Source organism: Crocuta crocuta, unplaced genomic scaffold (assembly GCF_008692635.1).
Source record: "Crocuta crocuta isolate KB4526 unplaced genomic scaffold, BGI_CrCroc_1.0 scaffold346, whole genome shotgun sequence".
Lineage (NCBI taxonomy): Eukaryota > Metazoa > Chordata > Mammalia > Carnivora > Hyaenidae > Crocuta > Crocuta crocuta.
In genome coordinates, this window is record NW_027527957.1 from 4521858 (window position 1) to 4593946 (window position 72089).

A 72089-nucleotide genomic window follows, 5' to 3' on the forward strand; every position below is an offset into this window, starting at 1 on the left:
TCTCATTGGCCCATTCTCTATCATAAGCTCATTCCTTGCTAAATATTAACACTAAAAGTAGGGTTTTCTTATTTCCTGTGTTTATATAAATCAAGTCATTCGCTAATATTTTCTTGCATTATTTAATTATACATAAGTATACCCTTTAAGTCTAACTACTCTGACTCTCCATTATAATTGCAACCCATCCATGTTTATGCAAATAACTAGACTGTGTTCATTTTCATTGCTGTATATAATATTCAGCGGTATAAAACATTATATTTGTTTGATAATTCTTGTTTTCCTTGGACTTATTGGTTTCTAATTTTGCTCATTAATACTGATAATACTTTGAACATTCTTGTTTATTCTTGGAATATATTTCATTTATTTTAAATATAATTCTGGAATGGAAATTGTTGAATCAAGGTATCCATGGCTTCATAGCTAGTAGAAATTGCCAGCCTGAATTCCAGAGAAAGGATACCATTTTGTAATCCCCATAGCAGTGTAGGAAAGTTTAGTTACTCCACATCTGCTCTATAATTTACTATTTTCAGAATGTCTAATCTTCACCACTCTGATGGGCATGCAATCATATTTCATTATAATTTTTAAATTAAAATTTTCTGGTTACAAATGAGGTTGTTCAACTTTTTATATTTTTGTTGAAGTTAGATATCATCGTTAATAAAGCTCCTATTCAAGGGCACCTGGGCTCAGTTAGTTAGACATCCAGCTTCAGCTCAGGTTATGATCACATAGTCTGTGAGTTCGAGTCCTGCATCAGGCTCTGTACTGACAACCAAGAACCTGGAGTTTGCCTTGGATTCTGTGTGTGTGTCTCTCTCTCTGCCCTTCCACCACTCAGGCACTCTGTCTCTCTCTCAAAAATAAATAAACATTACAATTTTTTAAAATAAAATAAATAAATAAAGCTCCTATTCATGAGTTTTGCCCAATTTTCTAATGGCATGACTATTTTTCTTGATTATTTTTAGAGGTTCTATCAATAATCTGGATGTTGATTTAGTTTCTTTGTCTTTGTTATATCAGTTGCAAATATCTACTCCATTTTGCAACTTGTAATTCAATGTTTCACTCTCTTAACTATATCTCTTAATACACCAAAGTTTCGTTTCAACTTAGTCCTATTTTTTCAATCTTTTCTCTATTAATATGTATTTTTTAATTTTTTTGGTCAGTAAAAGGACATTCTTTACCTCACATACACAAATATATTCTCCTATGTTGTCTTCTAGGAGCCTTATGATTTTGCCCTTCTTTTTTTTATTTAAGTTTATTTATTTATTTTGAGAGAGAAAGCAAGTTCAGGAGGGGCAGAAAGAAGAAGGAGAGAATCCCAAACAGGCTCTGCACTGTCAACATAGAGCCCACCGCAGGGATCGAACCCACAAATTGTAACATTATGACTTGTGCTGAAAACAAGAGCCCGATGCTTAACTGACTGAGACACCCAGGCACCTCTGATTTTGCCTTTCATACTTAGCTCTACAGTAATCAGGAATTTGTTTATATGTACAATATGAGGTAGGGGTAGAGTTTTGTTTTTAAATTATTAATAGAAACATTTATTTAAAAAGACTATTTCCCTGGTGCTATCCAATACCACCTTTATCACAATCAGTATTTCATATGTGGATAGGACAGCTTCTAGGTTCTACATTCTCTTTGTCCTACCTTAAAATGAGAAAGCACGTTTAATAAATCTAGTTTTTATAGTCTTGATACACAGTAGTGTATGTATATCCTCCCACATTATTTTTCTCTGCAAAAATGTCTTAGCTGTACAGGGTTCCCTGTCTTTTAATTTATATTGTAAAATCACCTTGCTGAACACAATCAAGAGTAAATAAACAGAAACCATGAGAAGTTTGGTTGTGAATACGTTGTATTTGTGGGTAAGTTATAGAAATATTGATATCTTTAGAACATCGAATTTCTAATGTATAACTCTGGCATTTCTCCCTATTTATTTAGATATTTAAAAATTCCTTGAAACGTTTTACAGATTTCAACATACAGAAAAATCTTAAACATCTTTTGTTAAATTCATTTCTAAGTATCTTTTTTAATGTTATCTTTAAAAATATCACTTAATAAGTGACTGTATACAAAATGTGATGCAGAAATCTGAAAAACTAAATTCCTGATCTTTCTAATTTATTGACAGATATTCTGAATTTATATTTACTTCATTACAGTGTTTGCTTATGTAGTTCTTTTCTTTTCTTTCTTTAAGAGAATGTCTAATACACAAAATGTTTGATAGAATTACTAGTGAGCCTTTTTGCCTTATTCATGATCCCTGAGAGAAAACTTAAAAAATTAACCATCAAGTATGATGTATAATAAGACCTCTTTATTAAGATAAAAGAATATTAAGAAAGTTCCCATTTATTTTTTGAATGACTTTCTGTACATATTTGAAAAGTTTGTGGCTTTTGTTTTGTTAGTGTGATAAACTACATAAATACCTTTTCAGATACCTTAACAACTTAGTAGTCCATAAATGAACTCAGCTATTTTACTATATGATAAATATATTTCTTCTATTTGAAAGGAACAGTTTTCCTCATGCTCTTTTTAGGGTTATTGCTCTATGTTCATGGAGAATTTGTCTCGAATTCACCTCTGCTGTAATATGCTTGTAGCAAGACTGAGGACTGATAAAACACATAGGGAAAAATCAATCTTTTTCTATTCTTTGGGATAGTTATAAGTTTGGCCTTACTTTTTCCTAAATGTTTGGTAGGAATGGTAAGTAAACAGACATGAACTTGGAATCTTTTTTGTGAAAGGTTTTTAGATTAAGATTTATTTCATTTAAAAATTATAGGATGAGTCATTTTTGTACATCTATTTTTATTACTTCTGATTATTAAAAATAATGAATTTTATTCACATTTGCTAATTTATTACATAATGTCTTTCATTTATGTTTGATGCTTTTAGGGTATATTGTGATGCCTCTTTAGTCTTTTTCATTCCTGATCAGCTTCTCCATTCTTTACTGAGTTCTATTTACAGCAGTTATTTTAATTGCTTCTTTTATTTTTTATATTTGTATAAATTACTTCACAATTTTTAAAATATATATTTTTTTCTTTTCTCTATTCATTAATTTGATGTTCTTTTTCAATCTTATTGGAATGATACTTAAGTCAATGACTTTTAGCCTTTTTCCTTTTTTAATATATGTAATTAAAGAAAGACTCTTAACTTTCTTTCAGTCATTACCTTATCTGTATTCCACAACTATAGTTAAATTATATTGAGATATAACATTCATAAAGTACTTAAAGTTCAATAACTTTAATATACAGGCTGATGATTTTTTTCTATAAATTTTATATCCATGTAAACCTAAATCAGTTAAAAACATACACTGGTTTAGAAGCACCAAGGTTATTTTGTATCACTTTCTAAGCAATAGAGCCCTGTTATAATCATAATCAATAATCTGAATTCTCTCTTTATCCTTAGATTTTCTTATGCTATAACTTTAAACGAAGGGAATGCACTCTTTTGACTTTACTGCAAAATAATAGCTCTAATATTTATTCATGTTGTTGTGTGTATTAGTGTTTGTTTTGTTATTTTGGAGTATTCTATTATATAAACATAGCATAAGTCAAAGGTCAGTTTTCCTTCTGACAGACATTAATTATGAGTAAAGTTATGAATGTTCCCATGTGCACCTTTTTGGAGCACAGAGGCATTTATTTCTCTTGTTATTTGTTATGTACGAGTAATATTTTATTTGTCATAGTTTGAATATATGTTTACTTTTAATGGATATCACTGAACAGTTTTCTATAGCTGTTGTACCAATATGCATTCCAATTTATGATAATGATTGTCGTAAGTTAACAAATTTTCAATTTTAGCCATTCTGATGACTATGTAATATGTTGCCTTGTGATTTTAATTTGTATTTTCCTGATAAGTAATGATGTTGAGCATCTTTTCATATACTGATCAGCTATATGGATATTCTTCTCCTAGTGAAATGCCAGTTCAAGCCTTTACCATAGTATTTAAATTAAATTGTCTTTCACTCATAGATATGTAGGAGTTCTTTAAAAATATGTGTATATGATTAGTTTCTTTGATATATGTTGCATGAAAATCTTCCATCTTTTTTTCTTTTTCATTCATTCAGTTGCCTCTTCTGAAGTAAAGATATTTTTAATATGAATGAAGTGTAATTTATGAATTTTTTCCTTGAATGGTTAGTGTTTTCTGTGTCTTAACAAAAAATTATTACCCCAACGTCATGAATTTTTAAAAATTTTCCTATAAAGCTTTATGTCTTTATTACACATATTTTTTAAAGTTCATAACAAATTAATTTTGTACTAATATGAGGTGAAGGTCACTATATATTTATTTTCTCTGTAGGCTAACTTAATACATCACAAAGCAAACTATTCCTTTTTATAAATATTTTAATTTTTTTATTATTTCCTTTCTGAAATGTATTTTATTTCTGCATTCTGTGTCCTATTAAACTTTTCTATATGTTTAATCTTCCACTAATAACATGCTGTTGTGATTATTGCAACTTCACAGTTGTATAACGGTCCAACTTTGTTGGGATTCAAGATTGTCTAGAGTACCTCAGGTTTTTTGTGTTTTTATTTTTAAAACAGACATCATTGTTTGCAAAAAGATCTCAAATATTTAATGGTATTGCATTGAATTTTATACCAATTTGGGAAGTTGACATCTTTAAAATATTGAGTTATCCAAGGTACTAAAGTATAGCTTTCTGTTTATTAGGTCTTCTTTATCCTATCAATTTGACATTGCACATACTTGATTACATTTATGCCTAGGAGTTCTGGGTTGTTGGTTGTTTTTTTGATACTATGGTATTTATTTTTTATGCTTTTTATTTGTTTAGATATTTAGAATAGTTAGGCATATGTTCATCAAATGATAAACCTTTCATCTACACATACTTTTGTACCCTCAGCTAAGTCTTTTCCCTATCAGATATTGGATCATATTTTAGATAAAATAGACTTTTGATATTTATTTAAAGAAAATTTTAAATCATTCTATATTCTATAAGTTTTCTATTTGGGCTATAAAATCTGGTAGATACGGTGGCCATGTATCAAACCAAGTTAATATCCTTTAGCCACCCCTAAATCTTGAACTTCTAGATCTCTATAATATTGCTCAAAATGTATTTAGAATTTCCCATGAATATATTTCAACAAAAATATTTTTTTAAAACTTAAGAGGAGTACTCCTGGGTGACCCATTTGGTTAAGTACCTGGCTTCTGATTTTGGCTCACATCATTCTCAGTGTTTCCTGGGATTGAGCCCTGCATTTCTCTGTGCCAATAGCACATATCCTGCTTGAGAACCTCTCTCCCTCTCTCACTGCCCTTCCCCAACTGGTGTGCTCTCTTTGTGTCTCTCTCAAAATAAAATAAATCATAAATAACTTAAAAAATTAAGGGGATGAATTTATATAAAATTTCTGTAAGATTTTCTTTAATGTTTTGTTTATTTCTGAGAGAGAGAGAAAGAGAGAGAGAGAGAGAGAGAGACAGCGGGAGCAAGGGAGGGTCAGAGAGAGAGGGAGACACAGAATCTGAAGCAGACTCCAGGCTCTGATCTAGCTGTCAGCACAGAGCCCGATGCGGGACTCGGACCTACAAGCCACGAGATCATGACCTGAGTGGAAGTTGGACACTCAACCGACTAAGCCACCCAGGCGCCCCTAATTCCTGTAAGATTTGTAAGTCTCCTTTAAGTTTCTTTTCTTCCATCCCTCCCTCCCTTCCTCCCTTCCTTCCTCCCTTCCTTCTCCCTCTCTCTTTCTCTCCCTCTCTTTTCCTTCTTTCAAAATGTATTTATGCATTTATTTAGACAAGAGATTGAAGACTGGCAGTTACAAGAAGCACTTACTTAGAACACTTTAATAAAACATACCTTCATATCAAATGCATGAAACTATGGAATAATTTTTGTTTAATTATAAGCCAGTTTCCTTTTCTTAACCTAACATCAGGTAGACTGTTATTCTTATATATTTTTATATTTGCTAGGTTATTTAGGTGTGAACTAAAATCTTAGGTGGGAGCTATCTATGCAACAGTATAGTAGACATTTTAGTAGTTGCAACATTATCCCCTAGATAAGCTGTTTAGTCTTCAAAGGCAAAAGTAAGTAGCTTTCCTCTTATAACAGAGCTATTATTTGATGATGCTATTGTCAGTATCAAAATAAATCTGTCAAAATTGAAGAAATCGTATTTGCCACAAACCAAATTGAGGGCCTTATTTGAAATAAGTTGTAAAATAGGTAGTGGGAGGGGTTTGATTTCCCCATCAATAAGGTGATACACTTTAAATCACATTTCATTCTTAGACAAAAGTCAGAATGCCATTCTAAGAAACACTAAAGCCTTTTTCTATTATTTTGATGGAGAGGCCTCTGCAGCTTATAAATCAGATATAAACTTAGTGTGCTAAGGCAGGCCATATACCCTTTCCATGTACCCAATGTGCTATACAAGAAGAACAAAATGCTATCAATCTTCAAAATCTACAGTACAGTAAGGTAAATTGCTACTGCCTCATTCCCTTGCTCCGATTTTTCATCTCAGATGCCAGGGCAGGAAAGTCTATAAAGAAAGGCTTATTCAGAGTCTCTTGTTCCTATTTTTTGTCAGTTCTTTATACCATTTACTCAAAACTCGCTACCATTTGCCTTGCTGCCTCCGTAGCTATATTCATTATCTCAGCTCCCCAACTACTAGGTGAGCGACCCAACATCCGTGTTTCAGGCAGAGAAAAGTTCTCAGTCAAATATCCGAGATAAGACAGTAGACAGGTAACTAGAGTGACCTAATTACAGTTCAGTGGAGACGGTTCAGGTTTACAGACCTGGTTTCGGTGTCCCGTCTCTTGGCCCCACTGCCTTTCAGGCTGAGATGTGCTGTGGTTTGGATGCAGGATCATATTGTCTGCCCTGCCATCATCAGCCAACTCTACTCTTCCCTAGGGAGTAAGACTCGTGGTCTATGACCACTTGAGTGTAATTGAAAATTTACTAGTTAATTAAGTTATAATATAAGGCAACGATTTGTATTTAAAAATGTGAATAACGAATTGCAGCTGAATCTCTTGTGTTTTCAACAATTTCCATTTCTGTTGAAAGGAAAATCAGACAGGAAGGAAGTTTTTCCTTGCATTATACTCTTATGTGCCTCACTATTGGTAGAAGAATCTCATGAATTTCAGAGAGATGTATTCTTGACAAGTATTTGGTTATTTGAATTTTTACCTTATCAAGCATGCCAAAAAAGAGATTAAAACCATGAAAAATTTTGGATAACAAGTAAATTTAAATTTTAGTTTTGAAATATTGATATTGATAGCTATAGAAAAAGGTCTTATTTTCTTAAATTAATTTTTAATTTTTATTAGATTTTTATTTCATATTCAAAAGTTGGTTATTATTTTTTATTTAAATGTATATCATATTTCACATAACTAATTATAGTACAGTGCCAAATAAATATTAAAATATAGCCAGCTCTCTTTATTAAAAATATTTTTTAAAAATCCACAAAATTATTACACTCTAATTTTAAAAATTAGACAGTTTCATAAAGTCATTTCATAAAATGGGTTATTGTGAACTTTAGAAAAGCTCTGATTATACAAGATCGAAACATTAAAAAAATGAAAAACTGATCCAACATTTAACGATAGTGAATTTAATGTGTCATTTATGCATTTTAAAAAATCTTGTAAATTTAATTTAGTCTTTTGATGAAGAATATATTTTATTTTCAATTACAAAAAAATTTCTTCTTTTTTTATTTTTTTTTTGATTATTTGTATCTATTGTCCAAATCTGAGAAACCAGGGAGGCCTGGAGAAATGAAAGGAAAGAACCGTTCACTCTGCGACTGTCAGAGAATTGATAGACTTGTCAAGCTGGGAAACAAACTTGACCAAATCTTGCCTTTAATTTAAATCATACCAATGGAAATTGCTTGTACCTTAGATCTAAATTAAGTGTTATGTTTATTGATGCTTCTTCTTCATTATAACCGTTCAACTTTAATCCTTGAAAAGACAAGGAGTATTTTTCACATGCTTCGTATACACACTAAGTTACAGTAACCAAAGCTGTTCTGATTGAAGAGTCAGTGTCATAAAAAATGTTATTCTCTGAGTATATATGATATTCCCATTCCCAAAACATGTTTTCCCCAGATTAAAAAAAAAAAAGTATTGTGCTAATTTTTCTATTTGTATCTGTAATTACAGATCTCCTCTGTGTGTGCGTGCGTGTATGTATACATATTCAGCTTTTACTTATCTTATTGCATATGCTATTACTCTCCATGAGTCTTGGAACTCATTTTTTTACAACCATTCTCTACTTCCTGCTCCATTTCTTCAATTATTCTTGACTGTGACAACCTTAGCTTTCAGTTTTCAGTTTTCATGGTGCCTAAGAAAAAGCCTTTTTCAACATTCGTGTCCTCTTCCTGATCTTGTCCCAGCATATTTTCTTCTTACTTGTTATTCAAAGTTTTTTATATAAGGTATTAGAAGAGGAATTCTCTGCTTTTTTGAGTCAAGCATAGTCTTAAAGACACTTCTGCTCATTCATTCAAGACAGGATTTTAAAAAGAGCAATGACAAAATTTCCTTGGGATGTACAGTATATAAGCTAACAAACAAAAAGAGACAAACACACATAAAAGACTCTTGGGGAATGTGGGTGGCTCAGTCAGTTAAGTGTCCAATTTCGGCTCAGGTCATGATCTCATAGTTCATGAGTTCGAGCCCCGCGTCAGGCTCTATGCTGATGAGGCTGCTTCTCATTCTGTGTCTCCCTCTCTCTGCCTGTCTCCCACTCACCTTGTCTCTGTCTCTCTCAAAAATAGATAAAACACTAAAGAGTTTTAAAAAAGAGACTTTTAAGTATAGAGAACAAATTAGTGGATGCTAGAAGAGAGATGGTTGAAATGTGGAAATTGAAAACATACTTGTCCCCATGAGCATTGAGTAATGTATACAATTGTGGAATCGCTGTATTGTACACCTGAAACTACTGTAACACTGTATGTTAATTATATATGAATAAAAAATAAAATAAGAATCATTTATTCAGAATGTACTGAAAAAATATTTAGAAAGATCTGTAAATGATATACTTTCAGTGAAAAACAATAATAAAAGGCAAACATGTCTACTGTCATGCTGTTTATTATATTCTAGTAGGAAGAGAGAGAACAACCATCTAAATGTAGACTATGATCTCAGATATTGATAAGTACTATGAAGAAATGTAAGACAGAGTAAGAAGACAGAGAGTGCTGAGTGAGGAGGGGTTCTATTTTAGCCCAAGGATGATTCCAGGATGCTCTAAGGAGTTGGCATTTGAAGACATAGATGAAATGATAGAAGAGACCAGAAGATCTGTTGAAAGAATGTTCCAATGTCAGAGGATCGAAATACCTTAAGCTGAGAAGTGAGTGCAGCATGAATCAAGGAAGGACTTTTGGACAGTAAAATATTTTTAAAAATAAAATATTTATTCAATATTTATAACCCTGAAACATCAAACTATTGGTATTCCCAGATGAGAAAAATGGGCAAATTTGTAACTCACTCACATCTTGTAAATGTATGAATTTGGATTAAAATCCTGGCAGTCTGATTCCATAATCTTTGATATTATCCACACAACTATGGACTGCTTAAAGCCTTTGCATCCTTTCCCTTTACCACTCATTAACTGCTTCTGTCAGACCTTTGTATTCTTAGAGCCTCCCGTACTAAGCTCATTACTTTCATACCCTGGAATATACTCCATACTCATTGTATTCTGTTCAATATCTTCATACTCTACCAGACACACAGATATATGAGTCTCTTTGGGCCTCTTTCATTAAACTAGCTTATTTTTCTCAATCAAAACAATATTTCTGACCAACTACAACATACTTTTGATCACTTCATGCCTATTATTATGAACTTATATTTACTTGACTACTTTCCTCGCTTCTATTTATTTTAATGAAGTTTTCAGATATGTGTCAGTAATCAGTAATCTTGTTTTAACCAATAAAAGAAATATTGGGGCGGGAAAATTTAAAAGTTAGATACATATTTGACTTTGAATTCTTCAGCATTCTAGGAAAAAAGGAAGCATAAACATTTGTGTAGTTCATTACACCTCAAGTTTTTTAAAAAAGTAAAAGGTGAAAAATTTATTTGAATGATATACTTCATCCAAAGTGTATGTCCCATGAGCAGTAATGGGGAGTGGCAGACAGGGGAAGCAATTCTGGAATGCTCTGGGGTCATGAATGTTGATAAGATGCTAGAAAGCAACTTTTGAAGGATCATAAATGAAAAATGAAACTTTTCAATTTGGTTGAGGCTGAACATCCTTCCAGAGTGAAACTTGGCTTAAAAAGAAAGAGGTTTGTTTGGTTTAGAAAAATCATTAATGCATGCTTTTGCCATGCTTCATGCTAGTGGTAATAAGTCTCTGACAAGCGGTGGTCAAAGGGATACAGAAGAAGGAGTGTTTGAATCTCAGGAGGTGCTACAAGCTACAGGTTCTAGTTGGATTTTAATCTAGATTGTGAGGAAAAGTGAGAAGGAAAAGGTGATGCTCTTTCCATCTCAACTGACAGGAAGGTGAAATAAATTAGTTCTCTCAACCTGACTAATTTTCCAAACTTTCACACACTTAGTTTTAATCTGGAGGTTTGGTTCCCTGACTGTTCATTCCTGCTAACTACTAGCTATAAATAACACTTGAGTCCATCATACAAGTGATATGAAAAATTGATGTGAAAATCTAGTGAAAGGGAATCTATTTTATGTTTGCCAACTCCTGAGAGCATCCTGGTATCACTGTGTCTAAAATAGCACCCCTTCTCACTTAGCGCACTTCCGTCTTATTTTGCCTTATATTTCTTCATAAAACTTATAGACATACATAAATATGTATATAGGTATATCTACATATATATGTATATAGACATAAATACATATAGGTATACATACAATACATTCATTCATACCTATATATTTGCAGAGAGAAAGAGAGAGAGAGAGAGAGAGAGAATCCCAAGCATGTTCCACAATGTCAGGTCAGGACCTGATGTGGGGCTCTAACTCACAAACTAAGAGATCATGACCTGAGCAGAAATCAAAAGTCAGATGCTCAACTGACTGAGCCACCCAGGCACCCCCAAAACTTGATATTTTAAAACAATAAACAGTTATTTAGCTCATGAGTCACTGAGTCACTGTGGGCCTGGCAGGTCTAGGATGGCCTTGGTTGTATACCTGCTGCAGTCAGCTGGGGGGTTAGCTGGAAAAACTGAGGGGATTTGGCTTTGCCGAGTTCATTTGGACTCTTCTGTGTATCTTGGGTCTTGGCTGAGATGAATCAACTGACTGACTCTGCTCTAGTCTTATTCATATAGAGGCTGCAGGAGTCCAAGAAACATGCAAGGCTTCTCCAGTCTGAAGTTAGGGAGAAATATATAACCTCACTGTGTCTCTCTCTTGGCTAAAACAAGTCCCTGTACCAGCTCAAATTCAAAGAGTGATGAAAGATACTCCACCTCTGAAAGAAACATCTGCAAAATTACTCCTCAAAGAACATGGACATAAGGAAGTACAAATAACTGCGCTTTTCCAATCTATCATAAATAGTCTTACATATTTGTAAAGAAACTATTAACAGCCTTCTTTAGCCAACTTGCTGCTCCTAAGTTTTCCTTAAAGAACCAAGGGATTTCTGTCTGTATCATTGTAACATTAAAAATAATTTATTAATGAAGTTCCCAGTTGCTTGCATATAATTTTCTTCTTCTCCTGCTATCTCTGTGGCATACTTAACAACTTGTACCCTTGGGCTCTGTCTCCTCTGGATGTTACTAACTTGCAAAACAGTGTGTTCATTACTACCCCACTGCAGCAGTTAATTGAATTTCAGTACTAGTCAACTTCAGCCAAGGTCATCTTAAGTCAGCTTCTATTTTGACAGGAATCTATTAGCATCAGGAACACCAAGCAGTTAATAGCTATATTTTAAGTTTGGTTATTTTCATTTTTTTCTCTCCTTACATCTTAATAAATGGAAACACATATCAAACCTTACAGTTATGAATTAAAATGTCTTTCCTAGTAAATGACTTATTGATGCTGAAGTGATTAACCTTTCATTAAAACTTGATATAAAATTCTTCCTTCCATATATCTATGTTTATTACTCAAGCCCCAAAGGAAAATACATCAAACATAGGACAGCTTGGTTTTGTAAAACACTTTTGCAACTCAGAGACTCATAAAATCTGGGATTTTCTAATGTCTCCTCTACTCTACCTACTTTATAATAAAAGAAAATAAGCTACATAAGCGAACACACACTTTCCTCAAGTGTACCCTTCTTTCTACCTTTGGGACTGATGTGTAAAATTATCTAAGGTAATGCTCTATAATTCCTATGTAACATATAAATAAAGAAGTGTGAGTACTTTGGTAGAATGTTTTCTGCTATGAATCAATGTAGAGCCTAACTTTGTATATCTCTTTAAAACAACTCTGTGACATAGTTGAAACATATTGCATAAGGGCCCCAGGGTTTTTAGGAACTGAATATAAGTGCAGTGTCACAATTTCTTCAACTAAGAGAAGTTATGTGTCTCCATCCAGAGGAGCCTTTCAAAGCCTCTGTCCTATTTATTCCTTTAGATCCACAGAGGTTATGATTCTGTGATCATGACACAGCTGTCAGCTCATACAGAGCCATCACCTTTTGCCTCGTCTTCTGTTTTGACTCTGCTTCTCTTTGATAACATTCACTCTTCCAGCCTCTAAAGGCCACCAAATTCCCCAGTCAATACTTCACTGGGCCGAAGATGTTGAGAACTGCCCGCGGAGCCTGTTACGGCTGGTGCCAGGACAGTGCTGGGGATGATCACACAGTGTCCACTAAAGGGCGTTTAGGCGAACAACCAGGCTGCTGTGAATTTGCTTCACTGTTACAGAGAGAAATCCTTCCCTTGTATCATAATCTGTTACATCAGTAAAATAAAGCTGTCTTATTAGCCAGACTTTAAAGAGCGTTCGTGTGAACTTAGCTTTTTTATAAAACAATCAAAAGCATAAAGAAAGAAAGAAAATCCCAACTCTGATCATCTCTGCCTTTTTTGCCCCCAAATTCCTTATAGGAATAGGCAGGGTCTGGTAACAACCTGCGTTTGGAATACTATGCTGTACTTAGAATCTCATGACTAGTGAACACCGCTCAATGAAGACATTTCTAGGTGCACTTTTTCTTTCCTGGGAGATTTCCTGGACTTTGCCAGTTATAAAACCTAGATGACTCAAGACAGTCCAAATGAGCTTTGGGAGCACATTCACTTTTTACTCAAGTTTCTTGATAAGGAAAATTAAACTTTATAGCAACTATGGGGACAACATTCCACTAGTATATTTTTTGCAGCTTTAGTGAGATGTAAAATATTGTGCAAGGTGAAGATGTAAAATCTAAAATAGGTGGCACTGGCTTCATGACCAAACAAGGAGATGTGAGGAAAATGAGAAGTTCTCATGTTCCTTATTATCCTGTAGCAAAATGTTTGGTAAGTTGTCATCCTGGTAACTTGACAGAATATTTGCATAACTACAGGCTTGTGGTTTTCTGGAAGCAGTTGGAATGATCCGAAATATTGGTAAGTATTAATTATTCCTAGCTGCTTTTAACAAAATATTATATTATTGGTTTTTAAAGTTTATTTATTTATCTGATAGGGAATGCACACAAATGGGAGAGGGGCAGAGCAAGAGAAGAGAGAATTCCAAGTAAGCTCCCTCCTGCCAGCAAGGAGCCCAATGCGGGGCTCGAACTCACAAACCATGAGATCATGGCCTGAGCCAAAGTCCGTTGCTTAACCAACTGAGTCACCCAGTGGTGCCCCTTAACAAGGTTTTATAAGAAAAAACATCTCAACCAAAATTTGGATTATTTGCTAGGAATGAATGGCATGAAGACTAGAGACTGAAGGACAGGATACTTGTTCCCACAACATCAAATATTAAATCATGGACCCAGAACAGGGTAACAAAAACAAACAGCAAAATTGGCAAAAAGGATCATTGAGACCACACAATAGTTTCTGGTGCATAGCAGTGATAAAATCAGCTGACAGAATTGGAAAGCCTCTTTGGCCAGGCAGGGGAGCAAGTCCTTGGTGTATTTGTTTCCTATTACTGCTATAGTAATTTTCCAAACATTTGGTGACTTAACAAAATAAAGCTTATTCTTTTGCAGTTCCAAAATAATATATCAAAGATTAATAATAATATTGGGAACTGTGCACAACACTGTTCCTCATGCCATTCTCAAAGGCCTCATACCACAAGCTCTCATATACAATCAGTCCCAATCCTGCAACAAAGATTGTATTAAATAAAAGTATCACCTTCTAACACGTCTGTTATTTCAGATAGGTTTATTGTAACTACTAATAAAGTAAGAAAAATATAGATTTAAGGCACTTAATAAAACAGGCTTACAAATTCTATCCAAAAAGGAGTATTGTGCACATTTACTAATGCATGCGACCAGAAGTCTACTAATTTTTTTTTAAAGAGAATTTTGTAGTTAATGACCACAAGATTGGTTTGAATAAAAAGATTCAGGCCTTCACATGTGCATCATAAGTCACAGACTATGAAGACCTCAACCTAAAGGAGAGTTCTCTGGCACCTACGACAGCCAAAGAAAAACATGTCAAGGAAAACTTATAAGAAGTCATGGATAATAATAGGTAAAGGGGTACCTCCCAGAGAACAGACACAAGGTCTTTCTAAGTTTGGGTGAAGGGGTAGGTAGAATTCTGGCAAAGATGTTCACCTCCCCAAAATTCCAGATTCTGTGTTAGTTAATTACTGGTTCCTAATGGTAAAAGGGACTTACAGATGGATCTTGAGAAGAGGGAGCCCATCCTAGATTACTGGGGCAGAGTCAATGTTTTTATGAGACACAGAGATAAGGATCAGACTCTGTAGGAGCATGTGTAATGATGGGGGCAGAAAGAAAAGGGCTATGTGGTGCTGTTCTAGCGCCAAGAGTCTAGAAATCTCTAGAAGCTGGAAAAGTCAAGGGAATAATTCTCCCCTAAAGCTTCCAGAAGGAACCAGTGCGCTGACATCTCAATTTTAGCCCAAAGTCACTTCAATATCCCAAACTATAAGATAATAAATTCATATTGTTTTACAGCAACTAAGTTTGTGGAAATTTGTCATAACAGCAATAGGAACCTGATATGCTAAGAAATTCACTCTGCTGCCTGGTCAAGGAGGCTTTCAAATACTGTCCAGTACATAATCGTTGCTGTGGACTAGAAACTTCTATGTGATCTCAGTTCTTTTGCCAAATTTTTGTTGGTTTGTTGCTGTTTTTCTGTTCTGACTCCATGGTTTTATATTTGATGAGGTAGGAGCAAATACCTCATCTTTCAGTCTATAGTCTCAAGACGATAAGTGGTCAAATCTGGACCTGCTGCAAAGAATAATGCATCACACAGGAATCCCAGACTTTTGCTGAATAAAGTAATTTAATGGGCTCTGTGAAAGGAGAAACTTGTGTTTGAGGTATGAAAAGATGATTCGCATGAACTTCTGTGTATGCAGCAGATTGCATATAGCTGTTTCCCCAAATCTACGATTTACCTTTCTAAGACACATAAATTCCCACCTGGGGACTGTATTTTTACTACCCCTCACCACCTTTCAGGAGGCATGGGCATCTGATTATGTTTTTCCTAATGGTGTATGAACGAAAAGCAAATTCTACTTTACTTCATTAAAGGAAATTGCTGCCTGTTATGGCTAATTCCATGTGTCAACTTGGATGGTGTTACTGAATGAGATTAACATTCCAATTGGTGTACTTTGAGTAAACAGATTTCCCTCCATAATGTGTTTGGGCTCCATCCAATCAGTTGAAGGACTGAATAGAGCAAAATATCTGGCCTCCTCCAAGCAAGAGAAAATTCTCCCACAGACTATTTTCAGACCACGTATGCACTCTCAGATCTCCTGGGTCTCCGGCTTGTTGGTCTTTTGACTGGCTCTGCATCATCAGTCTCCTGGGTCTCAAGCCTGCTTGCCTAGACCGCAGATTTGAACTTGCCAGTCTCTGTAATTGCTTGAGCGAAAGCTTTACAATACATTTCTTTCTATAAACCTCCATCCTATTTGTTTGTTTCTCTGGTAAGCTCTGACTAATCCACAGCCACTGAACTTTCTCTCCTCTTTCTTTAAGCTGGGATGAAGACATTTCCTTGATTTAGCATAGACCATAATTGCGGGTAGAGTTTTAGGGTTGGGGGAACTTGCTACAGCAGAATACAACAATAATAATATGCACTGTTTCTTGACGAACTTTTTCATAATAAAGCAATAACTTATTTCTTTTCCTTGCAATTTGTATTCGTAAATAATACCACTACCTTCTTTATTTCATCTCCTTATTTCCTGAATTGTGTCTACATATAAGTATTCAAGAATTATATGTGGGTGGTATTTTTTTCCTGAGTCCCAATATATGAGCGTTTTTCCATTGTACTCATTCAAAAGAAAAAAACGGTGGCAGAAATATTCTTAGGTCACAAATTTTTCCCCCCTGAAAATTGAATTTCACAAAACAGAAGAGCCAGCTTATATGCTAACCACTGTCTTTCCACATATGAACTAGGTAGAAAGTTGGCTGATGTCAGGGAAACCAAGGACTAGGCACTTTTTCAAGTGAATATAGATCTGTTGGTTCAATAATTGCCACTCTTTATTTATATCAACAGTTTGGGAGTTGGTAGGCAAATTTTGAAAATGTCAGTGATGTTTGACTTTCCTCCCTGGTGCCTTTTCAGGTATTTTATGAAAATTTGAGACCTATTTTAATTGGAAATCTAAACCATGAGAGTAGAATCCCCAAAGATCCACAAAGCTAATTTACTCTTTCTGGGCTACAGAGACTACTTTTTGACTAAAATAGAACTTGTTTTAGAAATATTCTATCATGAGCAGAGTACTTCAGGGGTGCTGAAATACTACTCAGAAGGATATCAAGATTTTGAAAGAGACATAGAAAGACCAAAAACATAGCCACTTTCAGTCCCTCTCTTGATCTATTGTACATTGCACTAAATACTGAAGGAAATATATATTATATGTTTTATTAACATTTGTGCATAATTAAATTTATTTTTTCTTGTTTAAGTGTTTTGTAAGGCATCTATGTAGGATGAAAAAGGTGGAAACAAATATATAAATTAAATATCAAAATAATTTTAGGTGCACCTGGGTGCCTCACTCAGTTAAGCATTTTACTCTTGATTTTGGCTTAGGTCATGATCTTGCTATTATAGGATCCAGCCCTACATCTGGCTCTGCACTGAGCATGGAGCCTGCTTGAGATACTCTCTCTCCCTCTCTTTCTGTCCCTACCCTGCATGCGCTATCTCTCTATCCCTCAATTAATAAAAATCAACATAATTTTAGTCAGGACCTAGCTCAGGACCTGCCACATTGCAGACAAAATACAAATTTGGTGCAAATACTTATCTTCCACTATAAACATGAAACAAACATTTGGTGTCTAAGATTAAATATACATTAGATACAGAAAATTTGTTGATGAGGAAAGTTATTTTTCCTTAAGTTACATGAAAGAGTGTCAGTATCAAATATTAAAAAGAACATTGTCCTTCATATCAGCAAATTGAGCTTTGCTTACAGACTGATAACTGTGTAACTATATTACAGACATTTCCAGAGTCTAAGATGTTCAGATATAAACCTATGAGTGATGTAAATAGGTAAAATTTTTCTATAGAGAAACAATCTACCTTTACATTGGAAATACTTATACCGCTACTCCACACCTGTGTTTAAGAATATGTCAGTAAAAAATTCCATATCTTTAAAATTTGATTTATATTTGGATTCTTGATCTTATTAAACATAATATTATTTTTGAAGTAATATATTTGAAATCACATCCACATTTAAAAGTATAACCATTAAATTATAGTACTTATTTTGGGGAAAAAATAAACCGGCTAATAACATATTTGTAACTTCAATGCAACCCCAAATCATCTTGTAAGTATTGTATAACTTGTTATAGAATAGTGCTTTGTAATTTTGTTTTAAGTTTTAATAAAAGTTTTAAAGATACATATTTGGGTGCCTTAAAAATGCTTTTCACAAGTGTCACAAGGATTTATCTGTGCAAATACGTGATTGATATGTCTAGAGAGAGTTAAAAAGGATAGACTTAAATTTGTATTTTATAAGCACTAACTTGAACTCTATATGCTTTGATGTACAAATCATTCATTTTATGATAAAAAGTAAGGAGTTGTAGGGGTGCCTGGGTGGCTCGGTTGGTTAAGCTCATGTCATGAGCTCACTGTTCATGGGTTTGAGGCCTGTGTCAGGCTCTGTGCTAAATGCTTGCTCAGAGCCTAGAGCCTGTTTCAGATTCTGTGTCTCCCTCTCTCTCTGACCCTCCCCTGCTCATGCTATCTCTCTGTCCAAAATGAATAAAACATTATTTTCTTTTTAAAAAAATGAAGAGCTGTAGCTGGTTTGATGATCTGAAGACAAAAGAAAAAATGCTTATTTTTAATTAACTATTTTAAAAGTAATTTAAAAATTTGCCATCTTTTTTTTTCCTTTTATAGTTTATTGTCAAGTTGGTTTCCATATAATACCCAGTGCTCATCCCAACAAGTGCCCTCCTCCATGCCCATCACCCCTTTTCCCCTCTCCCCCATCAACCCTCAGCTTGTTCTCAGTATTTAAGAGTCTCTTATGGTTTGCCTCCCTTCCTCTCTTCAACTATTTTTCCCCCTCCCTCTTCCCCATGGTCTTCTGTGAAGTTTCTCCTGTTCCACATATGAGTGAAAACATATGGTATCTGTCATTCTCTGCATGTCTTTTTGACATAATGTCCCTTTTAGATTTCTGATATCACATTTGAAGATTTCAAACATTTAATGATGGTTGTAAGGATATAATTCTTTTTTTTAATGTTTAATGTTTATTTATTTATTGACATAGAGAGAGAGCAGGGGAAGGGCAAGAAGGAAGGGAGAGAGAAAATCTCAAGCATTCTCAATGCTGTCAGCACAAATCTCAACGTGGGGCTTGATTCCACAAACTGAGAGATCGTGACGAGAGCCAAAAATCAAGAGTTGACTGATTGAGCCACTCAGGCCCCCTTTGCTTGGTTTTATTCATAGTGGATATGAATCAAAATCCTGATCAAGATAAGGAAGAATTTCATCACCCTAAAAAGTTTTCTTATGCTCCTTTGTAGTAAGTTTACTCCTATTTCCCCCAGCCCTTAGAAGCAATTATTTGATTTCTGTCCTCATAATTGTGCCATTCTGTAAAATCATATACATGGAATCATATAGTATGTAGTTTCAGCAACTAATTTCTTTCACCTTGCAAGGTGTTTTTGAGACTAATGTTGTTGCATATGTAAGTAGTACTTTTTTAAATCATTGAGCAGTTTCATTGTACGAAGACACCAAATTTTTAATCAATTCAAAGTTTATGTACATTTGTGATGTTTTTAGATTGCAGTAATTATGGATAAAAATGCTATCAATATTTGCAGTTAGGTTTTTATGTGAATAACTGTTTTGCTTTATAGGACAATCTTAGTAATGAGAACCTTGAGTTTTATTATGATTACAGTTTTAATAGGAAACTGTATATTGTTTTTCATACAAAGTGCCATTTTGCATTCCCACAAATAATTCATGAGAGTTCCAGTTGTTCTGCATCCTTACCTGTACTTGGTTTTTACTGATCTTTTAAATTTTAACCATTTTAATAAGTGTTTGGTCATATATCAATGAGGTTTAAATGTGGATTTCCTTAATGAATGAAGATGCTAAGCTATGTTTGTTTTATTTTTACATGCAATCTGTTTATCTTCTTTGGTAGTCTATTCAAAGATTTTTGCCTGTTTTGCATTAAATTATCTTTTTCTTTTTGTGTAATGTTTTTTTTTTTTTTGGTCAATTCTGCACCCAAGTCCTTTATCAAGCATGTATTTAATTTCTTTTTTTAAAAATGTCTTATTTATTTCTAAGAGAGAGAGACAGAGAAACAGCGTGAGCACGGGAGGGTCAGAGAGAAAAAGAGATACAGAATCTGAAACAGGCTACAGGCTCTTGAGCTAGCTGTCAGCACGGAGCCGGACGGGGGGCTCAAACACATCAACCGCGAGATCATGACCTGAGCCGAAGTCGGATGCTTAACCGACTGAGCCATCCAGGCTCCTCTCAAGCATGTATTTAGCAAATAATTTTTCACCCCAGATTTTAAATTTTTTCTTAACAATGAATTTCAAAGAACAGATTGTTGTTTCAATTTGATAAAGTCTGATTTATCAATTTTTATTTATGATTTGCACTTTTTGTGTCACATCTAGCAATTACTGAATTAATGTAAAGTTGTCAAATTTTCAATTATATTTCCTTATTTGTTATTGTTATATCTTACATTTACTTCTGGAACCCTATTTGAGGTAATTTTATATAGGAGAAGCAAATTACATGATATAAGTGTAAGCAAATCAATTGATCTTATTATAGGAGTTTATTTCTTAACTCCTTATTTGATTCCAGGATTGCTATGTCATAAGCTAATAACCTATTTTCTCAATTACTGTTATTTCATAGTAACTCTTAAAAGTCAAGTAGTATGAGTTTATTTCTGGGTGTTTTATCTGTTCCATTAATCTATTATCTATTTTTATGACAGTGCCATACTCTCTTAATTAGTATAGCTTTGTAGTATGGTTTGAAATCAGGAAATATGATGTCCTCAGCTTTATTGTTTCTCATGATTGCTTTGGCTGTTCAGGGTCTTTTCTGGTTCCAAATAAATTTTGTAAGGATGTTATATGATGAGAGGTTATCAAATATAGTCAAATATATTTTTCTTCAATTATTGAGATTAAAAAATGAGTAGCTTCCTTTCCTATATTAATGAAATCTTCCATTTCTGGGATATAATTCAATTAGTCAATTGTCAGAAATGTATTGCAGGAATTCTATGAGCTCATATATTTCTCTTAGGATTTTTAGCTTTATGAGTGATGTCACTCTGAAAATTTTTCTTACAATTTCTATCAAGATTTGGTGTCAGTTAAGTATTAGACTCAGGAAATTATTTGTATGTATGTAGTATGTATGTATGCAGTATGTAGTTTGTATGTAGTATGATTTGAAATCAGGAAATATGATGTCTTCAGCTTTATTCTTTCTCATGATTGCTTTGGCAATTCAGGGTCTTTTGTGGTTCCAAATAATATTTCTGTGTAAAATGCCATTTTAATTTTTATAAGAATTGCATTGAATCTATAGATGGCTTTGGGAGGTATGGACATTTTAACAGTTTCAAATATTCTGATCCATGAACATATAATATCTTTCATTTGTTTGTGTCTAAGAGACACATTTTCTTTTATTAAAGTCCTGTAGTTTACAGTGCACACATCATTTACTTCATTAAATTTATCATAAGTATTTTATTGTTTTTTATGCTGTTGTGAATGGAATACTTTTTCTGTCTCAGAATTTTAGTGTATAGAAACACAACTGATTTCGGTATGTTGATTTTATGTCCTGCAACTCTATTAAATTTGTTTATCTGTTCCAATAACTTTTCGTTGAGTCTTTAAAATTGTCTATATGAAAGGCCATATCATTTGCAAATAATGACAATTTTACCTCTCATGTATTTAATCTAATAACATTTGACAAGGGAACTAATAAAATTAATGGGGGAAAAGATCGTCTTTTCAAAAAATGGTGCTGGGTAAACTGGATAACCACATGCAGAAAGACAAAAATGGACCCCTATCTTACACTCGCCACAAAAATTAACTTGAAATGGATTACAGAATTAAACACAAGATCCGATATTGTAAAACAAAACAAAACACGTAGAAAAAAACCATATGAAAGAAACTCCTTCATATTGAGCTTGACAATCATTTTTTGGATATTATGTTAAAAGTACAAACAACAAAAGTAAAAATCAACAAGTGAGACTATATTAAACTAAAAAGTTTCTGCACAGCAAAAGAAACAATGAACAGAATGAAAAGAGAAACCTGTAGTAAGAGACAAAATATTTGCAAACTATATATTGGATAAGAGATTGATATCAAAAATAGATTAAAACCTCATGCAATTCAGTAACAAAATATGATTACAAACTGGACAGAGGAACTAAATAAACATTTTCTTCAAAGAATACATCAAAATAGCCAACAGTTACATGAAAAGGTGCTCAACATCACTGATCATCAGGTAAATGCAAGTCAAAACCACAACCAAATATCATCTCACNAGAACTAAATAAACATTTTCTTCAGGGGCGCCTGGGTGGCTTAGTCGGTTAAGCGTCCGACTTTCCGACTTTCGCTTAGGTCATGATCTCGCGGTTTGTGGGTTCGAGCCCCGCGTCGGGCTCTGTGCTGACTGCCAGCTCGGAGCCTGGAGCCTGTTTCAGTCTGTGACTCCCTCTCTCTCTGTCCCTCCCCTGCTCACGCTGTCTCTCTCTCCTAGAAATAAATAAAACAATAAAAAAAAAATTTTAAATAAACATTTTCTTCAAAGAATACATCAAAATAGCCAACAGTTACATGAAAAGGTGCTCAACATCACTGATCATCAGGTAAATGCAAGTCAAAACCACAACCAAATATCATCTCACACGTGAGAATTGCTTTCATCAAGATAAGAAGTAACAAATGTTGGTTAGGACAGGAACAAAAAGGAACCCTTGTGCACTGTTGGGAATGTAGATTGATTCAGCCACTATGGAAGCAGTGTGGAGTTAATCTCACTTCCATTATCTCACTTCTGGATATGGAAAAGATATCTGCCCTCCCATTTTTATTGCAGCAATATTTATAATTCCCAAGATATGGAAATAACCGAAGTTTCTGCCAACAGATACATAGATTAAAAAAGATGTGAGATATATGTTTATCTATTCTAATTTTGCTCTATTCTCTCAATTATATTCTAATTAGTACGGAAATAACATGCACAGAAATAATTTCCTGTCACAAAAAACCTCTTTGGATACATATCTGGAAAAGAAAGTTAACAAATAATCAGATTTATTATTTTGCTGTGTGTGGCAAAGGCCTTGCTACATGTAGCCATGTGGAGAGAGAGGGAGCCTTTCCAGGTTATTTTACAGTTCAAAATTCACTTGCTTGGTTACTAATGAGCATTACTGACAATAAATATTCACACTTGGTATAATTCAGGTATTGAGCAAAGTTACCTCCCAATTATATAAAAGAAAATAAGGAATATAATATTTTACAATTAAAAACAAAACAATATAGGTGAGTATTTCTATCAGTTCTTCCTCTGTTTGCCTCATTTGTGTTTATTTATTATTCTAAGCTAATTGTCACCATTTTCTGTAGCTTCCTACTATCAATGTGTATTTTTGATTACCAGATATTTGCGAGATGGTGTTTGTGATAAAGCATTCTCTGGGGACACACAACAAAATTAGTCTGTCATCCATATCTTTATTTGGCAAGGGCAAAATTTTATACTCAGTATCAAAGAATTGCTTAATTAGTTTCAATATAAATCTTCCTGATGAAAAGAAATAAGGGAAATAGTAGAGAAGCACTAACCACTAAATTGGTTGTCAACTTTATTACTAGCTTTTCCCAAAAATTATTATTCATACTACTATTATTGAATATTATTAAATTATTCTCAGTTATATTTCCACCCTGGTTTTTTTCCTCTAACATTTATTTTTAGGGAAAAAAAGTATAAGGAAAGTTTAAAAGATTTTAAAGTAAAACTCCTCATATCTACCATCTAGAATCAACCTTGGCATATTTCTATACTTGCTTTCTCATGTATCTATCCATATACTAAATCTTCTACCAATACATATAGTTTGTATTGTAGCTCAAAGTAAATTGTTGATATAAGTCCAGTTCCTCTTAAATTTGACACAGATATTTTCAGATAGAGTTTTGTATTTGTTTACAGGTTTTTCAGTGGAAATTACATTAAATAAAATGCACAAATCTTAATTGTATATTACCTGCTTTGGCAAGTGTATATACTTGTGTCATCCTAATCCCTGTCACAATATAGATTCTTTTATTTTTTTACTTTTTAAAGTTTGTTTATTTTTGAGAGAAAGAGAGACAAAGTGCGAGTGGGGGAAGGGCAAAGAGAGAGTGAGACACAGAAGCTGAAGCAGGCTCCGAGCTCTGAGCTGTCAAGCACAGAGCCCTACGTGGGGCTCAAACTCATGAACCACAAGATCATGACCTGAGCTGAAGTCATACACTTAACCCACTGACCCACCCAGGTGCCCCAACTTCTTTTAAAAAGCTAGTTAACTTGATGATCCCCTAGTATGATTAATCAAGAACAAAAAACAGAAAGAAAAATACACTATCAGGAAGAATAAAAATCACCATACAATCTACTGATATTAAAGAATGATGAAGAAATATTGTCAACAAATTTATTCTAATTAATTTAACAATTTAGATGAAATGGGTATATTTCTCAATAAAATACAATAACCTAAATTGACCCAGATATAAAGAGAAATTCTAAGTAGCCAGATAGATTTAAAACACGATTTTTGTAGTAAAAACATCCCCACAAAAATGCCTTAAGACCAAGATGTTTTCACTGGTGATGTCTATAAAATATTTTAAAAATGGATGCCATCAATTTTATACAAACACAGTTAGGAATTGGGCTAAAGGACACTTCTCAAATAATTTTCTGAGTCTAATACTTAACTGACACCAAAGCTTGATAGAAATTGTAAAAAAAAAAAATTTAGAGGAACATCACTCATAAAGCTATAAATCCTAAGAGAAATATATGAGCTCATAGAATTCCTGAAATACATTTCTGAAAATTGACAAATTGAATTATATCCCAGAAATAGAAGATTTCATTATAAGAAAGGAAGCTATTCATTTTTTAATCTCAATATTGAAGAAAAATATATTTGACTATATTTGATAACCTCTCATCATATAACATCCTTACAAAATTTGAGATAGAAATACTGCCTCAAGTTGATATAGAACATCTAAATAAAACCTCAGTTAATAACATACATAGTGATGAAATAGTACTCTAAGGCAAGAATAAGATAATGATTTCTTCTTACACAATTATATTTAATACTGTATTGAAACTGCAGGTCTTTGAAATAAAGCAAATAATAATATCAATTTAAGGAGGATTAGGAAGAAAAAACAAAGGCTTTCTGCAACTAAATTTAACATGAATTGGGTATTAGCATTGAGGTTATAAGATAGCAAATAAGTCATAATGTTTTATCATATAATGCAATAGCATCTGAATCTTCTCATTTTTGTTTACTTGTATAAAATTTCATTGGAAAGATATATAACACGTATGCACTTTAACTGTTGATACCTGTAAAATTCATTTTAGTCAATACATATTTAATCTTTCTTTTTCTTGTTTATAAAAACCTGTTCATAATACCACTCTACTTATTCTATATCTGCAAAGGACATAAGAGTCCTAGGGCAAAATTAAATTCAATACATAGCAAAGAGAAGTACTTGGAATAACAGGAAATTAATTAATGTGTTTTATATTTATGGACTTCTCCGAAGTATCTTTATCTTTCATATCCTTTGTATGTGTTCAGCTTTAAGAATTAAAGCATGGGGAGGTGCCTGGGTGGCTCAGACAGTTAAGCATTTGACTCTTGATTTCCACTAAAGTCATGATCTCAAGGTCATAATCTCATGGTCATGATCTCATGTGTACAACTCCGCCCTGAACGTGGAGTTGCTTGAGATTCTCTCTCCCTCTCCCCCACTTGTTCTCTCTCTAAAATAAAATTTTAAACAATTATAAAAAGGAATTAAAGCATTGGGATGTGTCAATATTTGTATTTTGATAAAAGAGTGGGAAGAAGGAGACATGCATAGTGTCTATTATACTGAAAAAGTTGATGAGACAATTATGGAAGGATATAAACAATATCTTTTGACTATCCTCAAGCTGAGTCAATACTAAAACACCTAATTTAGGATTCTTATAAAGAATGACCTAAAAATAATTTGAATAATAAAGAAATGTCTTTAATTGACAACTAAAACTCTCTAGTCCTATTCTTCATGAGTTTTAGAAAATAGTAGCATGGATGAATTTATAGTTGAGAAGATATTATAGGAACAAATGAATCAGAGGCATAGGGATTGTTAAATTTTACAATCATGATTTAAAATTATAAAATTGTAAAATTTAACAGTCATGGGACGCCTGGGTGGCTTAGTCGGTTAAGCGTCCGACTTTCGCTTAGGTCATGATCTCGTGGTTCGTGGGTTCGAGCCCCGCGTCGGGCTCTGTGCTGACAGCCAGCTCAGAGCCTGGAGCCTGTTTCACAGTCTGTGTCTCCCTCTCTCTGACCCCCCCCAGCTCACGCTCTCTCTCTCTCACTCTCCTAGAAATTTAAAAAAAAAAAAAAATTAACAGTCATGATTTAGGTAACACGTGTGTGTGTGTGCACGCACACGCATGTGTGCATATGTGTGTGTTTGTGTATTCACCAAATGAGACATAAATATGTCATACAGAATAAAGAACATTAGATTNTAAAAAAAAAAAAAAATTTAACAGTCATGATTTAGGTAACACGTGTGTGTGTGTGCACACGCATGTGTGCATATGTGTGTGTTTGTGTATTCACCAAATGAGACATAAATATGTCATACAGAATAAAGAACATTAGATTTCTTTCCATTAGTAGCAACATGGAATCTTCAGATGTCTATTTCACAAGAATTTATTTAAAATGTCCGTAAATTAATTTTCTTTTCTTTGAATAGGGCCTGTAAATCAAAAAGTTTCTACATTTTGCCAGCCATGAAATATCCTTTTTGAAGAAATTATTTTAAATTTATTTTAGAGAGAAGGAGAAGAGTGCTTTAGTGGGGGAGAGGGACAAAGGGAGAGAGAGAGAGAGGGAGAGAAAGAGGATTCTTAAGCAGTCTTGATGATCAGTGTGGAGCCTGACATGGGGCTTGATCCCATGACACTGGGATTATGACCTGAGCTGAAATCAACAGTTGGACGCTCAACCAATGGAGCCACCCAAGTGCCCTGAAATATTCTTAAAAATACTTAAGCATAGAGATTACAAATCACATTTTACAGTTTCTCAAAAGACAAGAAGCAGTCTTTTGAGACATTTAGTTGCTTTAAAAAATAAGAAATATATCTTTATACAATTTAATTTTTATAAAATGGCTAGAGGTTGGAGGAGGATGCTGTGTTGTTAAAGTTACATGAATATGAAATTGAATATTAGGCTATTGTTTAAAATGTCACGTAAGGTTGACATCATGAAGATACTTAATTCCTAGTTACCTGTCTTCACAAAGGCAAAGGGTGTATGTTCCTGAAGATCTTCTGAAATAGGCTAAAAGAAGAAATAAGAAGAGTCATTTATGTCAAGGAGTTTTAAAATGGAGCCAGGAGGCCATTAAGGACATGGGTCTTATGCACATTCTCACTGAGTAGAGCCATGAACTTTTGAACTGGGCCAAATCACAACTATTTCAAAGACTCCTCACAAGTATCTGCAATTTTCTTGCTACAGTAATGTATTTTTGCTTAGTGATAGCCTTAGCAACCAATTACCTTTAGGCAAGATTAATTTTCAGCCACCACAACCAATCAAACTTCCGTGTAAACACCACATACAAACATTTCTTCTGTCTTTAAAAACCTCAGACTTCTGTTCTCTAGGGGGACTCAAATTGGGTTCCTGCCCAAATCTGTCCTCTCCTAATTGCAGTTCTGAAAACACAAATAGATTCTTTTGTTTTATTTCAGTTCTGCCTCTTTTCTCCATTCACAAAGCTTACATCAATCTGAAATTACTAAGGGCCAAAGAGTTTTGCAGAATGTAGAAATATGCCTATAGACCAAAAGTACACTGTGGTTCTGAGGAACTGAAACAATGGGCTTGATTATCTCCATATCCAGAAGCAAAACAAGAAAGGTAGCATTATGATTCTAACAGACTAAATGATATTAAAATATCACCATCTGTTTCAGGTGATTGAAGTGGAGTCCAGTGTTAATTGGATGCAGTGGTATTTTTTTATTGATAAACCAGAGTCCCTCCCATATATATATATATATATATGTTTTTTTTTTTTAAACGCACACTTTTAATGGCACACACAAGCAAAAGTATGTGGCATGGACAAAATATGGGTAGAGCCTACCAACTGGCCACTGACTAGATATGCAGTTAGCTGTATAACACCAAGAGAACACATGCAGAGATGGCTTTTTTGACATTAGCCATATCAGACAGAGAAGAAAAAACAAACTTGCTAGACATGGTCAAGAGAGAAAGTGAAAATTTTCGTTTAATAATATACCTGAAAATGGAAGTACAAAACACAAGATGTAAATAATATTGAGCAAGATAGCTAAACATATTAAACAATCAGGAGACAAATTCAAAGTTGATGAAATGCAAGTTACAGAGACATTTCTATGTAAGAATCAGTTAGAAACAGTTGGGTCTATCATCGACAATGGAACAATTTGTCTTTGAAGAATTTTCTGCAGGAAGAGAGAGAGAGAAAAAAACAAAAACATCTCGGGAACTTGGAAGTGAATGGTGAAGGAGGTATAGAAAAGCAAAGCCCAGAACAACATACTTTGGTTTTTCAACATTGGTAGCAAGCATATTTATAAATAGATCAAGTCCTTCATATTCTTAAAGGTCTTTTATAATTTATAAATTCAATCACTTATACAGTCTATAACATTTATATAGAAGCAACTAGATTCCCATATGGTAAAAATCATTAGAAAGCAAGTCAAACAGAGGATTGCCCTTCCATGATCCTGATATTTCCTACCATGTAGAGTAAGCTCAATCATTATACCATGGTGAGAGCCTCTCTCCACTCTTTTATTCATGAAAGCATGTTGAAAGAGAAAATTTGACCATGATCAACTCAGTTAGCTCCTCAGTGGTTGCCAGTGGCTAGTGTGGGGAAAAGGTACTGACTGCAAAGAGGCAAAAATGAACATTTGGGGTGTTGGTAATATTTTATATGCTGTTTTTAGTGGTGGTTATCTTTCTACCTTTATTAAATGTACAATTTTTGATATATAAATATGTTGCATTTAAGGAATTATTAAAATTTACCTAATCTTATACTCAAAACTGAAAGATTTCAAGTCTATTAAATATATTTCAATAAAACAAATGCAATAAATATAATTTCATCATCAGCATTTTATGAATTGAACAGTTTAACAAGATCAAGTATAGATATATAGGTTGGCCATATAGAAAAATGATATTGCTATACATTGTGGTCATATAAATTGATATTTCTTTGATGCTAACTTTAATACATAGCAAGATATGAATAACTTAAAACTCAGTTTTATTTCTGGCTATATATGTATACAAGCAGAAATATGTAATTATGTTCACTATAAAGTTGTTTCTTATAGAAAAAAGTGTAAAAATAAAACATAAATTTCCTTCAGGGGGCAAGTGAATAAACAGAAATTTATTTATGGAATATATTATTTTATTTTATATTTTCTTTTTTTTCCTTTTTTAAATAATCTCTACACCCAGTGTGGGGCTCAAATTCACAACCCCAAGTTCAAGAGTTGTATACTCTACAAACTGATCCAGCCAGGTGTCCCAAGAATATATATTCTTTTAATAAATATCAACATGAATGAATAAAGAAAACAATGAATAAAAATAGCTATTTTAAATGACACTTGAAACTCAAACATGAATGTATAGTGTATATGGACACAAAATACATGGTAAATATAGAAAAATGTAAATGACAATGCCACTCAACACTTTCATGAAAGTGATTGTATGTAGGGAGTATGATGACCTGAGTTGGTTGAGACTTTAGCTATTCTTAGCAATATGATTCATTAAAATAGTTTTATGAAGTAAGTATGATGTAATGTTAGCATTTGAGATATATATACTTGCTATATTATTTCATGCAATTTTCTGAATGCTTCAACTATTTTAACATTATGTTAACCTTATGTTAAAAATCAATCACTTGGTCTAGAAAAAGGATTTCACTGTAGGGAGTGAGGGATTTGCTTAAGGGAAGAGCTTGGTTCTTAGAGAATAAAGTAAATATGTATGAAAGGGTAAATGGAATACATTCATAATTAATTGCTTCCCAGTATGGAACTGGAAAGAAGAGAAGCTCAGAGATTTAATAGTTTATGGATACAAGGAGGGAATAGTTCCAACATTTTTGAAAAGTTAGCAAGGGGAAAATTCTTACAGATAAAACTATAATTATTCCCTGAGAGACTTCTCAGATAAGGAAATTCCTACATGTACTTTCACATTATAGATGGTCAATAAAAAGGCTATTGATGTTTTCCCCAACTACTCCTAGTCCTATCTTTCTTGACTGGGAGAAAACATATAGGTTCACCCAAATCAGGCCAGCTATACTGGGAAAATAAAATATTCAAGTGATATTAGAAGAGGTAAAGATCTAAGCACTTGGCATAAGAGGAAAAACAGATAATATCTGTAACAGAGGAAAATGTATGGGTTTAGAAGTATAAGGCATGTTTCAACAAAGATGAAAGTTTCTTTGGGGAAGGAAAACAGAATTGTTACTGATTCTCTGTAAGAGATATACATTAAATGGATAAATGATACCACTTGTGTGGACTTAACAGGAAAGTATAGAAAATATTTGGTTGAAAAATGGATATTTTTGGGAAAACTAGAGTTTGTAAAATTCATAGGCTTAACTATGAGGAATGCCCCAAAAATATATGGAGAAGGTTTTTAGAAAAACAGATGTCTGTGTCTGAAAGTAGTAGAGAGAAAAATGAAAAAAGACCTACAGATTTAGGCCTACAGAAAAGGTGAAATCTTAAGAAGAGTTAACATTTTGAGAACTTAAAAAGCCTCTCTTATAGATATAGGAGAAAATAAGTGGGAGATGGAACATCAGTGGCGTATCTTACTGTTGAATAAAAATGAAGAAGAACAGATGGTTTTGCTGTCATTGAAGTAGTACAAGTTGTGTGAGTTCTGGTAAATTCCAAATGTGAAGTAAGACAAAGTCTTAAGAAGACCACTTGGCAAAAGAGTATTCTCCTGGGCCCAGGAACCAGAGATGTGAATTCTTTCAGTTGGAAATTAGCCAAGACAAATGTGAACACAAGGATAAAAATCTTTTTCTTGAAGAGAGGGTCATAGATTTAAAAAAAAAAAATACAAAGCATGAATCTCCATTGTACAGGGGTAAAAAATGTCTAAGGATCCCTATGGAGAGAGAAATCTAGAGACAATAGGAAATCAAGACTGAGAAGAATGTAAAACTCTCTTTAGAAAGTTTTCTGACATAAGATAGGGCACAGTGTTCTGATAAAACATGGGGCCTAGAGAAGTGGAAGGCTATGGCTCTCCACCGTGCACACTTTTATTTAGGCCTAGCTAGCTAGGAACACAAGATAGGTACAAATGAAGACAATTTAAATATGTTATACACCAGATAATCTGCAGGTTGACTACCTCATGGATATTCTTTCTCTCATCTTTCTCTTTCTCAACAGAATCATGGTTTCATTTCTCTATCTTCTGATGGACATGCGTTTCCAGAGAAGAATCTTATTCTAAGCCAATTCCGTTTTTATTCTGTGATAACAGTTTATGGGCACTATATCCGTAAGCCATTTCTGGCCATGAGACATGAGCAAGATTTACTGAAATGAACTACTTCTGAAAAATATTTCCGCAATCTCAGAAAAAAATTTATGCCCCCAGAGGCTTCCCACAATTTGTGTCATTGTCCTTGTGAAACTGTCATGATTCCCCAAATCCCGTCAAGTACTACTTCTCACAGGGAAGAATACTTACAGCTAGTGTCAAATAGTTTTCCATGTATTTTTTTAATTGAGATAGAGTTGACTTATTAGATTAGCTTCATGTGTACAACACAATGTTTTCTGTGTTATAAAATGACCACCACAATAAGTCTAATTATCTAAAACAAACAAAAAATCAAACTCATGTATACAGAGAAGAAATTGATGGTGGTGCCAGAGTTGGTAGTGGTGTGGGCGAATTGAAGGCTGGTAGTCAAAACATACAAACTTCCTACATTTGTGACATGCATTTTTCTTACCTAATCTTATCTTTCAATCCAACTCTAGAAACATGTTATAATATACTTGAGAAAGTTGCCCTTCTTGCTGACTTCTCTAAACAGAGGAGGGAAGTCAAACAGTTTGAATTTAAGGATGGAGCAAAAAATATATACTTTTAAAAGATATTTACATATTTAATAGGAAGATTTATTATGTCGATTTCAGGGAGAATAGAGAATTGTGAATTGCAATCTCAAATTTTTCCCCCTGTTTTTATGACTTAATAATTTAGGGGTTGTCAGTTTCTTTGTTGCTGAGAAAAATAAAAACGAAAGAGTTTCTGGCATTTGTACGTATATAAAGCAAAGACCCTTTCTAGTCCAAAGAATTTTTGGAATAACTTTAAGAAGCTGAACAAATCAAAACTGCTTTGAAGTTTTTGCTACTTACATGAAGGGGAGACAAATTTACCTTTAATAGAAATGGATTTTGTGAAGAAAGAAAGGGCAAAGAGAAGACTGTCATATGAGCATTGCTTACGTATCTGGACCTCTGGACTGCTTTTGAACTTCACTGTCATTTTGATGGCTGCAGTCAAAACCCAGAGAATATTCTGGAATCCCTAATACAACATCAAATGTTTGGATTCCAGGTTTTTTGATTTATCCAAAGGTTGGAAAATATTTCTGATATTTGGCATCATGCTTTTAAAATTATTGCAGCTCTACCTAGAAAAGAAGTCTATACATCTATCTCCCTCACTGTTTTAGATTATTTCCCCCTTTTCCACTTGCTATATTTGATCTATGTGTTTCAGGTATTTATTTGGACATAGAATAGTCCATACCACCAGGGTATTTCGTAGCATTAGATACTTCAGAGCTCAAGAATTGGAAATAGCAGAATAGGCAATTGGACACAGGGAGATCAGAAGGGAACTCCCATATCAGAATGTTGGTGACAAGCTCATTTTCTGCCCAGTGTCAACAAGCATCGTTTACTCTGCTCCCCTATCTCACAACACATTGGGAAGTAGCTTAAATGAAATGTGAAGACTAAAATCAATATCAATGCAAACTGAAGGCATTTTTTTTACCAGATAAAATTGTATTTGTCAAAATATATAATTTTGAAATGCTGCATTGTCCACCCCCTGTGAATATTTTTTGCTACTTGCAGTAATAGAATCCCCTTATTTATTGGTGGAGAGTTGTGCCAATCTGTCTTAGTAATTTACTTCAGGAACCTTAAAGAGTCACAAATTGTGAAGAAGGAATATTGACATTACAGAGTGAAGACCAGGAATTTTTTCACTGTTGTTGTTTCACTGTTTTTCATTAAGGACATTAACTGAGATACTGCTCAAGGAGTTCAATCCAAGACTAAAGGAATAGTTAATGAGAAAAATTTTAAGTACCCTGTGGTTTAGATTGGAAAATATCAGAAATGAGTAGAATGATATGATATGATTGGATGAGATGGGTAGAATGATATGATATAATGGATATGAACAGAAGAGAGAGCTAGCCTGACACCAGGATCAACATTGTTGGGCACAGCGCTTCTGCTCTAGACCAGAGGCTCCCAAACTTTCTCAGCTCACAGAGCCCTTAGTGTAATGAGACCTCTTTCATGGTGCCCTCAGGTCAAGGGAGTTTAAATGATACAATCAGCTTCACCTAAATCAATCAGAAACTGATTGCTACATTTAAATAGTTAACCTAAATTCATACAATCCTCTGAAAAAATAGGATATATAAATTAATACATAAAAATAATATTTTACTTCATTTTTAACCACACTCTTATCATTGGATATGTAAGCCTTTTGTGCACTGCATAGCTTTTCAAATCTTGGAGTTAGATTGAATACCACTACTTTTAAATTATATTCCATAGTAGTTTTTACACAGTACTTGGTTTTTACAACAGCAATTGCTGAAAACCTGGATTTTGCAAAGACATGGTGTCATTAAAAGGAGTGCACAGTGAATTATGTTTAATTGTGAAGTATCAAGTGATATCTGATGTGGTACTATTACTGTGTTTCCCTTAAAATTTAAAATACTCAATGACAACTGGATTAGTTCACCTGGGCACCTCAGCACACAGTTTGGGAACTGCAACATAGACATTGCTATCATCACAAGGGATATAAAACATAATAACAACAACAAGGTGGTTTTTTTGTTTGTTTGTTTGTTTGTTTTTTAGTAACTTTATAGTTATGTTAGTGTAGGTTCTGGTAATTTGTATGCTAGGAAAAAACTATGTTGAATCCCAGCTCTGCCATTACCAGCTCTGTTCTGTTATTTGTTTTTCTGTAACTTGTCTCCTCCTGTTAAGCTAGAGTCAGGTAGAGCCATTGTTTTCTATAAAGAGAAAAAGCTAGATCATACATGGAATAAAAATAAGAAAATTAAATAGTACCTGTCTCATAAAGCTGTTATGAGTATTAAATGAAATAAAGTACATAAGGTTTCTCTTAAGTATATGACAGATTATTCATACAAGGATTTTTACTTAGTATTATTACTGCTGAATCTTTCTGCAGAAATGTTATATTAATGATTACTGTCACCAGTACCTTGCCAACTATAGATATGTTACATGCAAATATAAATTGAAATAAAGAACCATTTTTTAAAATTCCACATTGGTTATAATGAATTTGGTGATTTAGCATGCAGATAATAATTTTAACTTTATAGGAGTAAATGACATTAGCAATTCATATTTAAATTTTTTGGTTGAATTCTATTCATTTGTATACACATCCCTTGTCTCATCTAATAAGCTGACTCTTCATTAAAATAATTATCACATTATTCTATCACATTAGTCTATTTACAATTATCTTGTAAAATTTTAACATTTCCAAAATACTCAGGGCTTGCCATACATACATGTATATATGTATGTATATACATATTTTGTTAGATAGCTAAGCTTCTTGCAATTTAACAGTCTATACTATGATTACTGTGATGACATATTAATTTGTTAAACACATTTAATGTTTTCTGTATGCCAAGCATTTTTCTAAAAGCTTCAAAATATTAATTCATTTATGAGTTATAACAACACCATAGCTTACCGAGCACTAGCTAGAGTTGAGTAGAGCTATTGCTTGCTTTAAACAGCAAGATCCAGATCATGAAAATAGTAATTGACAAGTACTTAGATTTTATAATATGTGAGGCATTATCTTAAGTGCTCTAGATGTATGTAAATAGTTTGATCTTTATAACAATATGAAAAAAACTGAAACAGAGATTAATTTTGTACCCCAGGCTATAAAGCCAACTGGAGGTAAAGAAAAAGTCAAGTATAACTAGAGAACCAGGGAGAGAGGAAAACAGAGACAGGGTGGAGAGAGAAAGAGACAGAGAGAGAGAGAGAGAGAAGGAATAGTAGTAAGAAGAAGAGAAAGAGAAGCAGAAAAGAATGGAAAGAGGAGGAGAAAGAGATAGAGAAGAGGGGAAGGAAGGAGGAGGAGGAGGAAGAGAAAAGATTTGAGGCAATTAATAATAATGCTTCTAATGTCAAGTATTGGCAGTTAAATTTTAAGGTCATGTGAAATAACAAAAGTAAGTGCTTCTTAATTACTCAACTTCACTTTTGATCGCTTCCCCTAAAACATACAGGGGTTCTTGCTAAATGTTGCTGTGGGATTGTCCATTCTTCCCTAATTTACTCCCTGCTTTTATTTGTCTTTGCATTGAGAAATTCCAAAGAGGTACTTTAATAATCTTAAGAAACTACCGCATATTAGCCATAGTGATAGTTTGATTTGTGTTATTTTATTCATTATATTATATATTATATGAATTATCACTCCCATTTTATAAATGAGAGAAATAAGTCTCTGGTAAGCTCATTATTACATTTTTATTACTTAGAATTGTCCTGAATCAAAACCAATTCTTTAGGATACCATAGTGCAAAATATATCAACTACAAGATTTGTAGATAAAACTGAAATCATTGTATGTTGTAGGTAGCTTTTTGGGGGAAGTGATATGATTCTTACAGTGCATTGGTAAATGGCCATTATGTTCTTAGAATATAGTTATAATTTTGTGGTATAGAAAAACAAAATTGAAAGATTAAATGAATCCTGGAGAAGTAATCTAATGTTGTGTGTGTGCATTTGTGTGTGTGTGTGTGTTACCTTCTAAAATCTGCCTCAATATGTCACATTCTATCATATTTCAAGACTACAGAGAAAGATCAAACGCAACGTTCTTCAAATAGCTTTTTCATTTTAAACCACTTATATTCAAAAAGCATTTCTTTGTAGTCAATCCACATATTTCCCACTCTATGTTAAATCTTTTCCTCTTATTTTGTTCTTAGAGAACATGAAGAATAAATCTCTGAGCTGCACCTCTTTATGACTAGGGAGACAGGTATTTCCTATTAACAGGTTAAATTTTAATTTCCATATTTTCTTTCAAAGTCTTATTATATTTTAGCCTTTTATCTACTTTGCATCTCCATTTCAGATTTTTAATATCAGAAACCCAAATGAGAAAAAAAATTGCTCTTCAAATGTCTAAATCTAAAGGATCACTTTAACATTCTTATAAAATATTTCTATAACCAATTCTCTCTCTCTGTCTCTCCTTCTCTCTCCTTCTCTTCTTGATCCTGGGTATATAGTTTCTACAGATATTCAAATAATATGTGACAATGGTAACTAGCTTATTTTGTTTGAATTATAATTTTAATTAACAATATTAGTAACAATAACACCAGCTGGATCAATGAGTAATTTATTTGGTACATCCCATATGTGACTAATGTGTATGTTACTATATATACATTTCTTGTATTTCTCACAATAAACTGCAAAATTCCTATTATGTGCCAAATACTAAAAAGATAGAAACTAAGTTTTGGGAGGTCAACAAAATTACCTATGATCATGCAGTTACTACCGCAGCTTGAATTTGACTCCTGGTATTTGTGAAAATCAATTTTTGAAAGTATTCAAGTACTCAGAAGGGCACTAGGAATCCTTGTTTTTTATAATTGTAGATAATACAATTTAATGTCCATCAAGGCTTCCACTGAGAACAGAACACCTGCAGTTACATTTTTTAGTTTTCTTAAAAGTATCAAAAAGTTAACAGCACAGTGAGGAATTTCTGGACCAAAACTGGAGAAGAATAGAAAAAGGAAAAAAAATGAAAGAAAGAAGGAAGGAAGGAAGGAAGAAAGGAGAGAAGGAAGGAAGGAAGGAAGGAAAGAAAACAAACATAATCTCAATAACTAAGTCTCTATTATTCTGAAAGCGTTTGTAATTGAGGAATAAAGAGCTTCAAAATGGATCTGTGTGTTTAGTATAAAGACTTATAAAAAGACCACAGTCTGAAAAATTTAGGGATTCTGATTAAGCATATGGTGTGTTAACCTAGGACCCAAATGTCTTTGCCATCAAAGTTACAGTTCAAGAGTACTAAAGCAACATACCATGCATTATAATCTGTTTTTTTTTTAATTATAGCCTTTTTAATTGTTTATTTTAATTTTGGAAGAGAGAGTGAGCGTTCAGTCCAGGGAGGGACAAAGAGAGAGGGAGACAGAGGATCTGAAGTGGGCTCTGCCTGGACAGAGAGAGCCTGAAGCAGAGCTCGAATTCAAAGATCATGACCTAAGCTCAAGTTGGAAATCTAACCAACTAAGCCACCCAAGCACTACAATAGCCTGTTTATACATGGCTTTCTAAGACCTGAGTGAAAAATAAATTCTGAACTTAGATTGATATGATCTGAGACTCATCAAAAACAAGCAAAATACATTATCTTCTAAATAAAACGTAATCATCTAAAGCTAACAAAGCAAGTATTATTACATAATACTTATTACATAAGACCCAATATAGAGTAAAAAAATGACCAACCACACAAAGAAACAAGACATTGATCAAAAATGAGCAGAATCCATAGACAATTGAAATAGTCTCATAAGGACTGTTAGTAAATATCAAATACAGGCAAATTATGGTTACTATATAACAGTTAACTTTGAGTACTTTGACAATATTCAAAAACAAATAAGTACATTTAAGAAGGAGTAAGATATTTGAAAAATAAACTGAAACACACACACATATACATTATGTATGACCATATATATAACAATATACATATTACATATAATATACATTATATCTTGACCAAAAGGATCCCTTCTTTGTAAGTGATCTCAAGCACATGAATCTCTTAGATTCCACTTGTGTTAATCTGCACTCACAGCAGGTCCACAAAGAAGAAAGGACCTGTAGATACCTGTTGATAGTCCTACACCCTCTCTGTAGTTCAATTGTGCCCCAAAATTCATTAGTAATCTTTGATATCAGGTAACATTACTGATTTACAGGGATCTGAATGGACAATTAATCCTGTGTATTTATTGTTAATACCATTGCATAAAATTCTATCATCACAGCAGTGGCTTTTCAGAAGACAGTCAAGAACTGATATCCCTAAGGGATGCCAATAGTGATCATCTGAAAGAGAGGTGACATGTAAGAGGACTGCTGGAGGATATGAGTGAGGAAGGGGGAAATCCAAGTGTGTAGGCCAAGCTAGAGGCCAGTGAAGAAAGAGTATCAAAAGAATGAAGTACTGACTGTGTCAAACGGTAGTGATAGACATTGCAATTTAGCATAATACAAAAAGTACGTTGGTGACCTTAGCAAGAAGAGTAGTTTTGGTGAAACGGCTAGAGTACATGCTGACCTCAAAACAGAATGTGAAACAGTTATTTGAAGATAGTGACTACAGACAACAACCTCACACAGAATTTTGCTGCAAAGAAGACCGAGGACTTTAGAGAAGCAGGATCAAAAGGTTTTATTTAAAACAACAAATGTTTTAAAAAATACATGTTTCAGCGCTGACTGAAATATTTAATCGAGGAGAAATTTTAATGATGGCAGAAAAATGAGTAATCTCAGGGCAAATGTCTGGGTAGGGAAGAGAAAAGGCAATCAAGGATGCAGATTGAGCAATGGACATTAAATAGGTAAATAAGGAGTTCATTTCTTATGAAAAGCAGAAATTTGCTCATTTGTGTACAGATGGTCATATATGAGAAGATGGAGTGGAGAGACTGTCAATTTTCTTGTGTGAATTTTTGCAGTGAGTTCAGAAGCAGGGTAATTATCTAAGAATGTAGATGGGATAGGAAATGATGAAGGTTTTAGGAGAGAAAATAAGGTTTGAGATAATACTGTAGGACATTAGGAAAATAAATGGATCAGATAATTATAGTACAATTCTCTGGCAGCATTAAGAGCTCAGTTTAGCTTTTTGTTCATACATTTAAATAGGTATGAGCATTTCCTTTACTCACAAAAAGCAGCACAGTTTTGCAAGCTAAAAGAAATTAGGGATTGAATTAAACCATAATTGCTATTTTGCCAACAGTATGAAAAAGTGAGCCAGGTGCCTGAAATTCAAGGGTAGATGCAAGGAAATAGTTATAGTGATTGACCACGGAACTGGAACTAGTCACATTTTTAAAAATGTGGAGTAAAACACACACACACTCACATACACATACACACTCTAATTATTATGGTCTATATCTATTTTGTCATCATATCAGGTTTTACTATCATAATAAAATTATTTTATGTTCCACAGGTTTGTTGTTTCTCTAAGCTAACAGATGAAGTTTCTATAGATTTAGTCCTGTTTTTAATTTATTCTGCTTCTCAGTGAAGAGGAAAAGAAATATTGAAACATTTTCAGTGTCTCAATTCTCTTATGTATTCTGATGCAAAAAGGCCTAACAGGTGCCTAAATTACTCTTGTGGGTACAGATAAAAATCTAATTGTCATTGAATGTTAACAAATGCAAAGTACTTTTCTTTCACCTCCACACAACAGAAAAAGCCAAACAAAACAGTACTGTAGGTTTTATTATTTACCAACCCCAATTCTGCTTCATAGATGATGGCACTGGTGCTCATAGCAACTTTCCCATAGTCACACAGTATAGACTTGAGAGCAGAGTTCAAGGTTAACTTATATTTTACCTTCAAACATTGCTTCTCCCTTTCTTGGCTAGATGGCTCAAGTAAGCAAAATTCAGCTGTTGAGAATGTATTTCATGAACAGAAAATTATGCTATGATACATAGCTGGATAATCGAAGTATTTATTTGTTTTTCATACAGTGGTGTGTGTGTGTGTGTGTGTGTGTGTGTGTCTAGGGGAAAGAGGGTATGGGAAGAAACCAGAAAACCAGGTATTTCTTTTCTAGTGATTTGAAATTTTATTTCAAGATAATTTTAAATTTTAAATGATATTAGGTATCAGAAAAAATGGGTAGGTGTGGAATGGAATTTAGAAATCATTAAATTTCATCCCATTTTAGAAATAAATAGACTCAACTCCAGAAAGTTTATGTAAATTGTTCAGATTTTAACAGATATTTCTGTACAACGCCAGGGGGGAAAACAGAATATTGAAGTAGCTTAATAATTTTAAAACATTTTAGCAGGATTCATTTGTATACAAAGTGATCATTTTATGATTCACATTTATTTATCCGAGTAATCCCAGGAGGAATTATAATAGGCAACATTATGCCAACCTAATTTCAGTCTGATAAAAAAGCTTCTTCTTCAATTATTTAAATGAATGAAGTTTTACTCTGTGTTTACAACTAATCTTCAAAAGAAATTTATGAATTGCCTTACTTTAAAAGTGGCTTTGGGTTTTTAAGCCCTTTAGATGAAATTACACCTTGAAATCATTCAAAAATGAAGAACAAAATTATCTCTTTTATTTCACAGCAGGTGACTAATATTCACTGATCCAGGATGCTGATTTCTGGGAAAGTGAATAAGATTTACTAAAATTAAACTAAACTGTTGCCAATTCCTTACCTACTTATCTGTGTTATAAAGTATCAGCCACTTTCTTCCTCTTCTTTCTTTCCCATCTTCCAAAGTGGTTTCTCATCTTCCAAAGTAGCTATTCCATTTTGTATTCCCACCAGCAAGGAATCTGAATTCTTGCAACTCCACATCCTGGCTACAATTTGTGCTTGACTGTGTTCCATATTTTTGTCATTCTAATAGGTGTGTAGTGGTAACACACTGTTGTCTTGATTTGCATTTCTCTGATGACATATGATGTGGAGCATCTTTTCATATGCTTATTTGCCATCTGTATATCTTCTTTGGTGAGGTGTCTATTAAGGTCCTTGGACATGTTTTAATTAGGTTGTTAGTTATTGTTGACTTTTAAGAGTTCTTTGTATATTTTGAAGAGTAGTCATTCATCAGATATGTTTTTTTGCAAATATTTTCTCTGTGTCTGTGGCTTGTCATCTAATTCTCTTGATAATTGTCCTTTGCAAAGTAGAAGTTCTTCATTTTAATAAAGTCCCGCTACTTTAATAGCTGTAATAGTAATGTTGCTATTGATGATGTTGTTGATCTTTATATATTTTGGAGTCTCATAGGAGACAATATATTTAATAAACTTTATCAAACAGCACTTATTTAACAAATATCTATATTGTACTTATTATGTTCCAGCCACTGTTCTAAATGCTATATAAGGCTAACTCATTTAACTTTCAAAAAAACACTTTGGTGGTTATTTCATAGTCCCCATTTCAGAGATGAGAGTACTGCAGCATAGAAGGTATGTCAGTGACTTGACTAAGTAGATGAGGAATTGGGGTTACTACACATGCAAATAGGCTATGGTCCCTGTATCCTTTGTAATCATTTTCCATGTTGAACATGGTTTTTGAAAGCATTGTTTTCCAGTCATTGCTTGATAATCAGGTGGTACATTCATTCTCTTCCCATTATTGGGCTTACACCAAATAATGTCAGCTTTTGAAGCATTGTGGTACTTGATATACAATTCCAAGAGATTCTTTACATTTAATCTTTAGCCCACTATGGCTTTCTCAGAGACTAAAATATTTTCAGGTTTAGAAAATAAGTGTTGGGTAAAGAACCTAAAATGGAGAGAATAATCTGACATTTCTTTTTCTGAGCATCAGAGCTATAAATTCAATTGCCATCATGATCCATCTGGGTTTTTTTTTGTCAAATTACAACAATTTTTGAAGAATTATTAAATGTGTATAATTCTGGATATCATAACATGAATAAGAATTGCTGAATACTGATGGGAAAAAACACAGCTCTATATATTTGCATCATCGTATAAAAATTGTGGTTTTTACTCTCAAATAAGCTATCAAGTTTGCTGTCAATCCTTCTATACTTTAGTCATCTTGTTTAGTAAGTTTATTTTCCGATTTTCCATGAAGTTATTTCCAACTTCCTTCATTCCTGTAAATCTGTAAGAAAGTCCCTTGCTTCTATGTCTCATAGTTTATTCTACAAATGACATAATGAGAAAACACTATAATAATTATTGTTCAGCCATTTTATGATCTTTCAATTAATCTATTCTCATATAAATCTATTCTCATATAAAGTAGTAATATTAAAGAAGCCTAGGTATTCACTTCTCCATTTGGAGAATGGGAGATTCTAAAAGTATTTTATTAGTAATCCCTAATTACAAACTTCTCTGTGAAATTCCAAATAGCAGAAAACATTAGGTTACATCACAGAAATTCTTTAAGAAAACATGGCTGCTATGGGGTGCTTGGGTGGCTTGGTCGGTTAAGCATCTGATTTTGGCTCAGGTTACGATCTCACAGTTCTTGGGTTTCAGCCCCGTGTCAGGCCCTGTGCTGACAGCCAGCTCAGAGCCTGGAGCCTGTTTCAGATTCTGTATCTCTATCTCTCTCTGACCCTCCCCTGCTCATGTTGTCTCTTTCTCTCAGAAATAAATAAAACATAAAAAAAATGGCTGCTACTTTCTCCATGTAATTTTTCCACTCACCCACAATCTATGCCACCCATTTCCATAAACTTTTCATAAGTAGTTCATCTGGGATGATGACTTTCCACTATTCGCCCAGGTCACATGAAATGTGTAAAATATCACCGGTACTATTTATTGGGTGTTGAGCTTCTAAAGTGAAGCCAGTTTTCTTTTTGTTTTATGATTTAAATTTCAGAAGCTCAATAGTACCTAACTTGCTTAAAACCTTTTAATGGCAGCCTTAAAGCTGCTGTTTCTTATCAGCAGTCTTAGGAATAGAACTACTAATATGTTTCCCTATTCTATTATACTCCTTTGGATTCTTTTTATACCTATTATACAGACCAGAAACGTATTCAAATGAGTTATTTAATATGTCTCACCAGAACTATTCATTCTGTTAAAGTAACTTACAAATTCATGCCATAAACAAACATTGATTTTGGCTCTAGAGGGCTTTTGTAATGAATTTCATAATATTCTCATATCCTTTTTGTAATTAAGCCCACTTTAATTCCAGGTCTATCACCTTCTTAACAACGCAGGTGCATATATGAATAGAATCATACTGCCAGTGGGTATGACTACATATTGAATTTGCGAGTCATTTTCTTGATGACCCCTTATTTATTTAGTCTGCTCTGCTTGTCTCTGAGATGATTTTATTAAACAAGTAATAAAGAGGTGTAGGTACAAAAGGGTACATATAGAAACATGTAGGATACATCGCACATTGAATACAAATGTGCTGTTGAGAATGCATAATATCACAAAATAATGAGATGAGAAAATTTTGATAGTAGATATCCAGAGCAAATATAATGGCCCAATCTTGGAATGAATCAATAAACTTCATATGTGACCAGAGAGCAAAGAGTCTTTACAAACACAAAGATCTTTCTTTCAACTTGCCTTTTTTCATTATATTTAATAAGAATGAATTTGTGTCTTTTGCATAAATTGGAACAGTCATTCAGTAGAAAATCAGGGCAGTGGGTAAGGTAGAATGGGGTTAACCATTACTAGTGGAACTTTCATCTTATGAATTTGCCCAATATTTGCATTCAGTTACAAAAATGGAAAATGAATAATAATGTTTAATATGAATATAAATTGATAGACTCTCTTAGCATAAATACGCTATTAACATAGAAATGCTGTGACATTTTTATTTATGTTGAGAGAAAAGAATGAAAATAAATGAGTACACTCATGCTGTATTTGTGCTAAGTAGTATTTTAATGTCCAGACAATGTGTGGGCTATGTGACCGTGAAGGAGGAAAATTACATGCACTTATTTAGCCAACTAGAAGCAGGAACCTAAACGCATGTTTTAAATAAAACCATAAGATTCTGGTAACGTTTTATCATAGTGAGTATGCACTGCGTCTGGTGTGAATATAGCCACACTCCGCTTCTCACAGCATGCGAACAGCAGTTGGCTGCAGGCTAGGTCCCCTCTGAAGTCACTTGTAAGCCTGATTGAGAGAAAGAACAAAGAAATGAAACAGAGGTATATTCTCTTCTCAGACATGCCTTTAGTGCATTCAGGCATTTTAGACAATAAATAAATAAATAAATAAATAAATAAAATAGTCCTTGAAGTTTAACATCTCAGTCTGATTTTTGAAAGACCAGAAAAATCAAGACCAGATTTTATTTACATACACATATAAAAATTCTTTTGTTATATGTTTTTCTAAACTTAAGACTGCGTCTACTTCTCTCTAAATCTTTCATAAATAATCACTACAGTATAAAGTGATTTTAGATTAGGAAAAAATGAGGGGACTATTTTGTGTGGAGAACTTGAAAAGAGTAAAGGTGAAGTAAGTCACAGTAACTAAGCCCACATAATATAACCATGGTATGACATACAATAAAGAGAAGACAGTATTTTGAGCACTATAATATTTCAGAAAAACACAAGTTAACTATTTACAAATAAATGTCTCCAAGATCATAACTTTACAATCGAATACTTAGGCTTGTTTTTCACCTGTAGAGCTATTTCTTGATTTATGGCATTATTTTAATCTGTTACAGGAGAAACTGCTCTGTCCATTCTTTTTCTTGCACATAGCCATATATTATTATCTGCAGACTTATCAGATGCTTTGTGGACATTTTTAAATGCTAAACAGTGATGTTTGCACTTGCAGTTAAAATTTGTATAAAGCATCAGGAATAATATGTCCAATGTAGCTAGCAGCTAGTAAAAAAAAATATGAATTAGTTTTTCTTTTAAATAATCATGTATGTAGAACAGTGGCATTACTTTACACATGATACTCCCGAGTGGTACATTGTGGAAAAGGAACAGCCTCACTTAATATAGATATAACTAGAATTTAATTTTTTAAATCCATTATTCATCTACTTTTTAAATTGGAAAAGTGATTCAAGAAGGCAAAATACTTTCTGCTTATAAATATACCACCACTGACCACTGTTTAGTTTCAACAGTCAGTAGTGAAGTGCATTACATTGAAACAAAAATTTAATTTTATTTATTTAAAAATAGTTTTTTAGAGTTTATTTATTTTTTGGGAGAGAGAGAAATAGAGTATGATCAGGGGAGGAGCAGAGAGAGAGGGAGACACAGAATCTGAAGCAGGCTCCAGGCTCTGAGCTATCAGCACAGAGCCCGACAAGGGGCTTGAACTCGGAAATGGTGAGATCATGACCTGAGATGAAGTTGGATGCTTAACCAACTGAAACAAATATTTTAATAACAATAATGCATTTGGCCAAGAAGTGAAAAAATGGTTTAAAATGGGATGCCAGGGGCACCTGGGTGGCTCAGTCGGTTAAGCATCTGACTTCGGCTCAGGTCATGATATCATGGTTGTGAGTTTGAGCCTGTGTCGGGCTCTGTGCTGACAGCCAGCTCAGAGCCTGGAGCCTGTTTCAGATTCTGTATCTCCCTTTCTCTCTCTGACCCTCCCCTGTTCATGCTGTGTGTGTGTCTCTCTCTCAGAAATAAATAAAACATAAAAAAAAAATTTAAATGGGATGTCAATACTAAGAAAAAATTTCCAATGATAATGATAGTTCAAAGTTTGTCAATAATTAAGGCTACTGTGGAAGAAAACTCTGTCCTGTTTATGTTTTAGACTATATTATTTTTAAATTAAAATTATGGTCTTATGAAGTTTCTATAGTCAGTGTGCTTATATAATGACTGATACTATGTGCTTCGATGTCTTTAAAAATATTTCTATTTTATAAATATTTCCATTTGTAGACATTAGTTTTAATATATAATTATAAGATTCTAACAGACTAACTGCTGTCATAAAATGTATCTTCATCATTTTAGTAGTAGTATCAGCAGCAGCAGTGATAGTAGTAGGAAGAGAAAGAGTAGGAGTATTTGCAGAGTGGAGTCTACATATAACTATATTTTAGGATATCAATTCTTATGAAACTATTTTTCTAGGCTTACAACAAGCATTTTTAGGAATGAGAAGACTCCTCTTAAAGAATAATGATGTAAACTGCCAGTTCTATATCTCAAGGTGAAATTGGGTGTGTGAAGTTGCCTGAAGAAATCATTCCTCATTACCACATGAAATAAGATTGAGGTTGACAAAGAAGATGAGGCGTAAAATATTTTAACACTCCAATTATTTTCCCATCAAATTAATAAACTGCCTCCTTTTCACAATGCAAATAACTTGGACATAATTTTGAATTCTGTAGCGAAACATGAGTCAGAACACACATTTTGAATTAAAAATAGGAAATCTTGTATAAATGAAAATAATTAAATGCTCTACATAAGCCCAAAACAACTTGTTGAAACATGAAGATGATTTTTTTTTCTAAGTGCTGTAAGAAATGCTTGTCATGTGACAGCTCTAGGGCAGCCATGTTCTCACATTGTCTTTCATCACATGTGTTTGTTCACAGGCCAAAGAATCAAAATTTTAATAGAGCTCATGAACAAAAATGAGATGCCTGTCCCACCACATATTTAACTTTTATCACTTAATGTAAGAATAATCACACTATAAAACCTTACCCTTTTATATCCATGAGGTGTGTTTTATGATTTAATGGAAGACATTAAGTCCTCCCACTTTATTTCACTATTGTCCATCTCTCCTTTGCCTTTCACTGTTTTATATACCTCAGAATTATTTATAGTATCCTCTGTGTCTCTCCAGCTGGTAGTTCTGAAAGCATGTTCCCACATTATCATCCTAAATTATAGTACATTTAAAATAAACATAAAAAAGCAAGTGTGAAATATATCCAATTAAAATGAAATTCTTTAATAGTATAAAAAAGGCATCATAGGAGCATTAGGTAAAGTTTTCTCTTTGGAGGAAATGGTCAAAGAAGTCACACCCTTAATATCCAATAGCATTTTGTTTGAAGCAAAAAGGAAAAGGAGAGATATTCCTTCTGGTGTGTATTACCATGGTCAAGGCAAAAGTGAGTTCTAAATATGTATAGATAAAAACGGTGTTTGATACCAGAAATATATATAGCTTGAAATGACAGTTGATACTAGCCTGTGGAAAGCTTAACCACAGACAAAGCAGCTGTTATTTGATAATGTAAGCAACGGAAACTTCATTAATCAAAAGCTTCTTTCTTGCTTCTCTTCCCACCTTAGTGAATAATGCTAATTAAACTTAAAATATCGCTTTGACCTTCTTCATGGCCCATTGAAAACCAGAAAAGAGATGAAATAAAGAGATCTTCTGCCCTGAAGAGACCAACATGACTAAGCATACTGTTAAGGAGTTGTCTTCTGCTTCATTCCCTGCTGAAGAGCTATTCTGGAAAAGCCCATCTACATACTTCTTACATTTTTCATAGCACAGTAAATGACTTGATGTTACTATATCTCCAGACAACATTACAGGAAAATAATAAAGCCATTAAAAGAGTAGTTTAGAAAGGAACATGTTTGTAGGTTATAATTTAACAAAATTTTTCCACTGTCAAATAAACTGGAACTCAGAGTGACGTTTTTGTGAATGTGCAAAAATGTCAATCAAGCGATATTAACTGCTACCCACAGAATAGACTCTCTGTCCAATTGGATGTCATCAATGTAGAAATTAAATCTCTTTTAATAGAATTAAACTACATGAATGACTTTATTTCAAAAAGTCATACCCATGAATATTTACATAGTTCTGTATTTAAATAAGTTGTCCATGTTCTAGAAAGTCCAAGGGAATTATGCAGCATTATTCCTCAATAATTAATCTAATTTTATAATCAAGTCCCTGTTTCTCAGACAGTTACCGTAGAATATTTAATTATATCATAATATATTTTTCATATAATTAATTATAGAGAATCTACAATGGAGTAGCAACATAAAATCTTCTCTTTACACATTTATTAATAAATTATCTTAGATCTACTACATGCCAAGTACTGCCCTAGGAGCTATGGAAAAAATGGTGCATAAGACAGGCTGAACATCTATCTTCATGAATTTTTATTCTATAAGATCCTGCTTGTGTCTTCGTCAGTTTGGGCTTCTATAATAATATACCATAGCCTATGGAGCTTAAACAGTAAACTTTTATTCTTCGCAGTTCTGAAGACTAGAAAGTCCAAGTGCTGGCAGATTTGGTGTCTGGTGAAAGCCCATTTCCTGGTTTGCAGATAGCAACTTTTTGCTGTGTCCCTCACATGGTGGAAACACCAAGTGCTGAGTTTTCTTTCTCCACTTATAATATTACTAATACTTAATGGGAGTTCTACCCTCATGATCTCATCGAAGCCCAATTACCTCCAAGAGGCCCATCTCTTTAATACCTCTGATAATATGGTGATTTACAATAAGAAATATATATTTGGTCTTCCATCCAGCTTCAGGCACAGAGCTCTTACAACTGTTGGAATTTTCCTAAGTGAGGGAAGCAATAAAGCTATCTTTTGTTTTGATAATGAGAAGACTTTTGGAAAACACCTAAAAATATGGGCTGGCTGCCAGGAAAGCCAACCATGTGATTAAAGGACTGGGACTTTTAGTTCCCCCACCCCTCTTCAGGGAAGGAATCAATAACCAATGGCCAATAATGTAATCAATACTGTCTATGTAATGAAGCCTCCATAAAACACCCAAACAGGGTTGGGGAGCTTCTGTGTTGATGAACACATGGAGGTGCTGGGAGAGTGGTAGCTTGGAGAGGATTTCATAGAAACCATACAGAATGGTGGTTACGAGGGCTGGGAAAGGGATACATGGGGAATGTAGGTCAAAGGGTACAAACTTCCAGTTATAAGTTCTGAGGATCTAATGTACAGCATGGTAACTATAGTTCACAATATGGTACTGTATACTTGAAAGTTTCTAAGAGAACATTCTGAGCCTTCTGACCACACAAAATGTCAGTTATGTGAGATGACGGATATGTCAATTATCTTTATGTAGATAATCATTCTGCAGTGTATATGTATAACCAATCACCACATAGTACACTTTACATATGTAAAAGTATACAGCTGATTACCCCTATTTAAGTAGGAAAATAAAATTAAATCATAGAAAACAAAAAAGCTCCTCTGTCTGGGTCCTGTGCCTTCCCACACATCCTGATGGGAAATGACTCAAAAATTTCCAAGCTACATGTTTACACCCCTCACTTCAAAATTTTGACTGAAAATTGGCTACACATTTCAATGTACTCTGTTTGGATGAGAGGGATGTCTACCAACCAGAGGCCAAAATAGGATCTTCCGAAGTCCTGGTCTCAGTGAAGAGGAATAGAGGCCAGTGCCCCACAGATGTCAACTAGGGAGGACAACAGATCAAATTTAAGATGGTAGAAATTGGGTAAACCCCCACATTAGAGTTAGTAGGAGAAAAGGGGGGAAATACTGAATAAACTAAATAGCTATGCCAAAAAATTGATCTGTAAATCTTGATTTGAACTTTCTTTCTTTTTCTTTCTTTCTTTCTTTCTTTCTTTCTTTCTTTCTTTCTTTCTTTCTTTCTTTCTTTCTTTCTTTCTTTCTTTCTTTCTTTCGGAATTACAGTGAGGCTAAACATTGACATTGCTAGATTAATTTATCTTGCTAGTGAACTCAACAGGAACTCATGAACCAGGCTAAATTCCATTATAGAACTGCAAATAAGATAGATCCTTTTTGTGGATGTTAGAAATTTGATTGTGGATTACATACCTACCTCTACTCTATTTTTTACAGTTTTGTTCAGGATTAATTCTGTCCTTATATTCTTCAGAGTCTCTTTCATTTGCTCTTCACAGGAACTCATTGCCCTCAAGTCTCATGATGCATTGGCTGTAGCACTCTAATTCTGCCTGTTTCTCTCAAAAAATACCATGCTCTGGACCTTTCTCACCCCTCATCATAATTGCATTCACTCTATCAAAATTTACATGCTCCATGGGCCACTATTGCTGGCTTAGAAAAAATGCTAACATCAATCAATTTAAAACCTGCCATATAAAGAATTATAAAGGTATCAGAGTTACTTAGCCTGGAACATTGTGGCCTTTAGATATTTAGACGGCAGTTATTTTGAAGAGGAATTTGTTGAGGATAACTTCAATTGAAATTTGTGACATTATATCTGCTCTTCCTACTTAAATTGTAAAGGTGGACCATTAAACCTACTTTAGGGCTAAGCAATTATGGAGAGCCCTCTATGAGCATGCTGTCCAGACAGGTGCCAATAGCCACATGTAGTTAGAAATATTTGAAACATGGCTAATATGAATGAGGATCCAGATTTTTAATTTATTTAATGTATATTAATTTCCACTTCAACTTAGAAACTGAGGAAATATGACATATCATTCTATAAATGGAAATGTATTGTTCTGTTAAGACTACATTTCATTTTAACTGCTGCGTTGTGTATGACATTTTGGTTGTATTGTAGTGTGAACCTCTGGCTTCTGTGTCTTTCTGGTGTTATACAAAAATGTATTTAGTCATAATGAATGGATTGACTCAGTTCAAACATTTTTGTCTATATGCTAATGTGTACATCAGTACGAGTAACACTGTAATATGTATATTCTTGGAAATATTTTATGCACACAGTATGAGTTACAGTGGTAATACATACATGTTCATTTTAATTACACCAAAGTACTTATTAATTATAATATAATTAAATTATTCTTCTTGTTAAAATAAGATACATACATTGATTTTCTTTTTATAAATAAGTTATTGTCAAGTTGGTTTCCAACAACACCCAGTGCTCATCCCCACAAGTGCCCTCCTCCATGCCCATCACCCCTCTCTCTCCCCCACCCTCATCAGTCCTGTTTGTTCTCAGCATTCAAGAGTCTCTCATGGTTTGCCTCCCTCCCTTTCCCCCACTATTTCCCCCCTTCTTCTCCCCCACGGTCCTCCGTTAAGTTCTTCCTAATCCTCCTATACATGCAAACATATGGTAGCTGTCCCTCTCTGCCTGACTTATTTCGCTCAGCATAACACCCTCAAGTTCCATCCATGTTGCTACACGTGGCCAGATTTCATTCTTTCTCATTGATTTTTAAAATGAAGAAATATTAATGAATCAGAATGGATAAAAGATGTAAAAGCTATTACTATAATGGAAAAAGTAATGAAAAATAAGTCTCCAAAAAAGTGTATGTGGTTAATTTCATAATGAATGCTGAGTACAAATCACTAGGTTGAATAAAATGAAAAAAAAATTATTTTGTTGCCTAAAATAAATTAAGGTTGACAAAATTGACACATAAATACATACTTAATTTGAAAACAAAATTCTTCCTAAAGTAAAAGAAAAAAATTGACCAAATCAATCACCTGAAATCATATTTAAATATTCAACAAAATTTAAAATCATATTTAGTTAGCTCTGTATATGTGACTTTGGCCAGCTATCAAATTTGGTTCTTACAAAAAATAAAAACTATTTTTGAATGTTAATATAATAAATTACTAATTTATTTTATGGAAATTTTGTAAGACCACTATACATTAAAAACTAAAAATATATATTTTAACAAAGTGAAAGATCTTCACTTAAGCCACTAATCACTTATGCAGTATAAAATCATCTCAACTATATTTAGGATCAATTGTTTAAAATATAAAAATAGCTAATACTTTTCTTTTTAGTTTGAATTACTTATTTGGTGCAAGGGACATTGCGTGGTTACAACACTGTGTATCTTTCTTCTCAAAGTATTTCAAAAATAAGAAAAACATGTTGCCAATTTGCAGACTAAAAATCAAGCTCATGGCATAGATATTTTAGATTCCATTGTTTTTGTCTAAAATGAATCTCAACTAGATATGGAGCAATTAGTTCTTATGGCAGATGATGCTCAAGTTATTTTAGTTTGAAAAATCTGGTTTTATTGAAATTTTAAAACAACCAAATGCTAGTTTCTCTATTCCTTTTCTCCACTTTATAATACATATATACTCTGCTTTTTGAAGCAGATTTTACAGAAAGTGCATGTATACAGTTGCTAATGGAATTCTGCATTATATGCAGATATTTTGAATTATCACTAGTTTCTTAACAACTGAAAGAAATAGAAGACAATGAGTTATATAATATGTTCTTTGCCAAAATTCATTGGTTGACTCACAGAAGACTATTACAGTGGTGTTAACTCCAATTCTAGATTTTCTTTGAAAAAAAGGGAATGCTTCCTAATTCAGTAATCAGGGACAAAAATTGCCCTTATTTTTGTTTCTTCCAATCACAGTGTGTATGTGCAAGTCAAGTTTAAAGTTCCAAGGAAAAGTAAGTCTTGTTGCTTATGTAGAAAACATGATCACATTCATAATGTATGATGTCCAGTACAAAACAAAAGTGTGAGACCATTTGCTAAAAAGCTCTTAAGAATTTTAAGATAATGACAGCAGAACACTATTTCAAGGACAATCCTTTTAAGTGTAAGGTCTGTGTTATTGTCCAATTTGTGCCCTTATGAAGTGAAATGGGCTGAACTATAAGGATTTGTGTTGAAATTGAATTCAACAAATATTCATAATGTATGTGAATCATAGTTATTTTCCCACTTTTCTAATATGAACGCAACTGCAGGTTATTGTAATTTTTCAATCTATAGCATTATGTACAATGGCTATAAAAACTACACAAAATTTAAGTGACTTTGTTGATACTGATAAATATGTAGATTATTTTCAATTTATTCAACATCCTTTAAATTTTGTTAGAAATACTGAGTTGCCATAATAGTTAATGAGTTATCCTAATTTGTTTTTTTATTAATGTTTATTTATTTGTTTTTGACAGAGAGAGACAGAGCATGAGCAGGGCAGGGTCAGAGAGAGAGGGAGACACAGAATCTGAAGCAGGCTCCAGGCTCTGAGCTGTCAGCACAGAGCCAGATGCAGGGCTCAAACTCACAAATTGTGAGATCATGACCTGAGCAAAAGTCTGAGGCTTAGCTGACTGAGCCACCCAGGTGCCCCTGAATTTTTCTAATTTGAATAGAAGAAGTTGGGAACTGGTATGCTTTTGCTTAAAAGTCAAACAAATTCTTAGAAAAAAGATAAACCAGTTTTTTTGAACATGGACTATTAAAAGAAAATGATGTTTTGTAATGATTCAATTATTAGAAAATGTTTAAGTATCTTTGGAACCACATGGGAATGTGTATCTATTTTTCAACTGAAAACTTTATAAAATCTAAAAGTAAATTATCTCTCATGAAAATTTGCTGTGTTATCAAAATGTTATGTAAATGTAAAATGTACACCAAATTTCAAAGTCTTGATAGAAAAATGAATATAAAAGATCAGTAATCTTGATATTTAGAATTTATGGAGTTAAATAGTTAAGTTAAATAGTCAAGTTAAATAAAAACTGTTACTAAAATTAGTTTTACTGATTTCTTATTACTTATTTGTTTAAGTCTCCATGAAAAGTTAATTTTACATATGTGGCCTACATTATATTTTTCTTGCACAAGAGTGCTTTAATATGCTACTTTTCATTGCAGTCATCTAATAATGATTTATGCCATCTTATATTTCATCAAGACTTAGAACCTTTGGACTGTGGGACAAATTTATTCCAAAACCTCCTTTCGCAAATAAAAAAGGCATAGATACCCTTTCTTTTTATGTATTGTCAATGGGTTTTTTAAATGTTTATTTATTTTTGAGAGAGACAGAGAGAGAAAGAGAGAATGGGAGAGAAGGAGAGAGGGGGACAGAGTATCTCACATGAACTCTGCTTGATAGCAGCGCCTAATGTGGAGCTTGAACTCATGAAGCCTGATATCATGACCTGAGCTGCAGTCAGACATTCAACCACCTGTGCCACCCAGGCACTCCTGTCAATGGATGTTTTCATGCCATAAGGTATATTTGAATCACTGGGTCAATGGTAAATTGAGCCACATAGACCACAAAGCCCAAAATATTTATTGCCTGACTCTTGATCCCTGTTCTAGATGACATATAGTATTTGTCTTCTGGGCATTTGGACAATTAATGCTGTACTTTGGCAAACACCAAAATGCTGAAATGAATATCATAAGATCCTGAAATCTCAAAGGAAGACATAACTGTGGGAAGACTGCCTGAATATGCATGGCCATTTTTAGTGTAGTAGCAACAGGACGGGTAAAGTAACTTTTCCTAAAATTTCAGAGTATGCTAACATTGAAGGGAAATGTGATTTTTACAAGGTGAAATATATTTGTCCCTCTCTACTATACATGTTTGGTTTAAAATGATTATTTCTTGAGGCGCCTATGTGCTTAGTCAGTTGAGCCTCTGACATTGGCTCAGGTCATGATCTCGTAATTTGTGGGTTCGAGCCCTACATGCTGACAGCTCAGAGACTGGAGCAGCCTCAGAGTCTCCCTCTGTTTTTGACCCTCCTTTTGTCTCACTCTGTCTCTCTCTTTCTCAGAAATGAATACAAGTTGAAAAAAAAAACTAATAAAAAGTTTATTTTAGAACTAGATTCATGCTAATAGAAGTCTCAGCCCCAGAATTTACTGTGTGTAACGATAAGAATGTCTCCTACATTCTAAACAGAAACTTGTCTAAAATTAAGTTACCCTAAAACTCTCAAAGCCATGCTACTGGAAAGGGATCTTTGAAATTATTTCTATAACTGACTTTCGGTGTGACCCTAAGGATCAGACAGAAGACCAGTTGTTGAAAACTACATCTATATCTGGATCAAATATGATGAGGCTTTAAGGAAACGTACATCAGAACCATAATGAAATACCACTTTACACCAATGAAAATGACTATCATGGTTTTTAAATAGAAAATGCAAACATTGACAAGGATGTGGTGAAACTGAAAAATTGGAACCCTCAAAAATTGCTGGTAAGAATGCAGAATGGTACACAGCTCTTATGAAAAGCAGTTTGGCAATTCCTAAAAACAAAACAAAACAAAAAACAAAAACCATAGAACTACTATATGGTAACAATTCTACTCCTAAGTATATATCTAAAAGATTGGTAAACAAGAGCTCAAATAAAACTTGCATATGAATGTTTATAGCATTATTTACAAAAGCCAAAATGTAGAAACAAGCTTCATACCTGTCAACTAATATCTGGATAAATAAAATATGGTCTCTCTGTGAAATGGAATACTATTCAGTCACAAAAATAATGAAGAACCAATGGATGGTTCCTCCAACAGTATGGATGAACATGATAGTACTATCTTAATAACAAAGTCAGACAAAAAAGCTATTCGTTACATGATTCCATTTATATTGGCAGATTGCTGATTGTCAGGGCTTGGGAAGATGGGAGAATGGAGAATGGTTACTTAATGGCTACAAGGTTTCTTTTGGGAAGATGAAAATGTTCTGGAACTAGATAGGGGTAGTTGTACAATCTTGTGAATGTACTAAATACTGTCTTGTACACTTTAAAACAGCTAAAATGATAAATTTTATTTGTAATTATTTTAACCACAATAAAAATATAGGAATTTGGAATATGAACAGTCTACCACTAAAACCTATCATAATTATCTTAAACAAATGGATTCTCTGAAGGATTAACGAAGTCCTGAGAAACCAATTGTCAGTGTCACCAAATGTTTGCTGTAAGATACTAATTCTAGTTTTTTAGAATTAGAATTATTTTTAAATAAAAAACTGACCTATTCCTCTAAGTAACACTTACAAGTTTTTATAGATTTATATTTTTCAACCAGCTGGGTATCCAATTTTGGAAATTTTAAAAGATAAAATAAGGGATACATTTTTACTAAACTGTTTATTTTTACATAGCACAAACCATACTTTAGTGTTATGGGTTAGCTCATGCCAAATTATACTGCTTAGTAATGACACAGTTTATTTCAGAGAATCTACTAGCTTTGGATCAAGTAAAGACTTTGCTCTCCCTGGGGAATCACATAATAATAGTACTAATTAGTACCATTATTGCATTGTATTGAATTAGTACTTTTATTGTATCATTTGTGATAAGTATATGATTGTTTTAAAACAACAATGATGACTACTTCCTAGGCTACTCTGGAGAAGGTGGGAATGAGAGGGGAGGAAATGCATAAGGATTTCTTAGCGACACCATTCTGTACCCTTGTCTATTTAGTATTAGAAAATGAGAATTATTAGTGTATTTCCAGCATGGATTGGAACTCTGAAATGAATTCTCAATAAGTATCCTAGTACAACGTTCCCAGGTGTTCAAAAGTTTGGATTCAAATTTTTCTTTTTTTTATTTAAAATTTAAAAAAAAATTTAAGTTACTTCTGAGAGACACCGTGAGCAGGGGAGGGTCAGAGAGACAGGGAGACACAGAATCTGAAGCAGGCTCCAGGATCTGAGCTGTCAGCACAGAGCCAACTGCAGGGCTCGAACCCACGAACTGTGAGATCATGACCTGAGCCGAAGTCGGTGGTTTAACCGACTGAGCCACCCAGGTGCCCCTGGATTCAGAATTTTCAAAGATCCCTTTTGTTATTATTATTTTTTAACCTTCTGGAAAGGTATTTAAATAATTCTTTATAGATACTGTTATAAACGTAGCTGTGGTGGATGAAACTTACATATACCATAATTAAGATTATGTGTTGGCTGAGACATATAATTTTCCATGAGCATTTTATGTTCACACAGACTGGATTTTCTGAGCAAAGGGCACTGAGAATCTTTGCAACATTATTTGCATATTAGCAAAAACATATTCCCTTTACTAGACGATGCTGTCATGAGTAAACACATTCAATTTGTCTTTTAGACTCAAACCTTTGTTATGCATGAAAATATTCTTTGAAGCAAATGCATGCAAATATTCTTTGAAGATAATACACAGAGTCAACTTTCATGCCAGACAGGGCAGATTTTGTACAGCACAGAAAATATCTCCCTCCCCAGAAACATTCCAGGATAGTAAAATATCATTTCCCTTTCTGGGGATATTCTTATATTCCAGGGTAAAGATAAGTCGCTCTTTTTGTCTAAAAGTCAGACCACCAGTAGCCCTAGATAAGATCAATGTTTTCTAATTTTGGGTTCCTCTTCTCTTGTGTGAACCATTGCAGGCTCAGATGCCATGTGGCCCTTACCAAGTCACCAGGTGGGGACTGATACTTCAGAAAGGGACATAAAATACTACTATGGTTGAATATTTTTTCTGGGAGTAGCCATTTTGTCTCTGACCTCCAAATTCTAAATCTTCTGTATACACACACAGATATACACATGTGCACATATATATGCATAAATATTTATGAACACATATGTACCAAAATTATATGGATTATATACATATAATGCATATATGTATATATAATGTATGTACAGATATTTATAACTGTGATAGGCTCACTTGTTGCCTTGCAAGAAGGGTAAAATCTCAGACTCTTCGAACTTCTGAATAGAATAGTTTATTTGATATAATGTTGGGGTGTCTGGGTAGCTCAGTTGGTTAAGCTCGACTTTGGCTCAGGTCATGATCTCGCGGTTTGTGGGTTCGAGTCCCGCGGCAGGCTTTGTGCTGTCAGCTAGCTCAGAGCCTGGAGCCTGTTTCAGATTCTGTGTCTCCCTCTCTCTCTGACCCTCCCCCACTCATGTTCTATCTCTCTCTGTCTCAAAAGTAAGTAAACTCAAATCTCTTCAAAAAAGATTAGATATAATGTCACATACTGTATTCATTTCAGTGGATATGCATTATTAACTTCCAGTTCTTCATTAGTTTTATTTATTTATTTATTTATTTATTTTAAGGGGGATTTTTGTCAGATCTGGTACATTTTGTAGGGACTTGGAAGCATTATGTCCATTTCACCTAATTAATAGAATAATGCCTTCCTAGAGCCGCACTGAAAATTTTGGTTTACTTAAAGAATTTTCAGGATAATTCTTTGTGCATAAGAGAGGACTAGATTACTCTACTAATTACTATTCTCTGATGACATAGGAATTTGTGTACCTAATCCCTTGAGGGTACTACAACTATCATCTCTTTCCAGAGATTATTTCAACAGGCAAAACTTGGGTTCTGGTTATTCTAACTTTCTAAGAGAAACACAATTCTGTGGTAATTTTATTTCATCAAAAGAATAGAACATGAGGGACGCTTGGGTGACTCAGTTGGTTAACTGGCTGACTTTGGCTCAAGTCATGATCTCGCCATTCCCAAGTTGAAGCCCCACATCAGGCTCTGTGCTGACAGCTCAGAGCTTGGAGACTGTTTCAGATTCTGTGTCTCCCTCTGGCTCTCTGCCCTCTTGCTCATGATCTTTCTCTCTCTCAAAAATAATAAAGTAAAACAAAACAAAACAAAACAAAAAGAGTAGAACATGAGTCATGCACAAAGGGGACCATTAAATTAATTGAGGTCAAACTAAGAAATCCAGAACAAATTTATCATAGATCTTAAGATGAAAAACAAAACACCTATAGATACATGAAATAGATTCAAATTGCCTACATAACCAGCCATAAAATGTGAGAAATTATGGAAAGTGTACAATCTCTCCAGTGAACACCACACTACTTTAGGAATAGAATTATTTATATATTTTATGATTTTCAAAGTTGTTCGGTATAAACCATTTTTTCAAATAGTGATGATAGCTACGAAAAATGTTCTTTGCAATTTGTTTTTATATTTTGTGTTTTGTTTGCATAAATAATTGGGAGTATTTGTATTTTTTTTTAAATTTTGCATGTATATAGTTTAAAGGATCTATGTAAATATGGATTATGAAAATGATAATCTTATTTACTTTTTTGTAGAATGTTAGTTTTGTAGAATGTTACAATATAAAATAATTTCCTTTTTTAATCTGTAAATGAAAGTAGTACTATATCTTTATTTTACAGAAAACCCTTACACTTTGAATACAATATGAAAAAAATTAGTTGCCTTGGAAACTGAAGAAGTTCATAGCATTCTGAATACATTATTAACCAATTATCATGCAGCTGTTACGTTACACTTAAATAAATGGCAATTGATCTTATGATTGTAGTTTCTTTCTGATGTAGGTTTATATAAAATATTTTAACTTAAAATTATCATAGCCTTTGAAACACTTGAAATTCCTTTGTTCCTCCTCCTAGAAGTTATTTGTTTAGGATTTTATCCATTCTTATTTATATTACTTATCATCTTTCTATGCAATGCTCTATAATTCTTTTGTGTGGACTTATTTTGTACTTTTCCAAAGTTATTTTTAAAATTTTCTTTAACAAAATTACTCATTTCTGATCATATTAGATGATCCACAGTTCCCACCATTATCTCTTGTTATGCTTCAATGGACATTCAATGTAGTTATTTTAAATGGTACTAAAACAAATTGTAACCTGACTCCTTACTGGTTATCTGAATTTACTGGGATGAATTAGAGACATTAGTAACTATACTACTTTAAATTATCGTTGTTTTTTAATAATGTTACAAAGTTATAGTAATCAAACAGTATGGTACTGGCAAAAAAAATAGACATCAATGGAACTGGATAGAGAATCCTAAATTCATATGGTCAATTAATCTATAATGAAAAAGTCAAGAATATACAATGGAGAAAAGGACAGTCTTTTTAATCAATGATGCTTGGAAAACTGGAAGCTACATGTTTAAGGAATGGAACTTGACTACTTTCTAACACCACAAAACATAATCTCAAAATAGGTTAAAGACCTAAACATGAGACTTGAAACCATTAAAATACAAGAAGAGAGCACAGGCAGTAATTTCTCTGCAGCAACAGCACAATTTTTCTAGATATATCTTCTAAGGCAAGGGAAATGAAAGCAAAAATAAACTATTGGTACTACATCAAAGTAAAAAGCTTTTGCACAGAAAAAGAAATCATCAGCAATACCAAAAGAAAGACAACCTAGGGAATGGGGGAAAATATTTGTAAATGATATACCCAATAAGGGATTAATATCCAAAATATAGAACTCATATTTAAATACCAAGAAAACACAGTCTTATTAATAAACAGGAAGAGGACTTGAATATATTTTTCCAGAGAACCCACACAGATAGCCAACAGACATATGCAAAAATGCTCAACATCACTAATAGTCAGGGAAATGCAAATCAAAACCACAATGAGATAGCACCTCTTGCCTGTTGGAATAGCTAAAATCAAGAAGACAAGAAACGACAAGTTTTAACAAGGATGTTGAGAAAGAAGAATCCTTGCACATTGTTGATGGGAATGTAAATTGGTACAACCACCATGGAAAACAGGATAGAAGTTACTCAAAAAAATAAAAATAGATATACCAGATGAGGGGCATCTGGGTGGCTCAGTTGGTTAAGCGTCCGACTTTGGCTCAGGTCCTGATCTCACGGTTCGGGTTTGAGCCCTGAGGCGGGCTCTGTGCTGACAGCTCAGGTCCTGGAGCCTGCTTCCGATTCTGTGTGTCCCTCTCTAATTCTCCCCTGCGCTCTCTCTCTCTCTCTCTCTCTCTCTCTCTCTTTCTCTCAGAAATAAATTTTAAAAACAACATTAAAAATAAAGAAATACCAGATGATCCAATAATTCTACTATTAGGTATATTCCTGGGGAAAACAAAACACTACCTTAAAAAGATATACACACCCCTATTTTTCTTGAAGCATTAATTATACTAGCCAAGACATGGAAGCAACCTAAGTGACAACCATTAGTCCATAGACTAATTTTAAGGAAAATGTGGTATATACACATAATTGAATATTACAAAGCCACAGAAAGGATGATATCATGTTATTTGAGACAACAAGGATGAACGTAAAGGGTATTATGTTAAGTGAAGTAAGTTGGATTTAGTATGACAGATACCATTTCACTCATAAGTAGAAGCTAAAAAGTGAATAAACCAATAAAAAGTAGAATCAAAACTATAAATACAGAGAACAGACTGATGGTTTCCAGAGAGAAGAGGGAAAGGAAGTTGGACAATATGGTTGAAGGAGGTAGGGGAATATAGGTCTCCAGTTATGGAATTAGTAAGTCATGGGAATAAAAAGTAGAGTATAAGGAATACAGTCAATGATATTGTTATAGCAATATAATGGGACAAATTGTAGCTATACTTGTGGTGAGTGTAGCATAATGTATAAACTTTTCAAATCAGGGGTTTCAAATTGTACCCCTGAACCTAATGTAACATTGCGTGCTAACTATATTCAAATAAAAAAAGAATTTCAAATAATTTATGTAGACATTTCTACCTCATGGAGTTGGAAGATAACTCCTCACACTGTGGAGGAAGTGTGGGAGGTGCACAGTTACTTACTTCTAAATAGTACAGCATGTAAAGTTGGAAAAGAACAACTTTTCCATGGGGAACCACACACATTCCCACAGCCAAGTGGATTGAGATTAATATAATTACTGATATGTCATGTTAATACTCTGTACCCTTGGCATGATGTGATAAGAATAACACTTTATCTTTATAAAAAACCTCACAATTTCAATCTAAGCATGAGAAAGACATCAAATTCAAGTTGAAGGGTGATCTATAAAACTCCAAGCAGTACTCCTTACAACTGTCAAGGTCATCTAAAACACAAAAAGGCTGAGAATTTGTCATAGTCTAGAAGAATCGAAGTAAAAACACATGAACTTAAGGTATGTAGTTAACTGTATAAGACCTGAAACAGAGAAACCACATTATGTCAAAACTAACAAAATCTGAGCAAAGTATATAGACTTTAGTTAATAATAATGAATTGATTTGGGCTCATTTGTTGTGACAAACACAATTTGTTAACAATAGGTGAAAATGGGTATGGGGTATATGATAACTTTGTACTGTCCTTGCAACTTATCTGTAAATATAAAACTGTTCCTAAATAAAGAGATTATTATTTTTTAATGTAATTTTTCTCTCAAGCATGTTATGTCTTCCAATAGTCAATCTAAAATTAGTATGGTGTTTCTGGCTGTTGGAGACCAAGGTATATTCATCCTTTCCTCTTCCAGTTGTGACTTCCATTCCCAAAGTAATCTGAGTCACTAAAATGGTTTCTGGAGCTGCAGTTACTGTCTACATTTTAGTCACCAGGAAAGAAGATGAGATAAGAAGGATATCACACCATTAAAAAAATATGTTCTGAAAGCTGTTGTACACAACACTACACTTATAAACTATCAGCTAAGAAATATAAACATGGCCACAATCGGCTCCATGGGTGATTGGGAAGTTTATGATTGAACCTTGGTGATTGTGTATCCTGATGAAGATCACAGGTTTCTCAATACTATAGATGGAGAATGAGAGAGAAACAGAGATTCTGAAATACAGAGATGGAGATAGAGAGATAGAATGTCAGAAAGAGAAAATATTATGGTAAAATAAGCAGTCTCTAGAACATTCTACCTCTTTGGCCACACACATGTCCACATGTAATTTGCTTTTCTATACAAACCATGGTTATCTTTCACTAACACACAAGAGCAAAGCAAATTAAATAAAGAGCAAACAAAATAAAAAGAACTATCTAGTTACTTTATCTATTTGAAAATCTTCTCCTCATAGGTGTCATTCAGTCTTCTTCATCAAATAGAAGTGTGATTTCTTCAGGATTCAGTTATGTCAGACATAGGATTTATTCAAATTATAGTAATTAAGACAATACTATTGGGGATAGATATGTACACAAATAGAAAAACACAGACTTTAAGAAAGAATGTCCCATATATAGGGACACATGTTTGATGGAGACAGAAAGAGAGATTTATTGAGGAAACCTATATTTTTTTAATAAGTGATGCTGTGTCATTTTTGTATTCATGTAGACAAAATATGGAATTGCAGCTTTATATCATTCAATACACAAAACTGAATCTTCGGTAAATTATAAATCAGTTTAAAAGGCATAACTCCATCATCACACGGAGCTACTTAGTTAACTAAGTTTGATTGATTAAAGGAAGATCCAGCATTGGAGAAGACCAAAGTTTTAACAAAGCCAGCATATAATGCAGAATTTTTATATCACTCTACATGGCACATATCTAGAAGACTGTGGTGCAAACATTTGGTAAAATCAGAGCAAATCGTCAAAGTGTCTTTGTCTTATATTCAAGCATTAATTCTGATTTAAATGTTTCAGGAAATATGAGTCACTCTCATAATACTTTTTTTTTAAAGAAAAAATGATCTTTCTGCTGTTTCATTTCTACCATTAAAAATGGATGTTTAGGAATAAAACATATATGGTAAAATTATAATGTTTAGGGGAGATAATGCCTTCTTTCCAAATAATTTTAGAATTACTAGTGGGTAAGTATTAACTATAGATATTCAAGCATTGTTTTTATTCATATTTATTCCTATTCATTTGGTATTGAATTGGAATCCTTATTCAAAAATTTTGGTAGTACTCTTATTATTACTGTTGCTACTTTGAAATTATTCAATAATTCACAAATAGATATTATGAAGATGATATTATTTAATGATCACAATGAAATAAAAAGGATTAGAAAGCCATTCTTTTTTGGAAAGTTGGTAAAACATCCTTAAATTGCAATGAATGATTTTATCATCATACTCCTTTACTGACTTGTTATTTACATAAAATAAAATTAAATAATTCTACATATACTTCTGAACTGATTTGCATAATTGCTCACATTTATGGTCACATTTAAAGGTTTCACTATCGCAAAAATTATCTTCATAGTACAGGTAGGCCTGTCCATTTGTGTTTACATTAGAGATATATTCATAATGTTTTGCTTATAAATAAAATAACCAGGGTCTTACAGCATTCCATTTGTTTGGATCAGATGCTTCTTTCAGACAGCTACTCAGTGTTAAAATCTTAGAACTTTTTGTGATATTCTATACTTCCTCTTAATTTTTGCTCTGCGGGATATTTTGAGTGTACAGAAATATTTTTGTGTTGCTGCAGAATGAAGACTCCCTGCATTAACTTTGCTAAGAACTGCAGATTCTGGGTAAAGAACAAGCCTTGGGAAGTTCATTTACATCTGTATAGACTGTGTAAGAACTCCAGAGAGATTTACTTAACTCCAAAGGTATGTGAATACATTGCAAGGGAAAATGAGGACCAGAGCCATGAAGAATCAGTAAGTTGTAAACCCTGAGATCCAAAGATATATCTGATCTTTAGAGACATCTATTTACATTCTAAAATGTTACTGTGTGAATTCAGAATTCTTTCCATTTTGTCTCCAAATACCAAAGGTATTTCCATCACTAAAGAGGGAAAAGTTGGGAAGCACACTGTTCTAAAGCATATAAATAGAGAAAAGCTTTCAGCACACTGTTCTAAAGCATATAAATAGAGAAAAGCTTTCTCTCTCTCTCTCTCTCTCTCTCTCTGTGTGTGTGTGTGTGTGTGTGTGTCTCTTCTGTCTCTCTTCTCTATGATATAGACTTAGAATGTTGTTTGCATGGGACATTAAGAACTTTTTCACTGAAATGTGTCAGTGGTAAAAATTGATATGTAGGGAGCCACAGGATGATTATTTGAGTTTTTAGTAAATAGTAATAACGTTCGAGGTGCCTGGGCAGCTCAGTCAGTAAAGCATCTGACTTTTGGTTTCAGCTCAGGTCATGATCTCCGGGTTTGTAGTCAGATTGGAAATCTTTCTCTCTACCTCTCTCTTTTCCCCTCCCCCACTCACTCTCTCTCTCTCTCTCATGAATCAACAAACTTTAAAAAAAGTAGTAATAAACTTTTCACAATCCCAGCATCTTATATATACTTTAAGATTATTTAAATAAATATGCAATTATTATTTAAATAATTTAATTACAGTTTTAAAGATTGTTTAAATCATTGAAGATGAGTATTAGAAAGCAAAATATAATAAAATTCAAAAGTCCGCTTGAAGGCAAAGACATGCACAAATGTCTTTCATCATAAGTAATGAATCATTTCTTATTTTTTGTAATTTGGTGGCAAATCATACAATTAAAAATATGTTTGAAGCAACTGCTGCTCCAGCAATGAAAGAGTAACTGACATCAAGCTGTTCTCAATTCTCTAAAAAAACCATAAATCTGGACAAAATATATCAGATGAAAATATGAGATAGATGCTTTTAAGCATTCCGTAGTGCAAACGGCAATTATAGAAAGAAAGTAGATTCATGATTCAAGCTCATAGATCACTCCAGCTCTCTGTAGTTTTATTTCCTGACTGACATGGCAAACTCTAGTCAAACAGACTGTAGTGGTCCATTTGAACTGAGGAGGAAGATATCAGGGTTCAGGGACGGATGAAGTAGCTGAATTCAGCAGAGTACAGCACTGGGGAGGAAGGTGTTGCCCAGACAAGAACTTCAAAACTTTTGTGTGGAAATTTGCTGAGATCCCCTGACAAAAGCAGGGCAGCACATGTTCAGGGCAATATCACAGGAGGCTTACGAGAGAGAGAAGGTGCTATAGGATTAAAAACAGGACAGAGACACTAGATGTCAAGTAGTGTTACAGAAATGCTGAATTTCCAGACCAGCCATAATATACATGGTACCACCTCTGGCATTCAATTGTGACAACAGAAACACCAAACCTTATTAGTCAAGATTATGCCTTAGATTTTGGATGGATTACTGTCTTAAGAAAATCTAGAAGCAAGATCGGCAAACCACAAGGGTAACAAAACTGAAGGTTGAATTTTACTGTGTTCAAGAGACTTCAAAAACCCTTTGGATATTTCACAGATATGGATAAGCAGAACCTGAAAGCAAGTTGCACAAGTTCAAGTGTTCAATAATCATTAACATTATATAAAACATCAATAGTCTTTAGAGGACTATAACAGTCCTGGTGGTCTTCAGTGTATCATCAACATGTCTTGTCAGAATCAAAAAAAAAAAAAAAAAAAAAAAACATTGGAAAAGCAGAAGAATGTGGCACCTAGCCAAGAATGAAAATCTGTTATCAGAGACCTAAACCAGATGAGTCTGATGTTGTACATAAAAGATAGAGTTAAAGGAAGTAATTTGAATATTTTCACCTACCTAGTATCGAGGTAGGAAGGATTGATTGAAAAGAGAAACCAGAAGGCTGGTTCATTGAAGGAAATGTTCAATATCCTTATTACAGTGGAAGTTACATCAAGGTATATATTTATCAAAAGTCACTGTACTGTGCACTTAAAGTGTATGTATTCTAATTTACACAATGTATGGCTCAAGTAAGTTGAGAAAATATGTTTGAACACAAATCTCTCATATTATATTTTGGACGCTATCCTTCCTGATGAAATGCTTTCTATCTTTAACCAATAGTGTGTAAAATCTTATAACACACCTCTCATATTTTCATTTCAGACGATGGGACACATAAAATTTGAAACAAAACAAAACAAACAAACAAATAAGCAAAAAACAGCGTTATTGATTCCCAAGAAGAAATTTTATGTCACAGCAGGTGTCTGAAAACACTCATCATCCTTTGCTATGATCTGTTGTTTAAAATGCCCTAGGGTGTTTTTAGGGTTACAACAGATGCTAGTTTAACTATAGCAAAATGTGATTGCACTAACACTTAGAAAAATGTTTTTAACCAGTAATAATTAAACATCTCATAGACTTTAACCTCTTTGTCATAAAATTAAGTTAAAAGATCTCATATGTATATATACTCATCATTCAAAATATGCCAATATTTCCTTATATACTTAATGTTTTCTGCAAATGATAAAATAATATTCCATTTTTTCTAATAATACATGCATTTTTAATTTTAATGATTAGTGAAAATATCAGACACTAGTTAAAAAATCCAAACTAAATACAACTTGAAGAAGGATTTTTAAGTCTTTTATTCATTCTATAAGTCCATATTTGTTTGATTTCTTAGCTTATTAGTCTACTATATAGAATTTTTTCACAAGTTCTTTTAAGAATTTTTTAATCAAACTGAATCTTTAAAAAATCATTCTTATTTATTCCTTCTAACGAACTTAATGACACTAACTTATGACAGAAAGCTTAGTAGGTTAAGCATCTGACTCTCTTCTGATTCAGGTCATAATCTCATAGTTTGTGGGATCAAGCCCCACATTGGGCTCTATGCAGACAGTGTGGAGATTCTTGAGATTCTCTCCTTATCTTTCTCTCTACCTCTCCCCAGTTTGTGCACCTTCTCTCTCTCAAAATAAATAATTACATTTTTACAAAAGTAACACAACAAGACACATTATGTATTATAATTGTTCAGGTGGTTATTACCTTATCTCTAAATAAAAGCATTGTGATCTAGCCTTTTAAAAACACATAGTAGAAATTTTGATTACCAGGTAATATAGTCTGGTTAATATGTCTGTTTAGATAAAAGCAAAAGCATACTGTGGACTGTAGAATTTTTTCCCCTTAGGAACTCAAGAGTGGAAAACAAATGTTTCCTTCTTAATGCTATAAAGTTTAGTTCAGTCTTAACATCTTCTTCAACAATATCTCTCTTTTTCTCCACAGGTGTCACTATTCCCTGCTGTCAGTAACAAGCATTGAAGTCCACAGAAATCCCTTTCCTGCCACTACTTTCAACAGTCACATAAGATCGGCACCAGGCTACAGTTCTCCTGGGCCTCTAATGAAACTGAGTCAGCCCTTCCTCCCTGTCTATAAAGGGACCCTACAAGGTAGTGATTGACAAAGTTTCTAGCTTGAGGGTTATAAAAATGCTTTCACATGCAGAAAGTCTGCTATCATTCAGACTATTAATATACTTGAAGAGATTTCGTTCTTTTTCAATGAGCCACACAAAACATCAAGTGTTCAATATGTTATTATTTGTATATAAATTGCAGTACAAATACACAGAGAATTGAAAAAGCATTTGCCCCAGGGATAGTCCCTTGATCCAATCATGTGCAATCACAGTATCACTTCATCTGAACGCATGATATATTATATGCTGGACAAATAAAGGAAAACCAAAAATGTGTCTTTTCTGCTATTGCCTAAGCCACTCTGTCTTCTGGATGGGGATCCTTTGGCTATTTGTTGACCTTCTTAGCTTACTGAGCATAAAGCAAGGTCAAGTGAAACTAAGAGAAAAAGAAGAAACAAAATTCATAGACCCTATTCTGAATGTTAGCACCTGGTCATTCCTAAAACAGTCTCAACCCTCTAACCATCCACCTATATGTGACATTTAATATATTTTTTCCTCTTTCCCACTCTGCCTCCTCTCCCTTGTTCTTTTTCAGGTTTGAATAAAGTTTCTGGCATTGTCATAAAGTTTATTGTTAAAATATTTTAAGTGTTAAATAGCTTAACTAGCATCTTTTAATGATGATTGAATATTTCATTAATCTGTCTTTTTGATGCAAAGAATGTACACTTATTAAATTTATCACATATTTATTGAGTGCTATTATACACAAGAAATGTTAGGTTCTGCATTTGCAGCAATAAAGACTATTCCTCCTTCAAATCCCAAATTATAAAGACTATCTATCATACATACATAGATTTACCACATATATCTATAATATATGGACTACCTATTATATATCTATCATATATTTATTACTATGTATGTATCTATCATACATATTGTACTGTGGATGAAGATGAACAAGATTGATACAAATTGAGGGAAACTTTTTCACTTTGAAAATTAAGAAAAGTTATTTTTATTCTCTAGACTAAAGTTTCACTCAGCAGCCCACTCTAAAATTCTGTTTTATGTGGTAAGATTCAGGAGTGTTGGTAGCCATAGACAAGCCTGTTTAACTAGTGATTCAATTCTAAAGTTAGAAGAGCAAAACAATGGGCAGATGAAATGTAGGAAGCAGATTAACATGTGGCTCTTATTTTCTATAAAACAATTTCTTAATGAAAATGAGACTGTCAAATTAAAGGAGAGGGAAGCCATAATCACCAAATGATATCACCAAGAAATTCTCTCCTAGTATGTTTCATTTTTGAATCAGACTCTTTCCTCTCAATGAGAAAATCTGAACTGAAAAGTGTATCTAGAAAGGAGAATATAATAAATTTTTTAGAGGATGTCTTAGATAAGTAATGCAATTCATGTCTTTGGTTACTCCAAGCCCATTGTAATTCCTAGGTAAGACTGAGATATCCCATTAGTAGTGAATTGCTTGGCCCCTTTGGACTTCAAAAGAACAAGAAGAAAAACTGTGTTGCTATTACAAGAGAAAGATAAGGCAGAGATAAAGGAAACTTGGATGAAAAGCATATGACAAAAGAGGCGCACATATAAAAGCAGGGAAAGATCAGAGTTCTCCATGGCTTCAAAGAAAATAGAAAAAGAAAACAGATTGTGCAGCATTTGCGCACACACACATTTACATACACACACACACTCACTGTCACCCATTCACATGCCATGATTAAAACAAGTGAAACACAGTATGTTTGATGAAAACATGGTCAGAGTAAGATAAAACAAACTCTTCTGTTAAATATCTCCCTTTACAAACATAATAAATGACACACATATGCAATTCATCTTCTTTCAGGATGTCTTATTTTGTCTCCAAGGAATCGTCATTTCCTAACTAAAAGCTCATACACGAACCATTCTCATAAAATATTTCTCATTTTCATACTCCCCCCCCTTTTTTTTTACAAGCCTTCATTTGCTTTCTGCCAACACCATCAGAAGTCTTAATTTCTTTTGTGTTCTTGACACAAAGTGCCTTTAGCTTTGTATGACAAAGAGAAGTGACTTAAAAATCTGCATGTCTTCTTTAACTAAAGTAGTGCCTAAGACTCTTACAGTAGGTGCTCAGTAAATAATAATGAATTGAAGACATTGATATTACTTTAATTAAATGCCTATGGCATAATTTTCCAGGGCTGGTAGATTTTTCTCTCTCTTCTACTTCCTGTGAATATTAGAAAAGTGTTTTCATTATTATTTATCAGAAGTATGGAGAATCTCAGAACTGGTCATACTGTTATATTCAGTAAGTGAAAGTTAATAATTACGAAAAAGTCTTTCTCTACACATTCATTAAATCGAACAAAATTACTTCTTTCTCATTAACTTTTTACCTAATGATCTTTAAAATCATCTTTTGTGACTTTCCATTATTTGTTCTGCCCAAATGGGTGATTCCATGTATATCAATAACTTATTTTTGACCAGGGAAAAAGGACCTATAATAAATAATCAAAATAAACTATTTATGAAATGTATCATGGCATAAAGTTCTAATATAAAAAGAAATGTAAAATAAGTGTGGAAAATAGCCTAACTTAAATAAATTTTATAATCCCATATAAATGTCACAAAAGAGGTCTTCGTTTTGCCATATGATTTTGTGGCTGTTTTTCAAAAGTGTTTGCATTCATGATTTAAGGTCATGGTATGCTCTTATTAATATAAAAGTATACTTAATTTGAATTTAACTTAAATTTAATGGCTGCACCCTATACACAGAATTTTTAAAAAGTCAATTATTTTTACAGGGCTCACAATAGAAGCTACTATTCTCTAATCTATGAATCACCTCCTCTCAATTTCCTCTTCAGGGAAACAAACATTTTAAACTCATTCAGTAATTTATTCTGTTATTTTCTTACATATTTTAATGACATCATACTTGTAATTGCTTTTATTTATTTTAAAGTTTAATATATTATCAATTTACTTTCTATCACAAAACTTGAGGATTTAGCTCCCTTATAGTAGGTGCCTTTAACAGCCCAATAAAAATTTTATCAACATTCTCTTCTTTCTACCATTTCTCCATTATCAACATGTAATTTTAGTTTAAATCAACATCTAATGTTTACAAGTACTGAAATTATATACTTTTCAAAACTGAAGTGTATACTATATTTCCTTACTATTGCAATGTTTTTACTGGGAATTTAGATTATTCTATTCCTTAGAATGAATTCTTAGATTTTTCCATATGAAACAATTTCAAACTCAAATCCTATAATGAAATTGTAACTATATGTTCATTAATTAATAATCACAGAGCAATTTTTTCTGCATTTTAAAATGTTTATTTATGTTTGAGAAAGGGAGACAGAGTGTGAGATGGGGAGGGGCAGAGAGAGAGGGAGACACAAAATCCAAAGCGGGCTTCAGGCTCTGAGCTGTCAGCACAGAGCCCGATGCGGGGCTTGAAATAACAAACCATGAGATTGTGACCAGAGCCAAAGTCTGACACTTGACCAACTAAACCACCCAAGTGCCCTTTTTTAATGTTTTTTTGTTTTGTTTTTCTTTTTCTTTTCTTTCTTTCTTTTAGTTTTTTTAATGAGTATATATCTCTGCACCTCTAAATCCTCCTACCCTCATTATGATTTGGATTTGAAATCTACTTTCCCCTTTAATACTATCCTTCATTAACTTTGAGAATTCCTATCCTTCTCTTCTACAGTCAACTCCTTTTTGTCTACATGATGGCCCCCTTTGTCTTGTTTATACCGTTATTAATCTGGTCATTTCCAATAATTAAGAAAGTAAATGTTTTGAGGGGGCCCT